Source organism: Tasmannia lanceolata, unplaced genomic scaffold (genome assembly GCF_043159265.1).
Source record: "Tasmannia lanceolata isolate RefF3 unplaced genomic scaffold, GAP_Taslan_0.1 ptg000035l, whole genome shotgun sequence".
NCBI lineage: Eukaryota > Viridiplantae > Streptophyta > Magnoliopsida > Canellales > Winteraceae > Tasmannia > Tasmannia lanceolata.
In genome coordinates, this window is record NW_027518712.1 from 2749442 (window position 1) to 2821530 (window position 72089).

General features: G+C 42.1%; 3 protein-coding genes across 13 annotated transcripts in view; 1 reads left to right on the forward strand and 2 right to left on the reverse strand.

Annotated features, from left to right (window-relative positions):
- Window positions 1–13131: 13131 nt before the first annotated feature.
- On the forward strand, window positions 13132–27933 carry LOC143859680 (2-methoxy-6-polyprenyl-1,4-benzoquinol methylase, mitochondrial-like). Of its 2 annotated transcripts, XM_077370336.1 has the most exons (7): window positions 13132–13267; window positions 13360–13434; window positions 13513–13626; window positions 17028–17154; window positions 17240–17301; window positions 19010–19168; window positions 27524–27933. In XM_077370336.1, the coding sequence occupies exons 3-7, from the start codon at window positions 13533–13535 to the stop codon at window positions 27547–27549; spliced, it is 468 nt and encodes a 155-aa protein (XP_077226451.1). In that variant the 5' UTR covers window positions 13132–13267; window positions 13360–13434; window positions 13513–13532; the 3' UTR covers window positions 27550–27933. The 2 variants fall into 2 exon arrangements, with proteins under 2 accessions (XP_077226451.1, XP_077226450.1); XM_077370335.1 differs by lacking the exon at window positions 13132–13267 and having other exon boundaries at window positions 13274–13434.
- Window positions 19920–33370, reverse strand: LOC143859679 (F-box family protein). 7 transcript variants are annotated; one of them, XR_013239323.1, is made up of 3 exons: window positions 33000–33370; window positions 29778–29907; window positions 19920–20408 (listed from the first exon to the last, which is right to left on the reverse strand). XR_013239323.1 is itself a non-coding variant. In XM_077370334.1 (3 exons), the coding sequence occupies exons 2-3, from the start codon at window positions 33089–33091 to the stop codon at window positions 31826–31828; spliced, it is 915 nt and encodes a 304-aa protein (XP_077226449.1). In that variant the 5' UTR covers window positions 33092–33114; window positions 33207–33370; the 3' UTR covers window positions 31675–31825. The 7 variants fall into 7 exon arrangements, 2 of the variants coding, with proteins under 2 accessions (XP_077226449.1, XP_077226448.1); XR_013239320.1 differs by lacking the exon at window positions 19920–20408 and adding an exon at window positions 29131–29681; XM_077370334.1 differs by lacking the exons at window positions 19920–20408; window positions 29778–29907 and adding an exon at window positions 31675–32648 and having other exon boundaries at window positions 33000–33114; window positions 33207–33370.
- Window positions 33371–69856: 36486 nt separating this feature from the next.
- Window positions 69857–72089, reverse strand: part of LOC143859664 (putative ADP-ribosylation factor GTPase-activating protein AGD14) — a 40863-nt gene continuing 38630 nt past the window's right edge. For 2 of the 4 annotated variants that reach the window (XM_077370316.1, XM_077370314.1), the window contains exons 11-13: window positions 70652–70817; window positions 70528–70573; window positions 69857–70438 (exon numbers count right to left, since the gene is read on the reverse strand). In XM_077370316.1, the coding sequence (XP_077226431.1) occupies window positions 70384–70438; window positions 70528–70573; window positions 70652–70817 (267 nt within the window). In that variant the 3' untranslated portion in view covers window positions 69857–70383. The remainder of the gene's footprint in view (window positions 70439–70527; window positions 70574–70651; window positions 70818–72089) is intronic. The other 2 variants (XM_077370318.1, XM_077370317.1) reach the window with 1 other exon arrangement.

Genomic DNA, 72089 nt, shown 5'->3' on the forward strand with positions numbered 1-72089 from the left:
ATTATCTCTGAATTCTCTTTGAGCATCATACAAATGTGATGTCTCATTTCCTTGGAGTCCGTATAGATACAGTATTTCATTCTCTCTGAGTTCATTCGAAAATTGTCTCTGTTTCTCTTGGAGCATCATACGAATGTGGTGTCCCATTTCCTTGAAATCCGTATAAATACGGTATTTCATTATCTCTGAGTCCATTTTGAAAATAGTCTCTTCTCTTTCAACATCATATAAATGTGATGTCTCATTTCTTGGAATTCGTATAAATGCGTTGATTCATCCTCTCCAGGCCCATTCGAAAATGGTCTCTTACTCTCTTAAGAGTCGTATAAATACGGTATCTCATCCTTTTTCAGTCTATTAAAAAATGGTCTCTTATTCCTCTTTGAGATCCATATAAATATGGTTGCTCATTCTTTGGGAAACCGTACAAAGACGGTGTCTCATTCTGATATCTTATTCCTTGTGGGCCTGTAAAACTACGGTGTCTCATTCTTATTTAGTCCGTACAGATACGGTCTCTTAGTCCTTCGACCCCGTACAAATACGAGGCCTCATTCTTTTTGAATCCATATAAATATATCTGAGCCCATTAAAAAATGATGCTTCGTTTGCTTTAAAAATCTTTCGAAGGTCATCAGTTATTCTCTCTATGACCATTTGAAAATGGCGTCTCATTTCCTCTGAAACCGTTCAAAAACGGTATTCCTTTCCCTCCGAAAATCCGTTTGAAAATGGTATCCCCTCCTTCTCTGCCCGTTCAAAAACGGCGCCGCATCAAAATCATCTTTTGTTCTGGATTGCAAGATTTTTGCACCCAGAATAAATCCGATTCTCCATTATTCTAAACTATCATCTCATGGTGTTGAGAGTAAATGATTTTTGATAAATGTTCAAATTCTAGGATTTCATCTAGGGTGTGGCATTATGTTAGGTTGCATGCATTCGCATTTAGGTTGCAATTTGTCTAGAGAGTCATTTGTTGATTAAAGCTGCGCAAAATGGCTCTGTCACTTTTGCTTTGGTATTCGATGACTACGTCATCTCTACCAAAGAGGGGCATCTGTAGACACCCTCATTTTGCTACGCTTTAAAAGGCGAAAGATTCGGTAGTATCATCGAGTCTTGAGTCCGTATTCAGCATTAGATTAGGCATCTATGTATTTTAGGGTAGATTTCACCTCATTATGGGAGTTTTGAAGTTTATTCGCGATCCTGAAGGTCTCTAGGGGGTTCATTTGGCCTCTGGAAGATGAAAGTTTAAGTTTTCAAGCAAATGAAAAAAACCTGCTATTTTTAGAATTTTCAGGGTTTCCCTCATTTTTGCCTATTTTGAACTGCAGGGGTATGTTGGTCATTCCCGATGTGTCTCATTTGACCCCCGAGTTATATTTGAGAAATCTTGAGTGATTTTACAAATTTTGAAAAAGCTGCTATTTTTATAAACTCATGGGGCTTCTACATTTTCATCATCTTATGGATATTTCAATCATTTCTCATATGTCCAAAACCATCTCGAGGGTACGGCTGATTGATTAAGACTAATTTCGTAAGATTTGGGAAACCTGCTAAATTTAGATCTCTCAAGATTTTCTCTTAGTCTTGCACTTCGGGGGTATTTTAGACATTTCCAAACATATCATATTTAGTCCCTAAGTTGTGAGTCCGTTCATAAATTTTCAAAAATCTACTATTTTTAGAATTTCTCAAGGTTTTCCCTAGTCTCGCCAAATTCTAGCACCTCGGGGTAATTTGGTCTTTTCCTGTGTAATTCTTTTTATCCCCGAAATATTTCTGAGAGATTATGAATGATTTTCTGAATTTTAGAAAACCTGCTAAATTTAGAATTTCTTAGGAGTTTCGCTTAATTTGGAAATTCTAAGTGTTGAGGGCATTTTGGGTATTTTCAGGGGGTACCAAATGATCCTGTTTGATATTGCTCATCAAAAGGACCCAGCTTTAAAAGTTTCTATTTTTGAAGTTTGATCACAAAGACTTTCCATTTTTAACATTTTCTTTTAGGGGTGAACCAATTTAAGGTTATTTTGGTCACATTTGGATGTGTAATTGTCAAATAGGGGCATTTTGGTCCGAAAAATTATTTTCCCAAAAAAGATGGTTCGATCATGTGTGAGGGATGCACCATAAATGTCAAATGGGTTGGGTCCATATATAGAATGTTGAATTTAAAAAGATTTTATTGAATTTTTACGGAAAAACCCGAAACCCATGTGAAATGGCCCATTGGGCTAAAGCCCGTAAAGATGGAGCTCATGTGGGTTCACCCATATGGGTCGACCACCATGGTGGGCGTCCCACATGGCTGACCCACATGAATTGAGCATCTAACCTTGATGATGTCACAATGGTGACATCATATTTGTTAAAAGAAAATTAAAAAGAAAAGAAGGAAAAGATGAATGATTGCTTAAAAAAGATTTTCTTTCAAATAAGCAATGTGGAATAAAGAATAGCATGTCTTGATTGACAATAAATTAAGATTAGAATCAAATCCAATTTAGAAATAAGAAAGAAAGCAAGCAAGAGGGGAAAATTGGAAACAAGCCAAAAATGAGAGCTCTCACATTGGGAACTACTAGTTCTCTCTTAACCCTAGCTTTTTTGTATAAAAATCAAAGCAAACAATCCTAAAAAAGAGGGGGAAAAGATCAAAATTCGTTTTTTTCTCTCTCCTCCCTAGAAGAAAAAAAATCTCTTTTCTCTTGAAGTGTGATCTCTCTCTCAAGTGTTCTTGACAAAAAGGAATTCTTGAATTCCTTCTTCTTCTCCAAGGCATCACACAATCAAGAATTATTGGAGTGTTCTTTGGGTCTTCTTCATCATATAAAAGGGTGCGACAAAGCGTATACCTCGGATCTACGCACCCTACAGACAAGGAGTGCGATCACGGTATGATCTTTATCTTTGTAATATCAAAAGTAGAAAAGCATGCTAGGGTTTTACTTTTGATAGATCAAATCAATGAATTTTTTCTTGAAATTCCAGTATGTTATAATATAGATTATGAGTTTTCAAAATCCAAAATTTGATACAAAAATTAAATTTTCTCCATTTAATAATGATTTTCTTTCATTTTTTATTCAATATGGATTTAAATCGGATTATCAAAGCAAGTGTTAGAAAACGTGGGTTTCTTTAAAAACTGATATTTTTTGGGATTTCTATAAAATAAAATACTACTGGAAACTTAATTTTCAATCACGGTTTAGCCGTTTTAATTTTCATTCTAATTTTCAAACAATAACCCCAAAAGGGGTTATTTCTTGATGAACGAATCCAAAAGTACACCAAACCATGTCAAAAATTTATAAAATATTATTTCCAAACTAATGTTTTGATTTCCAGAATACACAAAAAAATTCGGATTTTTTTGAATTTTTTTTAATCCGGTTTTAAATTATTTTAAATTTCGGTCATTTTTAATAAATATCAAAATATTTTAAAAATTAATGAAACTCTCCAAAATTAATTTCCAATAATAAATTGAATTTTTCATAAAATTATTTTTTTGAAAAAAGGTTTTTTTATTTGTTTTCTAATCATTTTTTCGTTTTACGTGCCGTAATTCTTTTTCGTATTAAATTAGTAATTTTTTGAAATTTTTCTTTATAAACCAGTAACTTAGGTTACTGGAATGTTAGATAAAAATTTTAAATTGGTTTTGCAAAGTTTTAATATGGTTTTGTAATTTATTTTAATAAATGGGTTTCAATTTCTAGGAAATAAATTCCCCTTTTTTATTTAAAAATCGATTTTATGGAGGAGATTTAATTTTTAAGTTTTGAAATTTTGATAGAAAATTTTATAATCTATTATATATCTACTGAAATTTTTTATTTGATTTTAGGATTCTATTAGGTTTGCTTTTTAAGTAATTCTTTGGTTTCATCCGATTTTTGTGTGAATTTCAATTGGCTTCAAATCGTAATAAAAATTCATGAACGTCATACAGTAGTCTAATCTCATGATTATCTTTATTCTGTGAAATTTTGGATTAATTTGAAATTGATATGCTACAAGTTGATGTGTTAATCTATAATCTGATTTAAATTTTGGAAAATCAGAAATTGATATCAAATCTTAATGATAATTCATGAAATTTTTTCAGTAAGCTATAATTATCCATATCTTGTTACTGGAAAAGTTTTAACTGATTTGGAGTTCGATTGCTTAGGGTTACTGTGTATTCCTAACAATCTGGTCTTAATGATATTAAATCACAATTTAATAGCAAATTAATAGAAAAGTCAGTAAAAATCTCCAAACAACCTTAACTTTTCATTATAAATTCAATCCCTAACTTTTTGAAACAGAAACCGTAGGGTTCATAGATTGCCTTTGTAAATTGGCTATGCTCTGACAATTTAACTGCCGAGATCGTAACCATAATCGTATACTAATTGCGATCGATCCAGCATAATTGGAGTGCGTAAATTATAGTATGATATTGGCTCCGAGGTCCACTGTCCACGAAAATCCTGAGAAATATGCCAGGCAATAAGATACTATAATTTATGTGCTAAATTATACAAGGGTTGAGAGCACGATTCCCTTCCATGGTTGTGATTCGAGGTCGAAACTTGCGAACCATAGAGCCTTTGGTATTCCTTAGATGTTTAGGAACCAAAAATCCTTGAAATCTGAAAATCATTAACTTCAGCAAATTAAATCAATTTACATCATGTCTTTCGGAACCGTTGGATTGCGGTTTCCATCGTAAGAACCATTAGAGCCCTATTTAGGAACATTTGCGTCATGTCGTGTCCTAGGTTTTAGGGAGTCCTAGAGTTAGGAGTCCAGCCTCATCACGGGCGTTTGCTATGGATAGCAACCGTGCCATAGATCTAGTTACACTAGTCACCTCACTTTTCTCATAGGACAAGCCTAGTTACCTAAGATGTAGGTTCACCTGCATTAGTCAAAGGGATGTCTTGCACTTTGATAGGACCATATAGCATCTTAGATGAAGTCCTAGGATAATAAAATCTTCAACTTGAATTAAATAATTTCTCTTAAAACTGTTGAAACAGTCAATCCAGTCTAGATCGGTGTCCTACATGAGTTAGGCATAAGTAGCTTAGTTCAGGTGCACCGAACTACGTCGACTCTGATCTCAGTGAGGCTTGGGTACGTAGGCAGCTTGGATGCTTGAGGGCATACCAATCACGAGTCGGCTCCACAACAAATTGTGGGGTTTTGTATATTAATTTTCTTGTAAATTCTTAATTAAATCACTTAGGACTTTTCATGAAATTAGAATTTTGGGAGAACATTCACTTAGATTGAATTCAAACAAATTAAGAAATCAAGATACACATTTCGGATCTACATTGAAATTAGATCATATGATGCATGTCACATGGTTAGCACACTAACATAGAGTTAAATGAGCCATTTAAAAAAAATTCAAAAGAGTTAACTTTTGGAATTGAAGACCGATTATCGGGCAGGAATGGTGCATGTGGTGGATAACTCCCCATACCTTCCATTCTTGTAACCAAGTAACGAGTCTAGATTTCTGGTTAATTATGGGTCCTAGATCCCACATCTAGGTGGCGACTCTGTCACTCTCTTTTGTGTGGAATTCGGATTACCCTAGTGATCCCAAGTTCACATAAAAGACGAATTAAAATCAATAATAAAAGAGCACACACTAATCGCGTGGGTACGAGAGACCAAGAAAGAGCGTGACGGCTCGCGCCCCACCCCTCTCGCAGGATCGGGTCCCACAGTGGCGATATAAATGAGATACCTCTCGATTCAAGGACTAGCCCGGAACCAAGATGTACCTATAACAAAAGAAGAGTCGCCATCCAAGGAAGTAGGCCCTGGATCACATGAAATACTCTGTTGCAACGGATAACCAGAGATACAAAAGTCCGTGCCTGATGACGAATGGGGAAGGTGTTAAGTGCCCCCAATTCGCCCAAGTGCAAGCACATGGTCTCTTATGCCATTTTTAATTAATTTTAAAGAGTTTTGGGCTAAAATCATGTGAAATGGGAACGAGTATCCCCGAAGAAACGTCTATCTGCATGCATGACCCGGGGATGGGCAAAAGAAAATAAACATCCAAATCCTAACTCACCGCATCTACTCCTAACCCATCGCATGTAGGAAAGCAATAACAGCCGCATGCACAGCTACAACTAAGCAAGATAATCAAGATAAGATGAATAAATACTACAACTAAGCAGGTGAGAGGACAGATAAGCACAGCAGTAAACTACCAAAGAAATGGAATAAACACACTAGCATGCGAGCCTATGTAAGGGATAATGCTAAGAAAATAATAATCAATCTCATGTTAGGAAAGTAAGCAAGCTAACAGTAGCACATAAGAAGTCAAAGATAAACACACAATGAGCTGAAAGATACAGGGAAAGAAATGAATCGGAAAATCAACGGTACATGAGGACCGAGAATGCCAGGGAAAAGAGAAGGGAGCATATGATAGGCTCAGGGAGCGATTCTAATGAATCAAGCTCAGCGATCCTGATCCGCTAAAGATCGGATAAGTCTCACGATCGTCATAGCCTATCTTTGGGCTCAGCGAGGACAATCCCTGTGAAGGGGCCACACTACGTCATCGCTCGTCCCAGAGCCCGATAAAACGTCGGAAAACCGATGAAACCGGAAAAACACGATCAAAATCAAAAATGAAATGAGAGGAAGGCTCTGAGTGACCTGGCAATCATCATCCTTGCCCATTTTGACTTTTGTTGTGAAAGGGGTGAAAATGTTTTATTTAAAAGGTTTGAAAGATTTTTGAGAAAAGTTTGACTGAACTTAGGACGAGAATCCCAAGCTGCCTACGTACCCTGTGGAAAGGGATCAAGCCAACGTAGTTCAAAACAGCTTTTCGAAAAACGCTTTGAGAGTTTTTTTGATTTTTTTGTTGTTTTGGATTTTTATGTATTTTTTATCCCTTTTGATTGAAAGGGGGTTTTGGCTCAAGAGGGGATCCCGAAATCGATGGGGATCCCAATGTTCCCGAAATCGATGGGGATCCCGAAATGCAAAGAGAATCCCAAGGAATGTTAATGCTACAGTTCTCCCAAAACTGCCCCAACTTAACCTGTCTTTTATCACAACAATTGTGTATAACCAATACCATCTAAGAGGAATGGGGATTAGGCAAACTGAGTTAATGCAATTCACAGAACATGGTTGACATCTCAGGCTAACATAAACTATATGACTGCATGGCATCCACAAATAATAAAACAGGAGGAAGGGAATCACCTTGGTTATTGACAGATATTGATGGAGTTTTTTATTCGAGGTGAATTCCCGCGGCCAATGAATTGTAGCCAAAGAAAATGGCGCTGCTGGTCGAAAATTGCCGGATTCCACGGAGTTGCCGGAAATGATTTGCCGAAGATGTAATATCTCACGCCAAGGTTTGGATTGCGGATGATTGGAATAGGGCTTAAGAGGGTTTAAAGTGGTTCAGATATGTTCCAATGGCTAAAAAAAAGAATATACGTGGGTTTGAGATCTTGGGGAGAAGGGCTGAGAAATGGGGTGGCTACCGGTGGAAGAGGTGGTGGCTGGAAATCGGGAAGTTTGGCATGGGTGTCTAAGTGGGTATAGAGGTAGGGGTAGGATCGGATTTTGGGTTAAAATAGTGGTGTGGATGAGATGGGTTTTTGAAATGAAGGGAGAAGTGGTTGCAAATGGAAGAAAACCCAAGTGGGTTTAATGGGTAAAAGAAAATAGTGGAGGGGGGAGTGGCCGGAGCAAACGGTCGACAGGAACGAGGTTGGGGAAAACGACCCCAAACCTCTCTCTCTCTCTCTCTCTCTCTCTCTCTCTCTCTCTCTCTCTCTCTCTCTCTCTCTCTCTCTCTCTCTGTTTTTCCCTTTTTTGAATGGGGGTAGCGGTGGTAGAGGGAGGAGAAGAGATGGTGGCGGCAATGGAGGGGTCGGCTAGGGGAGTAGTGGCCGGAGATCGATGGAGGTTGATATGGGTTGGTGAAGGGTGGTGGTGATTGGGTGGTTCGGATTTCAAAGAGGGTTTGGTGGTGGTTTGAATGAAGAAGAAGGTGGGTTTGGATTAGAAAATGGCGGCTGTGAAGAAGAGGGAATGGTGGTTATGGGTTTCGGTTTTGGAGGTGGTTGATGGCGGCTTGGATTTTTGCCGAATCCCGGCTAGGATGGCCGGGGAAGACAGTGGTTGGAGGTTGAAGAAGGGTGGAAGAGGGTTTGTAAATAAAGAAAAAGAAAAATGGGTTGTGAAGGAGGATGGTCGTCGGTGGAGGTGGCGATGGAGGCCGAAAGGTGGAGGGAAGATGGCCGCTCCCCTCTCCCTCTCTATTCTTCTCTTGCGGCTGCAAAAAATGAGGTATCCTTTTCTCTCTTTTTTTCAGAAAATCCGATCCCCCAAACCCTAGTTTGATGGGGGTTTTGTAAAGGGAAGTGATAGATTTGCACCCCCCCCCCCTCCATTCTCCTTGGTACAGCCCTTCTCAAGTGTATTTGTGACCACTCTTTTACACAACCAGGGGGTGGCTTAGGGTAGAGAAAATGGTTTCTTCTTTTCTTTTCTTTGCAAATGAGAACTGATACTAACACTCCCTTTCTTGCTAATTCACCCCCTTTTTCTTGCCTAACTAGGGAAATGATATTGACACATCCATGCTTAATTTTTGCAAACTCGTCTTTTCCTCATGTTATCCTCTTACAGGGCACCTTGGGAACGAGGATGACCATTGACGATTTTTTTATACACCGAGACGAGAAACAAGGTGGGCTAGCGAAAATGCTATTTGGATCTTATGCTGTACAAATGGGAGAGTGTTAATACCAAAACTCACGGGTATCGCGTTTTAAGGCTCGATTCTTTGGGAATTCGGGGTTCAGTTTAGGAACTTGAAATTTGATTATGGGAAACTCTAAATTTGGTTTCAGGACTCAGATTTCGGGAATTTTCTCGATTTCGGGATTTTTATTCAAATTTTGGGAAATTGAGGCTAGGTCAAAATGGGGTGTCTACAATAAGGAGGTGATTGAGGGACTGCCAAATCTTTGAAAGATGGGATCAGAATGAGGGTCTTTTGGTTAAGCGTATTAACCGTAGGACGAACATCCCTCCAGGGTACAATGTTGCTTATCTAAGGAATTCGACAGTATGGGTTTGCAAACATGACTCTGGACAAGACTAATAAGGGTTAAAAGTAACCTCTAATCTTGGGTAAAAGTAAGCTGCGACCGTTTGCGCATCAGGCTAGGATAATGACATCCCTAGTAAGAATTGAGGCAACCCGGGGACACCTTTCTAGACTCGCTCAACATGCCCGAGGTGAGCCAAAGGTTTAGTGTATCCCTATTTTGTATGACGCTCACATCTCTTGAGAGTAAATGGTAGGCTTACCTAACTCTAAGCTCAATATGTCCTTAGACAAGATATGGTAACATCTAAGCGCGTAATATGCTGGGCTATGCAGGGGATGAAGGCTTGAAGGTCCCTCTTGCCAATGTGATTAAACAACACATGTCAGGGGTAACACAACGCAGCGTGAAGTTAATACATCATCGTTTTAACGCCGTCACAAGGGCGATGTGCAAAGAGGTGGTGCTTTCACCTCAAATGGATGCGAGACCAGCAGATTCGGGTGATATCTGTTCCAAGGGCTAGTCACTCTCGGGTAAATAGGTATGCAAGTGGGCGATGAACTCCCATGGTGTGTGCGTGAAAATTAAAACAAAGGGGTAAACTTAAGTGCCTCCCGGGGCGTTTTCATGTAATTGAATTGCGAGCATTGGCTCTAACAATTTTGCGGCAATTTTGAGCATTAGTTCTTAGCAATCCCTGTAGAAAAGGCGTAGCAAGTGTATATGTACTAGAAAGTAAATCTAACACTTGTTTTATTTTCGCTCGTCTGGAGCGTTCGCAACTTGCAAAAAAAGTTCACAGCTTGTGAATACCCCTGAAGGCTATATCTCGAGTTAAGCATAACCCAAGAACGGAGAAAAAAATCAAATTAATTAATTTGAAATTCTTGGAAAATGCCAATTTAGCTATATAGAGCTACAACATTTTCATTTGATAACAGGCTCTGCTTGAGAGGGATTATCATGTTTTAAAGGTTCTCTCCAGCAGAGTCGACGGTCTATGGGAGCCGATTTTTTCCCGTGTTTGCGCAAGACGATAGGGGATCACCACAATCAGGTTTTCAGGGGAGGGGGTTAGGGTGTTATTTGATCTACGCTACTTGCGGACTCGGGACCGTAGTTAACTTCGCAAGTTAGAGAAACTCAGAGTTGCCACCTAGGTTAGGACCTAGGACACGTGTATATTCTTCCAAGGAAATGAGTAACGACCCGAATTTTATTCGGAAGAATAGAAATCAAGGGTTCCTTCACTCTGGGCCTAGAACCTTATATTTTGCTCTGTTTGCTTAAGGCATGGTCCTTACTGATATCCGGGTAAGGATTGTGGTTACAATTGGGGAATGTGTTAAGCACCCCTCTTGCCCAGATTAATCCGGTCTCTTAACTTAAATTGGCATTTTGGAATGATTTAAAATAAAAGGATTTGATATTGTTTCCTCTGTTAGATTATGCTTAATTACGAATGTAGTGAAAGAAACCGAAAATAAGCGATAGTTAACCTGATTGGTATTGTAAGTTGCTTACGGAAGATCCAGACATGGCAACTTACTCACAGCGCGGGTTAACTTAAATTAAATGGAAAATGACTGTACATAAAGTAAAACCAAAGAAAGATAGCGGGGTTTATATATAAGTTCGACGTGGACCGGAGAACTTATTCACTACCACATACCTTACTTTTGTAAAGCAGTAAAGTGTAGAAAGTAAAACAAAAGAAAGATAGCGGGGTTTATATAAGTTCGACGTGGGCAGGAGAACTTATTCACCACCACATACCTTACTTTCATAAAGTAGTAAAGTGCAGAAAGTAAAAGCAAGTAGGAGGGATTTTTGTCTCGAGCGCTTGGCCGTAGCGGAACAAGTCTCTTTGACATCTTAACCTAGTACCTTACTGTGCAAATGTAAAAGTACAGAAAGCAGTAAAGTGCTAGAATTAGTAAAAGGCATGTAGAGGGGCTTGACATCAGAAATGATGAAATCCACCTCAAAAGTTTCGTAAATACAATTGGAAAGTAGTAAAGGGGCAGGTTGAGGGGCTTGGCATCACGGATGATGAAACCCACCCATACCTGTTTTGTAAATACAACCGAAAAGTAGTAAAAGGGCAGGTTGAGGGGCTTGACATCTGAAATAATGAAACCCACCCATACTGGTTTTGTAAATACTCAACTGAAAGGTAAGTTACAGAAAGTAGTAAAGGGGCAGATAGAGGGGCTTGGCATCACGGATGATGAAACCCACCCATACCCGTTTCGTAAATACTCAACTGAAAGGTAAATTGCAGAAGTAGTAAAGGGGCAGGTAGAGGGGCTAGACATCACGGATGATGAAACCCACCCTACCCGTTTTGTAAACACACAACTGGAAAATAAATTATATTTTACCAGTGAGAATTGGGTAGCGTAACCGCGCTTGTTTGAGAGGGGCCTTCGAGGCTGCGAAGAAATCGGCGCCGTAACGACGTTGTGTAGCTGAATCGCCTCTGAGTTTGACGAAATTTCAGCAGAACAACGACACTACTATTGAAAAGTAGCTCGTAGTTCTGCGAAATTTGGCTAAATAACGGCGCAAAAAGAGGATGTCACTCCGAGCCCTCGGAATTTTGGCGGAGTGTCGACACTCAGTAAGAGCTACCTAGTGTTTCTCTACTTTTTCTCTTATAAAAAGCAAGCTAACTACGATTTTTCTAAATTTCAGTAGGGGTTTGGGGCTTCAATAAAAAACCCAAGCAGGGTTATATGACTCACCTTGGAAATACACCCAAACAGGGTTGTATATCCAATCATATAGGCGGAGAGAAAATCCAAAAGAGGAGAGAGAGGGAAGAGAGGAATGAGAAAACCCTTACCCCCGTCTCCTATTTATAGGGGAGGGGGGTTAAAAATATCTAAAACCGCCCCAAATTCAGACGAATTCAAATTCGTCTGGGATGAATTTAGGGGTGACATCATCCCCATAAGTGGGGCGATGTCGTCCCCGGTCTCCGCGATAGTTCGTCTCTTGTCCGGGTTTTTTTTAAAGCGGGCATAACTTCTTCGTTTGAACTCCGATTTACTCGTGGTCAGGTGCGTTGGATTCGTTGTTTCGCGTAATTTCCAATGAACCTAATGTTGCTTAGTTTTGGGAAATAAAATTTTCTTTAGTTTTCTGGAAAAAGGCGGGTGCTGTGTTGAAATAGGCGTTTTGGTTGCTGAAAAAGGCAGGTGCTATAATAACAATCTTTCCGGTTGTTTCTACAGGATAACAAGGTTTTTTGAAAACCATTTCCTTTTGTAAAACACCCTAAAGAGAGATTGAGAGAAATACAACTGGTGCTCTGAGACTCGTCATAAGGTTCTTCCTCGCGACACCTATCACTAATACTACCCTTGACAAAATTGGGTGTCTACAAGGCATGACAAAAATAGAGCCCTTTTACTTTTGTTTCTCTATTTTCACTCTATTCCTCTTTAGAGAGGAAATTGTTTGTTTTCATGCTTGAATCAAGTTGATAATTAGGGTTTTTATGGTCCGTGAAAATTTAGGGCGATGATTTTTTCGCCCCTGGTAGGATAAACCGCACTCATGTGTTAACATGATTTGACGTAAAAAAGCATTGAAGTCTGTCCACAATTCACGTTAAAAGGATTACGTATTGTCCTATATTGTCCTACAGGCGGTGCGAAAAATTATCTCTCAAAATTTATCCTGCTTTTAGATACACAATTTTATCTGGTGAGTTTGTATGAAAAGTATTTTTTTTGAAAGTGCAGTGGGGGCAACTTCTTAGGATGATACCAACCGTTCATTTGATGGGCCACGATGTAAATAAGCCGTACCACGTAATTCATTATAGCAACCTTGATAGATCGGAGGGTTAGATCATCTGATTAGAGTAGGGCTTACTTATGGTGTGGCCCATCAAATGAAAGGTTTGGATCATCCTAAGAAGTTGGCCCCTATACTTCACATGCACACGCCATATCAAATCTCTAAGGCTGCATTCAGTTGAACTACTTGGGTGGGAAATGAAAAGAAAATCACCCCATTTTTCCATGGAAAATGCAAAAATCCGGACATTCTGTTGTGCAACTTCAGAAAAAGATACATCTACGTCATATCAAATCTCTGGGTTGAAGCAGGAACTTTTTTAGGTTTTTGTTGCTTGTTTCTTGCATTTGGTGTTGTTATTGGGCATCTGCAGTTACACAAATTTTGACATTGCTGTTTAATTTGTTCTTTCCAGTGAAATCCATAAATATCAGAAGAATTGAATTTGCCATTACAGAGGCCGGTTCCTGAAACTGCTCAGGGCTTTAAGGTGAGAAAGGAAATTCTTAATTTTTCATCTGGGTTTGTTTCTCTGTTATCATATAACAATCACTCTCTGTCCCCCTAGAGCAATTCCTGAAGACAGCCATGGCGCTGAGAAGGAGCAGCCGCAACATCGCGAACAACCTCTCATCTATGCTCGCTAGGACTTCTCCTCTGCATTCTCATGCCACAAGCTTCGGTAACTCCATCTCTTTCATGATTATTCCTAGCATTTCTTTCATCCCTTTTCATTTTTAGGGTTTGTTTCTTCTGATGGGTGCTTCTGCTAAACCATATTTCCTCTATGAATCACATGGTTCCTTGTTCTTCTTTTGCTGAAGTTCGATCTGCCTGCCTGATCTCTCAAGATAATGAGTTGATGACGCTCAACATCAATGGCTCGAGCCTAGGCAATCCGGGGCCACCAATGTAGGTGGAGTTTTCAGGGATGAGAGGGTCCTTACTAGTTGGCAGTGTTTAAAAATGCGGATGTGACGCGGAGCACGACCAAGAAAAATCCTTTTCAACTCGGCGTGGACGCAGTTGGCGCGATTGACACGGTCATAACTCGGGAGTGTCAAAGGAATTCATTGACTCTATAGGGCAAAACGTGGAATGCGGATGTGGTGTAACACGGAATGTGGATGTGGTGTAACGTGGAACGCGGCCAAGGTAAAAAGGAGTCGACTCGGGCGAGTTCCTTGTTGAGTCAAGGAGTTTTTAAACACTGCTAGCTGGTCATTCTCCGGTCCATTGGAATTACAGATTCCAATGAAGCATAATTGAGGGCGGTTTTCCAAGGCATCAGAATTACCGAGAACAAAGATTAGGCCAGGTTGATTATGAAGGGCGATTCACTAAATGTCATACGGTGGCTAGGCTAAAGCCACCCTCATCCCTAAAGATTTTCTCATATGATTGATGAGATTCAGGATAGAGTGACTGACTTCTCAGTTCTCTTCTAGCATGTTAGAAGATTGGCTAATAGTGATGCGGATAGTTTAACATGTGTAGGAGCCGCTAGGGCGCCTTTGGAGATATTTTGATTTTCTTCCCCCCTGAGGCCTTCTGTTCGTTGTGGTATTTCTCCTCTGTTTTTTCTGCTTCTCATTTCTACTGATCATCTCAGTCGTAGGGTTTTGCAGTTTCCTTTCGTAGTAAAATTCTTGATCATTAAAAAAAGAGGGTTGTACATCATATAAATTGACTTTTTTTGTATCTGAAATTCTCCTTCTTGTGCAGAAACTCATAGACCTTTCCTAAGCACTTTCCAACTTTAAAACACTTCTAACCATTCTAAACAAGCTACAATTCTTCCATCACATAAATCAAAACTTTCATAAACAAATCTAAATCTCCTCTAAGAATATTGGTTTTTATTCTAATTTTCTTCTAATTTGTAAAATAGTCCTAATTCAACTTTCCTACTTCATCTTAAAACTCATCAATTCAATTAGAAACTCTAACCGCTTCAGACAACCTAATCTTCTACCAAAACATGCACATTATAAAATCCATACAAGAGTATTTCAAAATTTAATTTAAATCGCAAAAATTCATAATAAATTCTTTCTTCAGCGGCCATACGTTTTCTCCAATTTCTGGTTTGAAAGACCTCTAAATTTGTGTTGCATGAATTCCCTCCCAATAGGAGTAAATTCGACTCCGTTTGAATTCTATGAGAGTTTCTTCAATTTTTTTTCATATTCAACGGTTTCATGTTCCAATTGTGGAGAGCTATTTATACACCCAACAAGGAAGTGTTAGAAAGGGAAGGGAGGAAAGGAGGGAAAAAGAGAAAGGGGACGAGAGAGAGAGGTGTGAAAGAAAGAAAGAAAGAAAGGGAAAGAGGAGTTTAGGGATAGAACTTTACCTAATATGAAACATCACTCGTCAAAAAAGACATCACACCCAATCAACTTAAGAAAGCATTAAATTTTATTCATATTTAACGGTTTTCCTGGACCAATTGGTTTTTCATACACACACGTCCGTTTTTACCTCCACAAATCGTAGGGTTGGGATGATCCTAAGGAGCTGATTTTTTGGGCACACCCTATCTATGTGAGGGCCCATCAAATGAATGCTTTGGATCACCCAAACAATGTGGCCCCCACTGTATTTTAAACCTAGGGTGTAGATAACTTATCTACACTAGGGTGTAGGAACTCTTCTCTCTCTCTCTCTCTCTCTCTCTCTCTCTCTCTCTCTCTCTCTCTCTCTCTCTATATATATATATATATATATGTGTGTGTGTGTGTGTGTGTGTGTGTGTGTGTGTAGGGAAATGATTTCAGCGCTCCAATGTTTTGATAAACATGCGCTCACTTGTTTGTCGTGTAGTATTTAAAGGGTTTTAAGAGCTTTTTGAGAACCGTAATATCCTCTGACATCCCTTTAAATACTACACGACAAACAAGTGGAGCGCATGTTATTCAAAACACCTGAGCGCAGAAATCATTTCCCTATATATATATGTGTGTGTGTGTGTGGACTATGCAAGCGTACAAAAACTAAAATAGACTCATAATCCTTGTTGCAAAATTACTCATTGTCTAATTAGGACTCCCGTTATAATTAACTACTAAAGCATTGAAATAAAACTCCTATTACATGGACTCTCCCTATTAAAAGTAAACTGGGACTCTTCAAACCTACTAGGACTCTTAACTCATCATGGAACTAGCCCACTTCAAGTCCCACAAATACAATGACTCCTTTATGTTGCTATGTGGGCCCTTGTGGTCACTTGAGAGCTTAAGGGATTAATTACAAATGACTTAAATGCTCCCATCACTTAAAAATTTTGCAATAAACATCTGAGTCCCATTTTAAACACCTACAAATTAAAGAAATCAAGTGATAGTGTTAGAAAAAGACAGTAGTACCCCTTCTAGAACTTAAGGAGCTTAAAAGATACCTAAAGAACATTTAACAATTAGAATATGGGCCCTAGGATTGTCCCCCTCATATATGCTAGCATGCTACTTGGTTTGATCATTGGATGACATGGCCGGGCCTTCATGGAAATGGATGCATCTTTGCCTAATGGACCATTGTTTTTTTAACAATGTTGGGGAGTTATTCAAAAGAGGGCTGCTAGTAACATGGGATTTCGTTTGGAAATAAAGAGGAAATAACATGTTGTGGTACATGCGCGAAAGACAAGTGAGGTCATATACCCACCAAATGCATAAAAAAGCTGTGGAATTGACCAAATCATCAGGCAATTCCACTTTCATCTTTATTTTCCGAACATAGTCCCATTTTGGAAGTGTTTTCCTATTCAGAAAGAGTAATAATTGAATCTCCGACATTAAAAAAGAAAAAAAATCTTCGACAAAAAGATGATAGAGGCTTAGGGCGTAGGTTTAGCACATGTTGGCTCTATTCTATTAGTTGATTCAATTATATACTTTCAACCATACAATTCACTCGTGGGCCTTTTGCACTTGCTAGTTATGTAAATTTGAGAAATGTTGTATATCTATTATTCTTGAAGGGTAAATGTATTTGTATTTGTAAATGCATATCACATATCACTTCATTACCTACTTACACTTTAAGATTGGATGGCGATTAACTTCGTTTCATGTACAGGATTTAAACAAATACACGAAGAAGAAAAAAGCAAAATGGTTGGTAATGTCTTCACCAGTGTTGCTTCAAACTATGATCTTATGAATGATTTGATGAGTGGTGGGATGCATAGATTGTGGAAAGATAGGTTAGATTCGTTATAACATCTAGATCTGCATAATACTCTCTTCAGCTGTATCTCTTCACACTTATTTATTGACTAATTTTTCCAGGTTGGTTTCCAAACTGCATCCTTTTCCTGGCATGAAGCATCTCGATGTCGCTGGTGGAACAGGTTATCTTATTACATGTTATGTTATATCTACTCGGCAGTGCATGTCCATACTGTCTGATGTAGAACGTGGATCAAGTCTTTTATTTTTTATTTTCTATTTTCGTCATTTTATTTGTTGCATATTTTTTAGGCACCAAATCTTGGTCTTTTGGCATGGTTTTGGTATCTTTAGAACTGTTTTTTGATTACCTATCTAACGAGCCTAAGATCACGCGATTTGGCCGTGATTTGAGGAAGTTCTAGGCGTTTTGTAGAATATGGTAAGTGTCTATTTCGGAATTACTATTTTAGGATTTCCTTAGTCATATTTCTTGCTTTTATTTTTGTTGCTTTAGATAGAAGATGGAGAATAATTGTTAGGCAAGTATTTATGCTTTCTATTCTTGAGTTTTGGCCCTCTATATAATGTAATGGTGTGAGGAAAGAAAGATTTAGATTTGAATAAAAAGATTTTAGAATTTCTTTTGTGAAGGGCCTTGGCTCGTTCACGTGGGTGAAGGAGCTTGGCTTCTTTCACATGTTATATTGGAGTTTCTCTCCAAAACCATGGCATGGGTTTTCAATCCCACACGAGATTATTTTAGTTGATGCCTGTGTTGATCTCCATCTTGTGTTGCCGCTACGCCTTCCTGTATCGGTTGCGTCATAGCACAACTTCCTAGCTATTTCTTTGAAAAATCAACAAGTAGAATGCTGCATGGCTATTTTTGAGGGAAATCGACAAGAAGCGTGCAAGCTGGATATGTCCTTGTGAAATCAACAAGAATTCGCTGCACCAAACGTCAGAGAACGAGTGATACCAAAAACAAGTGGATACTTTCACATAGTTAGCACTACTTGAATTCCACATCTATGATGAAGACATCCATGGATCTGAGAGTGCCTTCAAGAGCCATTTTCATGGCTACGCGTCATGTAAGAGATCACAAAAGATGGAAAAGGAAAGCAAGGATAGAAGGTTGATGCAATGCCGAATAATTAGATTTGGAGGACAATGGCCTAAACTCGAGGTCTTCAAACGGGGGTGAATGATATAGAACGTGCGGTGTGGATCAAGTCTTTTATTTTTAATTTTCTATTTTCATCATTTTATTTGTTGCATATTTTTTAGCATCAAATCTTGCTTTTGGCATGATTTTGGTATCTTTAGAAAGGTTTCTCGATTACCTATCTAACGAGCCTAAGATCACGCGATTTGGCTGCGATTTGAGGAAGTTATAGGTGTTTTTAGGATATGGTAAGTGTCTATTACGGGATTACTATTTTAGGATTATCCTAGTCATATTTCTTATTTTTATTTTTCTTGCTTTAGATAGAAGATGGAGTATAATTGTTAGGCAAGTATTACGGTTTCTATTCTTGGGTTTCGGCTCTCTATATAATGTAATGGCGCGAGGAAAGAAAGATTTAGATTTGAATAAAGAAGATTTTTAGAATATCTTTTGTGATGAGCCTTGGCTCGTTCATGTGGGTGAAGGAGCTGGGCTCCTTTCACGTGTTATATTGGAGTTTCTCTCCAAAATCGTTGCATGGGTTTTCAATCATCCACGAGATTATTTTAGTTGCTACTTGTGTTGATCTCCATCTTGTGTTGCCGCTACGCCTCCCTGCATCACTGTCTCACTGACTTTGCTATTTTTCTTCATTTTTTTTTGTTGGTCGGTTATATCTTTGGAATCTTGAGATGAACGCTTGTACATGTTTGCAGGTGATATTGCTTTCAGAGTCCTGGAAAATATAAATAGTGCCAGTCGTAGAGCCACACAACATGGTCCATTGGATGGTTTTGAAGATGAAACTCAAATATACATTTGTGACATCAACCCGAATATGCTGAATGTTGGTAAAAAACGTGCTATAGAGAGAGGTATAGACTTGGATTTCATAAGTAATTCATTAGTGACCATTATGTTACATTTTATATGCAATATTCTTCTCCCGAGGCTCAAATTCAGCTCTGACATATGTAGGGCTTACTAAAAGAAAAGTGACATTCACCGACGGTCATGACCGTCGGTGTATATGCCAATGAACATCGGTGTATCTTACACCGACGCTTTTAGTGATCGTCACTGATGCTACCGTGCCTAAAAGTATTTACCGACGTTTTCTGGAAACCGTCGGTGTTCTCGTTTATACCGGCGTTCATGAACGTCATTAAAAAACGAAAACAAAACGTTGGTGTTTAGCTTATCACCAACGTTTTAAGTGAACCGTTGGTGTATTAATATTTACCGACGGTTCGTGACCGTCGGTAAGAGGACCATAAGGGTTGTACTTATAAGAATTACCGACGTTTAGTGGACCGTCAGTATAAGAATTACCAATGTTTAGTGGACCGTCGCTATAATTACCAACGGCCATGATCGTCGGTAAGAGAACCATAAGGGTTGTACTTATAAGGATTACCGATGTTTAATTGACAATCGGTATAAGAATTACCGATGCTTAATTGACCGTCGGTATAATTACCAACGGTCATAATTGTCGCTAAATGCCCTTTGAAGGACCGACTCTCACTATACAACGACGTTCACATGACCGTCGGTGAATTTTTTTGTATTTTTTCCTCCCCAAATTTGGGTACATTTACACTACAACACACCTGTTTACATCTAAATACAAACAACCACATAAATATATCCACATCCACAATCTGTTTGGATACACAACAATTACATTATGCACAACCTGTTTACAAGTAACGACATCCACAAAGCCAAATTAATAGAACATGTACACACATCCACATCTCACATGAACTGAAGAAAAGTATGCATCCGGGTCTCACATGAACTGAAGGAAAGTAAACATCCACATGAGTTAATCTCTTGTATACTCAACATCACAACATCTATATAATAAATCCACATGTATCCATGACTGGGGAGCTACACTGGGCCAAAGCCTACAATTCTTGCTCCAACTCATTCCACTCAGATGCTTCCCATGTAGAATTTGTGCTAGTTCATTCCACTCAGATGCTTCCCATGTAGAATTTGTGCTAGTTCATTCCACTCAGATGCTTCCCATGTAGAGATCCCATTTTTCCTTAACCACTCGGACATGGTACATCTCCCTGTGCTGCCATTAAGTGCGAGTAAGACCTGCATATACATTTCAAGAGTGTCATTACCTATATTTCAATACCATAGTAAGTAGAGTTTATGTTCAGACAGTAGAATGCCACGAGTAGTACTGTAGCCAAATATAAGTAGTATGTCATCCTATCTGTTGACCAAGGTGTTGATCTAAATAAATAGATATGATAATGTGCACCTGTATGGTGGGTAAGACCATTTTATAGGAAAATTTGCATGTCCATGTCTTCTATCATGGCTTTTGGTCGTTTGTCATTTTGCAATACAAATGAAGAGGCTTTGCAATTACCCTAGCTTGTCATTGTTGTTGCTATGGGATACATCTTGACTGCCGCGGCATGTTCACCTTAAGGGTGAACCGCCTGTGTACTCCCAACACAAGCATAAGATATAGAAATGGTTATCTAGATACAAGGAAATGCAATAAAGTAACATATACATGTATGTATGTATAGTGTAATACCAAAAAACAAGAGAAAAGACAATTCAGGATCTTTCCTATTAATTGTGTTGATTTGTGAACAAGTCTGGAACATTACAACATTACAAATGTGTGTGACACAACAATTTTTCTTAGAAATGGAATGGTCTTGTCATATAGGAAACATTACTCCCATCCAATTTTCATTGGCGTTCCTCTGTTTTCTGGATCTTACTTATAGTTTTAGTGCTTGTTTGAGGTAGAGATTCTGAAAACATGGAACTTCATGCTTATTTCCAGGCGTAAAAGTGCATGACTACGTTTCTGGATTTTCTAGGAAAAGATTCTTCAACTTCCATAATTGGAAAATTATTGTAATTGGACGAGCATCTTGGGAGATCATTGTTTGGTCAGCCGGGTCATGGCGAGCTTGCCGGCTGTTCGTGACTACATGGACACTTAGCACTTTGCAAAGGGTGTCCCCCTCCCCTCCCCCCCCCCCCCCCCATCCCTCCTCTGCTGGTTGCCATTGAGCCATGTGCCAAGTTGAGTTTACATGCAAGATTGAGTGGGCGAGGATTGGATGGATAAGCCTTTAGTCCCTCAAGCATGGTTTTAAATTTCGGTCGAAACATTTTGTTTCAGTCGGAATATTTCGATTTTGGCTGCTACCAAGCTAAAATCCACTTCGATTTATACAAATCCCAGATTTTGTCCAAAATTTTGGTATTTAGTTAATGTTTCGGTCGAAATATGCGAAACATGCAACTTTTCAAATTAAAAAAGTAAGGTTTCTGTTGAAATGTCGACATTTCAACATAAACCCTGATAAAATTTCATTGATTTTTATCTTTGAGCAACGTTAATTTTGTGCTGCCTACGAGAAAAGTTTATTTGCTGCTTGCTTCTAATAACCTTGGTTCCTAAGACAATATTTTAAACTTCAATGTGAAGACAATCTTCGAGCTCATCGGAGAAAATCCATGAACATATTCACAGTTTTCTCTTGCATTGATAGTTTTCGTCACTTGGATTCATGAATAGCTTGAGTGGATCTCAATATTTTTTTGGTAAGCAGATCTTGATGTTTTTCTTGGTTCATTGTACCCCTTTTAGCCTAACAAGCTGTTATCCTACTTGATTAGAGAACTTTCAACATCAAACTCATAGGGACTGACTATTGTATAGGCGAAAAAGCTAGTAATTCAGTATTTCTGGCCGAAGACACGGAGACAATGACTTTTTCTACATGAATATGTAGACTGGCAGAGCTTCTTCGACAACGAGTCCCTACTCCGTCCCCCCCTGCTTGTTTCCATTGAGCTATACGCCGAGTCGGGTTGACGTGGAAGTTTGAGCGGGCGAGGATGGGATTGATAGGCCATTAGTTCCTCGAGCATGGTTTTAAATTTCAGAACATTTTGTTTCGGTCGCAATATTTCGATTTCGGCTGCTACCAAAACAAAATCCACTTAGATTCATACAAATACCAGATTTCGCCCAAAATTTTGGTATTTAGTTAATGTTTCGGTCGAAATATGCAGAACATGCAACTTTTTTGATTAAAAACTTAAGGTTTTTGTCGAAATGTCGACATTTCAACATAAACCCTGATAAAATTTCATTGATTTTTATCTTTGAGAAATGCTAATTATGTGCTGCCTATGAGAAAAGTTTATTTGCTTCTTGCTTCTAAAAACCCTGGTTCCCGAGACAATATTTTAAACTTCAATGTGAAGACATTCTTCGAGCTCATCTGAGAAAATTTATGAACATTTTCACAGTTTTTTCCTGCATTGATAGTTTTGGTCACTTGGATTCATGAATAGCTTGAATAGTTTTTTAGTAAACAAATCTTGATGCTGCTCTTGGTTCACCGTACCACTTTTAGCCTAACAACTTGTTACCCTATTTGATTAGATAACTTTCAACATCGAACTCATAGGGCCGACTACTGTAGGTGAAAAAGCTAGTAATTCAGTATTTCTGGCCAAAGACGTGGCGTCAATGACTTTTTCTAACATGAATAGGTAGACTGGCAGAGCTTCTTCTACAACGAGCCCCCCCCCCCCCTTCCGAGCGCGCGCCAGTCTCCATGGAGGTAGGTGCATAGTCGGGTTGACGTGGAGGATCGAGTAGGCAAGGATTGGCTGGACAGGCCATTACTTTCTTGAGTAGTTCCGGTGCAAGTTAGCATCCTCCCTGGTTCAAATTTTGAAATTCCCTCTTTTGAGAGAAGTGATTGTCATGGTTCTCAAGACACGAGGAGAGTGAACCGGAACTTCTACCCCTGTTGTTGTTTGCTGCAGGCAAAAAGGTAAGATTAATTAAAAATGACTTAATTGCCCCTATAACTTAAGATTTTTGTAATACACTTGTGGGACCCATTTTAAACACCTACAACTTAAAGAAATGAAGTGATATTGATAGGAAAAGACTGGGTACCCTTCCTATAACTGAGCAGACATAAAAGGCACTAAAAAATTAAAATTTGGACCTTAGGATAATTCCCTTCAAACCAATTATAACATTCACCATATATCTCCCCAAACATAATCAAATATCATCCACGGAGGAGTTTTGGGGCTTCTCTTTCAGGGCTTTCTAAGAAAATGGAAGAAGGTTTTGGATGGTAGAATTCCAAAGAGAAACTTTAGCAAGTCCAAACTGAAATGGACCAGTCCCCTTCTAACATCATCAAGCTGGACTTCGCTGGTTGTTCTCACAGGACTCTGGGCTCAACAAGAGTTGGGAGGTTTTTAGGTTTGACATCAACACCATTTTATTAACATATTCCAATCTGGTTGGCCAGACCGATTTGAATGAAGCTGCATTTCATGCTTTTTCTCGTAGACATTTACATCTTCCAATGGGATTTGGGATGTCGGTTAGTCGTGGAAGGTGATTTTCTCCAGCATTTTTTCATAGGCCAAGTGAATTAGCATTGGAAGGCTGGCAATATTTATCGACGAAGTCCTGTAAGGGTGTAGAAGCAGTCTTTTTCTTTCCATTGTGTCCCTAGAAGTGCCTACAAGTGGCCTATAGGTTGGCTAAATGAGTGTTAGGAGAAGCTTTTTGTATATAGGGCAGCCTCCCACAAATTTAGCTTTGCATTATTGTCTATTAATGCAGCTACTTTAAACAGTAAAAATAAAATCAGCCAAGCTAGACTATATGATTTAAATGTGAAAGTCAGTTGTTTGCATGACCAAATAAGGGGGACAATAACATATTCCACAAAATAAGTTAACTCTTCTTTCTCAATGATATTTAGTCAAAGCAAAACCTAAAATTTTATGGCATGGGGCACACATGTCCATCCAATAAATCCAAGAAAAAAACCCCTTTATTCTCACTTACCGGTCAAAATAGTGATAATTGTTTTTCTATTGATTCTTTCCAGAAGTCTCCATTAATACCTTCAAATATAGTAAAAAAATTATTCAAAATTCATTTATTAGTTATTACCATAAACATGTTTCCCTGTAACCAGATCTCACATGCTTTGTACAATTGCTACCATTAGTAGTATGACCATACAAGACCAACAAGGAGCTTTTCAGTAATAAACTCAGCAGGTAGCTCTCGATGTGTAGAATGCTATGATACCATGATACTACTTGTCTAGGCCCAACTTATTGTGTCCGATACAATACTAATACTTGTATCGGATACTTCTGTTGGTCAAAATAATGATCATGCTTGTTGATTGTTAATGTCAAATATTTGCATTTATAATTTTTAGCTTTATGGATGTTATTTTGAATTTATTATTAATTTTATCTTATAAGTTAAATCTTGTTAATTCTGATTCCATCTTCTAAGTCAAGTCTAGTTAATTCTTATGGTATCTTACTTATACATATCTTTGGATTTGTGTCATGTTATCGGATACCCATTCCCCCTATCTGTGCCCTACATTTTAGAAAATACCAAGTCGTATATCTGTTCCTCTGTCTATGTTTATATTCATACCCATATCCAGGTATCATAGGTTGAATGTAGAGGGTGAAGGGAGAAACTAGGATCGAGAGATCCAGCATTGATCCTAAGTTGAAATGGAGAGAAACTATGTTTACGGGAGAACAGAAGAGTAGTAAAGTGGAGTGCATAATGGGACCGCATCTACAGTAGACTCACCCATATGATTGGGGAGGTGGGGTAGCTTCATATGAGAGTTAAAAGTATATTTTCTAAGATGCCATCAAACGAGTGGGAAGACCAAAGAAGAAGGCTTGGAATCCCATTATTGAAAGGTAGAATGAAGGCTACCCACATGGAAGCAGAGCTTAGTATCATTGGGGGTAGAATCACTTTGATAAAGGCCGTCCTTGCTAATATTCCGATCTATCACTTATCTTTGTTCATATGACCTATAAGGGTGATTAAGTGCATAGAGCATATCCAAAGAAATTTCCTATGGAGGGAGCCGATGATTATAGGAAATTTGACCTTGTAAAATGGAAGGATGTATGTAGACCTCTCAAGTTTGGGGCCTCGGGATCCGCAACCTCAGAAATGTCAACAAGGCACTTCTAGGAAAGTGATTGTGGAGGAGAGATAAACGCTCTGGACCAGAGTAATTGAAGGAAAATATGGGGCTCATCTAGGTAATGCGTACTCCCAATATAAGTATAAATGTAAAACTTAACAGTTTGGAGAGATATCATGAAGCGAACGAACCTGATTCAGGAAGGCATAAGATACAGAGTGTACAAAGGCGACATAGTAAGATTTGGGCATGATAAATGGTGTATATAATCGGCTCTGAAAGATGTTTTTCCTGAGTTGTTCGCTGTGATTAATAATAAAGATGCTTGGGTCCATGGCTGCTATGGAAGGGAAGAGGGCCGTCTAGTATGGAAGATGAACTTTAGACAACTTTTTTGATAGAGAACTAGACAGAGGTGCCCACTTTTTAGACATCCTGGATGGCACATATATTGGGAGCTGAGGCAGAGAAAAGAATTTGGACATTCACATTTTCAAGAGTAGTCATTGTCAAGTTCTTCTACATCAACATCTCTTCAAGCCCCCCAGTATCGCACATTGCCGGAGTCTACAGCATCCCAGCACCACCCAGAGTTTGCCTATTTGGCTAGGATGTGGTCCTGGATAGGATCCCGACTGTGGACCACCTGTGAAAACGTAAAATTTGGATTGTTGATTATTGTGCTCTTTGTGTGGAAGCAGGAGAATCTGTTGACCACTTGCTTTTACATTGCAGGTCTGCCGGAGAGGTTTAGTGTAGAGTCCTCGAAAGATTTTGTATGGCATGGGTTTTTCCTCGTCGGCTACCTAGGTATCGGATCTAGCGACATCATAGGCGATCTAGAAGGAATGAAATGCTATCTAAAGCCCTTTCCACGTTTACATGAAGATAGTCTCCCTCATAGTATCCTGGGTGAGTTGCTTGCGGTGCGTTGCCTTTACATCGGACATTAGATAGTGTTGGAAAGAGATCCGCGAAATCAAGAAGTAAGAGCAAATTACCCAAGATAGTCTCCTCCTGAACTAGGACGGCCAAAGTTCAATTTCGACAATTCCAGTATTGGTACTCCCGGTCCAGCTGGGATTGGCGGTGTTCTTAGAGATGAAGCAAGAGACACCAAATGGGCCTTTTCTGGCCCCATGGGATTCAAAGATTCTAACGAGGCGGAAGTCAGGGCACTGTTGCAATCCATTAGGATGGTGAATAGGCATGAGATGGACCATTTCATAATTGAGATGGTTGGATGGATCACATCCCCCACTGTAGAGGTTCGCGGAGTACTTTGATGAGATACAAGATCGGCTTGAAGGGGCCCTAGTTAGAATCTGGGATACTAGGAGGTCAGCTACTCATGAGGCGGATCGCCTAGCCAGGGATGGGGTCAACAGGAATAGCTTAGAGCTATTTGATTTTCTTCCACCTTGACCTATGGTTACCCTATGTACATTCTACATTCTATTTGTGTTTTCCATTGTATGTAGTCTCGACACCCTTGGTCGGGCTCTTTATTTTCCCCTATTAATAAACCTACTGTTCAAAAAAAAACAACAAAGAGATACAAGAAACGTTTACCATGCACATTATTCCCAGATTCATCCAAATGCTTTAGCTTTGTTTTGAATCAAGTGAGGGGATGCTACTTTTATTTTTTTATTTTTGGAATAGCAGGGGATGCTAGTTTTATAAACTCTGAAATATCTTTTTATGCCTTTAATTTTGATTCACAATTTGCTCAGATTTTATATTTTCCAGGTATTACATGCTTTTGCATTTTTACTCCCACAACAGAAACAGGCACAAACTTTAATGTGTTTATGAAGAGAGTTAGGCGTAAATTTGGGGCTAAGTTTTGCAAGGGGTTTAAATTAAGTGCCTTTGGGAGTTCTGTTACTCCCCCACAGATATTGTATGCAACTCCCAGGGTCACTTATCTATTGATTAGTTAAAACTTGGCCGTGTTCTTGTCCGAGTCCGAGTTTTGCGATACCAAGTCCATCAAAATTCATTTGACTCACCTGAGCTAATAAATATTGACCGTGTCAACAGTTGACTTGCTGAGTTGACTCCCTTTCAGTAGTCCAAGTCCAATTTTTTTAATATATTGAAGGATCCTAAATGAACATCGTGATTTACATTGTCTTCGAGGGTTTCTTTTTCATTCTGTTTTGATCTCTATAACCTCTCCATTATGGTAATATACATATGCAGGAAATGTTTGCTGGAATGATAGCTGAAGCGGGGTCTCAGAAGGTGGAATACGAGAACCTTGTTGGGGGAATGGCCGCCATCCATTCTGGATTGAAATTTTAGGAGGCATGTAACAAGTTTCATCCAAATTTGAGTTTGGATTATCGTCTGTATGCCTCCATTAGGTTAGTGAAATTGGATTACTTGCTGGCTTGCTGGGAAACAGGAGAGCTCAGAGCAGTACAGTTATTTCTACATGTTTCTTTTCTTCGTCTTTCAGTTTTCCTAATGTGTCAAAAGCAGGTGGTTATTCATGTTTTTTGCGTAATATTTATTGTTTCATGTCTCTAATGTCATATGACCTGCATTTACAGGCATTATGACTTATATTCAATTGCTCAGATATTAATATTCAAATAAAAATTTTTGAATGTAACTTATTTCTCATTCACTCAAATATTTTCTGCCAGTTGGAGACAAGCTAGTGTAGTTCCTCTGATTGTGGGCTATGGCTGACTAGATTAGCAGTTCCGTTATTTTCACCCCTTTTTGTTTGTCTTTTCCTGTAGATGACTGCATCCTCACCTCGCTTTGGTTGCCTTTTTCTTCAAAATAAAGTTATTTTCTGGAAAAGACAGAAAAATTAACAAAAGGGACTGGGACAGCAGGTGGAAATACCATTTCCTATATATATACAAATGATTTTGAGATTACATTTACCATTGTTTGCAAATAATGGTTTTAATAGTCATAAAAATGATACAGTTAATTACTCCCGTGGACGAAGAGGCCTGGGTGTACCATTTGGAAATAAGATTAACTCAAGGAAAATCTCCAAAAATTTTGGATTTTATTCTTTATTTAATATTTTCCCTAAATTTCAGCCGAAATTTCGGTAATTTCGTTTGAAATTTTGTAAGAGATAAAATATTATTTTCTTAGATTTAATCAGAAATTTTGAAAGTTCGGCTGAAATTTCGGTTTCGGTGAGGAACGAGACGCATTCCAAAATTTGAAACCATGACCATGATTGTGTATCCAACCTGTTGCTTCCTAAATTTGTATTTTTCAGTATGCTGTTGGTGACGTGTACCCAATGTGGTGCAGTTGTGGCTGGGTCTTTTGCAGGGGTGTCCTTCGGATTATCATTCCTTTATGATTTAATATGAAAAATATAAATGAAAATTGGTCTTGAAAATTGAGTTAAGAAACTAAATGACAACTTCGGAAGAAACAAAATCGTACTTAAAATCCCAATTGCCTCACACAAAATAATTATGCTGTGCCTAATTTTTCAGCAGAGTTTTATTGGGGGGTCCATGCTTTGCTCTCAGAGATATGGATGGGTAACCACCCAAAAGCTTCTCTATTTTCCTGAGATTTCAATGAACTAGCTAAGCTGTTTTGTAATTGTAAGAGAGAACATTGGCCCAATGATATTGTATCACGACTCGTCTTTTATACAAGGTTTGTGGCATCTATTTGAAAATGTCTATATGGTTGCTTTATTTGCCATCTATCTGAAAACTACAGGAATATCATCGAATGCTTTTAGAAGAAAAAAATGCCTATACAGAAACTTTATAATGTAAATCACAAAGGAAAAGGAGATCTTAATAAGGTTTTTTGCAGCCATGCAAATGCATTGACTGTATGGGAGGCTATTTCATGAGGGAGCTGTTAAGCCCTTATACAGAAAATGAGTGATTCTAATAATCTTTTCCCATGTTCTATCTATTTTCTACTATCCATTCTCAAGTTGTTTTTGTTAAACGAAAAAGACAATGCTTGTATTGATCCATACGTCTAATCTAATTAGCAATAAGTATAATTACTTTGCAACGAAACAAAGAAAGAGGAGGCTACATTTGAACGAAACAAGCCTCTTGATGTCATAACTACAATAACCTTCATGGTGCAAGCCTTTGTATGCCAAAATCTCTTTTGGAAGTTACATGGTGAAGAGGAGACTCAAAAGACTGCATGGGGTCTTGGCCAATTGGAACAAGCCTTTTTAATCTCAAAATCTCCATGGGAAGTGAAATTGAGAGGAGATTCAGGAGACTGTATGGGATCTTGCCCAGTTGAAATAAGCCTTTTAATATCAAAATCTCTTTGGGAAGTGATATGGAAAGGAGTGGAATCAGGGGATCGCATGGGATCTGGCCCAGCATGGGATCTGGCCCAGTTGGAACAAGCAGTTTAGTCACAAAATCTCTTCAGGACGTGAAATAAAGAGGAGAGTTAGGAGACTGAATTGGATCTTGGAACAAACCTTTTAATCTCAGAATCTCTTCTGGAAGTGAAATGGAGATCATAATCTCTTTGGTAAGTGAAATGGAGAGGAGAGTCAGGAGACTACATGAGATCTGAGCCAGTTGGAACGAGCCTTTTAATCTCAAAATCTGCTTGGAAAGTGAAACGAACAGCAGTGTCAGCAGGCTGTATGGGATCTGTACCTTTTGGAACAAGCAGTTTAATTTGAAAATCTCTAGAAGTGAAATGGAGAGGAAAGCCAGGAGACTGCATTGATTTGGGTTGGTTGGAACAATTCTGTCGGGATTAAAGTCTCTTGCACCACAACTGCCTCCAATACAAAACATTGCATATTACCAAGTGCTGTCTATACAATGTTGTCTATTCCCAAGTTCTGTCAATTTTCTTGCACTTTAGCGATTGGATGCAAGTGCATAGCTAATGAAACATCAGAAAAACAAAGCTCATTATGAGTAATAAAACAGATATAGTTCTTCTGATGTGTTCTGAACTGTACAAATAGTATGAATGATATAAATTCATCAAATGAAATGCATACAGTTCCTAATAGCCACCATTCTGCCTACGATGTAGATGAACTATGAATGCCATGATGGATACATGATTAATTTGGTCTACTGCTATTATTCAAAAATAATAATAATTATTAATAATAATAATTGATCTACTGTGATTTATATGTGCTTAACAATGTACATTATGTCCTGCTATAAATTTGGTCTGAATGAATTCTAACTATGCCATAAGATACATGTTGAAGTGTCTTTTTTCCCTCTTGAAGCTCATGCTTTAAATATTTTAGAGACAGGAAGGTAATGGGAATGATAATAGTAACAACTACTTGGATTTGCATTCATTATGCCGTATGATTTACCTCAAAAGTAAGAGATGAAGGAAAAAGTGTAAAGAATTTAAAACCATGATGGAGGGGAAACCTTTTTTATATTTTCCATTTTATTTAAATAAAGTACAAAATTTCATAAACGGATGGCCAAAAGTTTGATTTTCATCAAAGTGAATGTTGAGAAAATCCCCAGGGTAAAAACAATTCGATCGTGCACAAATTAAACGGAAAAGATAAAAGTAATAAATCAAGCCACAAGATGAACACCGAGATTTTATGTGGTTCGGCCAAGCCTACTCCACGGGCAAGAAACACGATCTTCCACTATGAGAAAACAATATACAAGGATTACAATGGATTAAAACCCAAAACTCACAACCCGCAACCCTTTCCTTGCTTCTCAAACCCAAGACCGTACAAGAGTAACCAGAGAGAAACCCACACGAGAAAACCGAAGAAAAACCCCAAGAGAAAACCCCGAGAAGGAACCCCAAGAAGAAACCCACGTCCTCTCTCTCTCTCTCTCTCTCTCTCTCTCTCTCTCTCTCTCTATTCCCCAAGACAGCTGACACACCCCTTCACTCTTGCTTTTCCACCAACCACCACACAAGAAAACCCTCTCCTATATAGCCGCTCACCTCTTCTTGCCAGTTTTGCAAACCCTATGCAAAACGGCACTTTCTATTTTGCCAATTTTGCCTTCCCATCACAACCCACCATAATCGATGGTGGGAAATAAGGCAACTTTCCCAACAGTGAAGGTAGTAAAATCTTAAGTTTAAGCAATTATAAGAAAGTTTTTTAAGTAAATTAAGTACTCAAATTCACCATAGATCCATGATCAAACCCATTTAGTTCATGAGAACTTAAAAATCACATGAGAGACAATGCAAGGTTTCATATAAAGCTTGAAGTGGCAAGCAGTCCCACCAATTCGTTTTTCAGTTAATTTATCAAGCCACATGCAAGCATGGCCGGAATTGCATTTCAACCAGTAACTCAACTTTTGATTCAAGAAGTTTCTCAAGACATAAGTAATGACAAGACCATAAACAACCCAAACTCCCAATCCATAAATGTTCAACCGCATATAGAAAAATAAACTGATGCAGCAAAATAATACAAGGTATTTACATTAACCCAGGAATGTACAGAATAAGTCCCCACAATGAATTTAAAATCATGAAATGGCATGAAATTCTCTAAGAATAGTCTGAATTTTGTCCACAAGAAAATAGAGTGCTCCTGAAAGCATGTGCCGAGAACCAAAGTGGGTATGCAACAGAGCTTTTCACAGAATAGACCTCCTTCCACAGTTTATTCTTGCGACCATATACCAATATCTGTCTTTGAGTGACTAGAAAAACAAAATCCCTATTCAGGCTTATCGGGAAAGCACTTGGTATGAATGTTTTGATACACCTAAGACTCACTCTATCTGCCACAACCCATTCCTCTCTTATATAATCGTTCAGCACCCATATACTCATCCAAACCTCTGATATCTGAATCACAGACACAGACCCTTCCAACTCCAACAGATATATCCTAGCCCCAGATCCATTTAACAATTCATCAGGCAGCGGAATTTTCCTCCAAGCATCATTATCCAAATCAAGCACGAGTATATATGAATAACTCTGCGTCAACCAATGGAGAGAACCACAAACAAATACAACTTGGTTCTTATTCATATGAGTAAATTCATCATTCCAAGATGAAACAAATCTCCTCCACACATTGGTCTCTGAATCTAAAACCAGGCAAACCAAGGAATCGAGTGGCCTCCGACCGAACGACCGATAAAAACCCGCCAAAACAACATGGTATTTCTGAGTGGATGGATAAAAAACCAACCCAACAAGGGTAGCCTCATCATTGGGATGGTATCTAGTCATGGGCCTTTCTCTAGTTCTAGGAAGCAATTTAAACTCTCTAGTCATTGGATTACAAACATAATAAGCCCCTCTATTCGGAACGCTGGCGCAACACAACAACCCATTACATGAAGCTCTAACCTTCACCCTATCATTCAAGAAATCCAATGAGAACTCTGAAATACCGCTAAATCGATCCACGCAGACAAAGTTAGAATTGATATACACAGATTTTATGACCTCCACCAATACCATAGGATTCTTGGATGATATTTCATTATAGAGTTGAATAAAGTACTTATTTGAAGGCAATCTACACCAAGACTTACAAATAACTTTGCATCTAAAGATAGATTTAATAGGCAATCTAGTAAGAATCTGAATAATTACATCATCAGGGAAAACCCCATTTCCTACCTCAGAAGAACTCATCTTTCTTTTTTTTCAAAATTGAAGCTTTTGAAGACGAAAATGGAGAAGGTTTTTGAATGATGCTTACCAGAGGAATCTCATGAGAAGGGTGCATGGAAAAAACCTAGCTCTTGTGTTTGATTGTATTGGGTTTTTATGTGAGGATGCCAATTCCACCATTTTGGAGGAAAAGTAGCTTTTTGCTGTAGTGTTTTTTTCCCATTAGGGTCTGGAAAAAGAACAAAATCATGATTCAAAAATTGAAAAACAAAAAGAACCAGTTCGTGATTTTTACATCTGCAAGTGGGTTTCGATTCGGTGTTTGGAGAGATGGAAGATGCGAAATTTGCTGGATTCGATTCCGTTTTAGGAACCTAAAAAGTGGATAAAAGCAAGAGGCTGAAAAACTTTGGGCGATGATATTTTTATCCTCTGCAGTATGCATTCGCCCCCTGTAACGTGATTTGAGTTAAAAAGGGTTAAAGTTGCCAGCTGTTCACGTTATAAGGTGGCGAATGCGGACTGCGGGGGGCGTGAAAATATCATCGCCCTTTACTTTTGTCTAGCGGGTGCAAGTGCAACTTTTGGGTCGGGCTCAACCCGAACCCGACGGGTTCAACCCGATTTTGGCATTTCCTCAGGTCGGGTTGGGTTGGGTTGATGGGACATATACGGCGGGATCCTTGAATCCCACCGCGTGTCGCCCACGCGGCAGAGGAATCCAATCATGATTAGGAAAAACATTAATACACAGTAAAACCACGTGATCTTGCCACGCGTCATATCTCCGCCTCCAAAAAACTTCATCATCACAATTATGGGCAAGATTACACAACAAAACCACGCGCGCCGTCGAACTAAGGGGGCAGCCCAATCCAACGAAAGAAGGTTTTCTCTCTGAAATGATGAAAAAATCCAGGTGGCGCTCCATGAAGAGGATTTACATACGAGATCAAAGTATAAATACACCATCAAGTCCCAAAAGAAGGAGGTCGATCCCATCCACTCCCCCCTCAAATCCGGCCGAAGGGAAGAAGCTACTCTAAAAAAATGAGGCACCATCAAAGGAAGTTCTGGGTTTGTTACTAAGATTTTCTGACCCTAAGTAAGAGAGGGGAAAGAGGTGCTGGACGCCTTATTCCCTCCCCCTCCTCCTTTTTTTTCTTACCTGCCGCTTCCAACCCGCCCACCCAGATATCAGAAAAAGAACCCGCATATTGGTCTCGGTAAACCTGATTATACCTCAGTCATTTCTTGTTGTTCATTATATTGTTGGTCTAGAATCTAACTTGGGTGTCGAAGTGGTCGTCCGGGACCCACTCCGGACCTCCCTGACCCCTCTGTTTGTGATTGCAGACCCCAGCGGAGGCCCTCTACCCACGGCGCGATCGCAGACCCTGATTTTGGCGCCATCATATTGGCACCATCCGTGGGACTCGTTTGAGTATTGAACGCTTTACGACGATAATAAACCACACCCAACAACAAGAAATAGGAGTAATGACCAGGAGCTAAGCCCAGCATGCACAAACCCATGCCTCCAATTCCCAGGAGCAGAACTCGCGGGTCTCGGGCCATAATCGGTCCGCTTCCAGCACACCGCAAATGGTCCCCACCATGAAAATATTCAATGAGCTTTGCCAGGAGCTCTTCCTGCGGTTGCCTCCACCACCAAAGCCTCCGGGTCCGGAAATGCCCCCGACCGCGCACGGCTAGACCACAGCCTACGAAGAGGACAGCGGGGAATCACTCGAAGAATGTCACCATCGGTGGAGGCGCGCACCGGTCCAAGCCGCCTCCCTTTCGACAAATAGCCCTTTGCCCCCCCCCCCCCTCCCAGCCGAGGAATGCCAGCCAAACATCGGGAAACAAGCCACCCAAGGCCACTCCCCCCCTACCCGGATGGCTCGATTCCAAGAGTTACATCCGGTACAAGCGGAAGAGGTGGCTACCTCGGCGCAACTGCCAGGGCTAGACCAACTAACTGATCTGCAGAGACAGATCCGAGAAGTTAAAGGAGAAATGAGGAAACCCTACGCCCACGACATCCTCGACGAATGGGAAAGAGAGACGGCATCCCCATTCACCGCGGAGATCCTAAAAACCCCCGTGGAAATAGGAATAGATCTCTGCTGATTCGGTTGTTACGATGGGACCACAGATTCCCTAGAGTTCCTCCAAACTTTCAGGAGGGTAATAGCGCTCCGAGGCGCGTCAGATGATTTTTGTGCAGAGCCTTGCCTCCTTGCTGAGAAAAACCGTAAACGACTAGTACCTGCGTTTGGAGCCAGACTCCATTGCATCCTTTCACAAATTCGAAAGGAAGTTTATCGCGAGGTTTGCCAACAATCGCCTCTGCCACGATCCGGCGGACGACCTCTTGGCCCCCCGACAAGGAAGGAATGAGACCTTGAGAGACTTCATGCTGAAGTTCAACGCCGAGCTGGCTCAGCTTTCCAGCATCGACGTTCAAATAGCGGTCGCAGCTCTAAACCACACTACCACCGACCAAAATCTCAAACTGCACCTCACCCTCAAGCCACCGGGGGACCTACAGGAACTTGAATCCAAAACTAACAAGTTCATACGAGCGGAAGAAGCGTGCGTACGGGAATAGAGCCGGGCTGGCTCCGAGGGAAAAAAAGAAAGAAGATAGTAGAGGGACCGGGAAACAGCGGGCCGAAGAAAGGCAGGCAAACCGGAACCCCATCCCCGTCTTTGAAAGATTAGGAAACGTTCTCATGAAGGTCCCCCTCTCCCATGTCATGTTCGCCATCAGAGATCAGGGTCTTCTAAACCCTCCCAAGAAAATGATCACGGACCCGAATAAGCGGTCCACCGGAAGGTTTTTGCGATTTTCATAGAGACCACGACCATGAAACCAACCATTGCTTCCAGCTCAGACTCCAGTTAGAAAAACTGGCTGAGGAAGGTCAGTTAAATCAATACCTCAGGAGCCCCGCACGAAGCGCACCGCTCTTCCCCTACCGACAGGTCAAGAGGCCGCCATCGATCCCACAACAGACATTGATCCCGCAGCATACATCGCTCCCGAGGCCGCCACCGCTCACGGCACCACCGGTCCCCCAAAAGAAGAGAACCCCCTCGTCAGCCACCGGTCCCTGAACAGCCACCCGCCATTGTTGGAAAGATCAACATCATCGCGGGAGGGCCTACGGCAGGGGGGCAACGACAGCCAGTCGGCGAGCCTATGCAGAGCGAGTATTCTCCCTGGAAATCCCTTCCAAAAAGGCCTGGACGGATCCTCCCCAAGAAGACCAGGTCATCTCTTTCTCTTCCAAGGACTGCGACAGACTACAAGTTCCGCACGACGATGCGCTAGTAATCAGGTTGATCATCGCCAACTTCGATGTAGGGAAGATCTTGCTAGACACAGGGAGCTATGTCAACGTGCTGGACCTTGAAACCTTCGAAGAAATGAAATTGGACGAGGGAAGACTGGGGCCCGCGGAGTACTCCATCTACAGGTTTTCTGGGGCGTATGTACAAGTCAGCGGCAAAATTGACTTACCCGTAACTTTCAGGACATACCCCCTCTAAAAAACCATTATGGCCACCTTTTTTGTAGTGGATATACCCTTCACTTACAGCGCCATCATAGGACGCCCGGCCCTGAGAGACCTAGGGGCAGTAGTTTCTACCCCTTACCTCAAAATGAAGTTCCCCACTAAGACCGGGATAGGAGAAGTCCGAGGGCAGCAGATGATAGCACGCCAGTGCTACGCAGCGAGCTTGAAAGGAAGCAACGCCCCAGCCGAAAATTTTGCGATCGGGAGTGAAGACCCCAGAGAGCAAGCTCGCACGATTAGAGGGGAGCCAATTGAGGAGCTAGACTCCATCCCTATATCCGAGGACCAGCTAGAGAGAGGTCCGAATTGGCTCCCTACTAAAGGGCACCTTGCGGGACCAAATGATCAGCTTCCTTAGAGCCAACAAAGATGTGTTCGCATGGTCCGCCTCGGACATGCCCGGCATCCCCGCGAAGATGGCGGTTCACCGGTTGAATGTAAATCCGACCCTCAAGCCCGTCCGACGAAAGAAAAGAAACTTCGCGGCAGAATGACACACTCACATCAAAGCGGAAGTAGAAAAATTGCTACAAGCCGGTTTCGCCAGGGAAATCCGGTATCCCGAGTGGCTGTCCAATGTGGTCATGGTAAAAAAGGCCAATGGAGGTTGGCGGGCCTACATAAACTTTACAAATCTAAATTGAGCCAGCCCGAAAGACCCCTACCCCCTGCCACGCATAGACCAGCTCATCGATGCCACTTCCGGGCACGAACTCCTCACCTTCTTAGACGCTTCTCCAGCTACAACCAGATAAAAATGCACGAGCCAGATATTCCAAGAACTGGGTTCATCACTGACCAAGGCATCTACTGCTACACTGTCATGCCCTTCGGGTTGAAAACGCGGGGGCCACATACCAACGTCTCGTGAACAAACTGTTCCAGAAGCAGATAGGCAGAAACGTGGAACTATACATGGATGACATGATGGTGAAAAGCCCGAAATCCCACCAGCACGTCTCCAACCTCCAAGAAACCTTCGACACCCTGCAGCGAGCCCGAATGAAGCTCAACCTAGCCAAGTGTGCCTTTGGGGTGACCTCCGGGAAACTCCTAGGATTCATGGTTAGCCAAAGAGGCATCGAGGCTAACCCCGAAAAGATCCGAGCCATCCTAGACATGGAGCCCCCGGGAACGGCAGTAGAGGTGCAGCGGCCTGCGGGACGGGTCGCCGCCCTCGACTGTTTTATGTCCAGATCGGCAGAAAAATGCTAGCCATTCTTTAAGAAGTTAAAGAACGTACGGGAGTTCGAGTGGACCCCGGCTTGTTAAGAAGCCTTCAACGCCTTGAAGCAGTACCTCCAAACATCGCCAGTGTTGACCAAGCCCGAGCCCGGGGAAGAGCTTTTCTTATATTTGGCTGTCAGTCCTACGGCGGTAAGCGCATTACTGGTTAGGCAAAGAGACAAGCGGGAACACCCGGTGTACTATGTGAGAAGGATCCTCCATGGTGCGGAGATCCGGTACCTGGATATAGAGAAGTTCGCCCTCGCCGTCGTTACCGCTGCTCGGAAGCTCCGCCCCTACTTCCAAGCCCACGCCATAATACTCTTGACTGACCAACCACTCAGAAAAATCCTACAAAAGCCGGAGACCTAGGGAAGAATGGTAAGCTGGGCCGTCGAGTTAGGAGAATTTGACATATAGGTCCGATCGAGGCCGGTCATTAAATCCCAGGTCCTCGCCGATTTTATAGTAGAATTCACCACCCCCGCCACGGAACCGACGGTGATGGACGAAACCAGAGCACCCGCCGAGCAAATAGTCCATGGAGACGAACACGATGGGCCCAGATCACCTGAAGATGACAACGAAATCCACTGGACCCTGCACGTAGACGGCTTAGCGAGTAAAAGAGGGTGCGGGCGGGAGTGGTCCTCCAGGGCCCGGATGAATTCATAGCAAAGTACGCCCTACGACTAGACTTCAAAGCCTCCAATAACGAGGCTGAATACGAGGCCTTATTAGCAGGACTGAGTCTACCCACAAAGCTGGGCGCAAGGAAATTAAAAATCTACAATGATTCACAACTGGTGGTCGAACAAGTAAACGGGACCTACGAAGCCAAAGAACTCAGAATGAAAAGATACCTCCAGAAAGTAAGGGAGAAGCTGAAAGGAATGGGTGAAGTCGAAATTCTCAAGGTGCCATGAGGCATGAACGATCACGCGGACGCCCTCTCCAAAATGGCCTCTGAAGAGACCCATAACTTCGGTTTCGTGTACACCGAGATACTGCTTCACCCCAGGATCGATGAAATACAAGTCTTAGAAATCCCGGCGGGGCCGAACACTACCCGAGGACACTACCCGAGGACAAACTGGAAGCACGGAGACTAATCGCGAAGGCCGCCCACTACGTACTCCATGGATCCAAGTTATACAAATGGTCGTACACTTGGCCATACCTCTGATGCCTAGTACCCTTCGAGTCAGAATATGCATTACGAGAGGTACACGATGGGATCAGTGGAGACCACGGAGGCGGAAGGACCCTGGCCCAGAAAATCATAAGACATTGCTATTTTTGGCCCACAATCCTCAGAAACACTTAGGAATTCGTCAGAAGGTGCGGCCCGTGCCAGATATTCACCACCACCCCCCGCCAGCCGGCCACCCCCTACACCTCAATGGCAGGGCCACTACCCTTCGCCATGTGCGGCATGGACTTGGTCGGCCCATTCCCAAAAGCCCCGGGAGGGCATACAATGCTATACGTCGCCATCGATTATTTCACCAAGTGGGTTGAGGTTAAAGCTGTGGCAAGACCAAACTCTAAGGCAACAATGAAGTTTTTCTATCATGACGTGGTCTGTCGCTTCAGCATCCAAATGTGCTCGTAACGGACAACGGACCCCAATTCGCAAGTGCCGAATTTTGCAAGTTCTGTGATAACCTGAGCATCAAACACCGGTTCGCCTCCGTAGCACCCCCAGGCCAACGGACAAGTGGAGGTAACCAACAGGATCCTACTCCAGACTCTCAAAAAATGATTGGGAGAAGCAGGGAAGTGCTGGGTAGAGGCGCTCCCCAATGTCCTCTGGGCCTACCGGACAATACCACGGGCTGCGACAGGGGAATCTCCTTTTAGCCTAACCTTCGGGGTCGAAGCTGTCATCCCGGTCGAAATTGGTCTCTCCACTTTCCGCACAGAAAACTACGACGAGCATGAAAATTCTGGGCTCCTCCGGAACACTCTCGACCTTGTCTTGGAAAAAAGAGAGCAGGCCCGTCTCCAGATCGCCTCCTACCAACAGAAGGTGGCGCGATACTACAACTCCTGCGTGAAAAAGCGCTCGGTAAAACTCGGGGATCTGGTATTACGACGATCAGAGGTATCCGACCCCCGAAACTTCGGAAAGCTCGCACCAAAGTAGAAAAGGGCCCTACAAGGTCGCTCGAGCACTCCGCCCCGGAACCTACCAGCTTGAACGCCTCGACGGGACCCCAGTCCCTCGAAGCTGGAACATGGACAACCTCCGAAAGTTTTATCAGTAAAAAGAAATGGTAAGAGCTGTGTTTTCTTTTAAGTTGTTATGTGTGTTTTGTTTGTTTGTCTCTTTTTGTTATTTTCAGCACAAAGCTATGTATTTCTTTTTTGATCAATGAAATAGCGTTCCCTCCAAAAATCTAGGCATCTCCACTTTCTAGCCCGTGACATATACGGGGCCAAAAAAACACAGGGAGCGAGACAGAGGTAACATCTGGGTTGATCCCCCCGAAAATACCCTAAAACACTTCCCATGAGAAAAAGACATGTCCTTTGTAAAGAGTAGGCAGGGCCCATCAACTCCGAGCTTATCACTCGAGAGGGAGATAGCCCACGAACAAGATACCCAGGAGTGACGCCCCGCGAGGGCGCACTAGAGGTATTCTTGCCGACGAAATTAAAAATCAACAACATTCCACCAAGGAAAAAAAAACCTGCAAGAGGGCTCAACCACCATATACAGTGTCACATAAAATACATGAAGCAAGCGAGCCTTCCTTTCCAGGGTCCTCACAACAACAAAAAAGGGGGGAGAAAGGAGGAAAAAGAAAGAGAGTTCAAAGAGTTATTACAAACCAAACACATCGACCTCAAAAAGGGTCCTAAAGAAACAAAGTTCGGGAAAAGTTCAGAAGCACCTGCATCTTACTGGCCTCCTGCGGGAGCCTCAGCATCCATAGAGGCATTTGGAGCGGCCACCAGATCTTTGACTGGATCCCCGGCATCCACTACCCCCCCCCCTGAGAGAGGTCCTCCGGAACGGTGTCCTCAGCGTCATGCACCAACTTCTCCAAAGGAAAAGATGGATCGACATCACGAACGCGCCGCCGGCATTCGATAAAAGCCTCTATCTCAACATCGATGCTAAACGCAGCCGTGGCCCTTAAGAACTCCTCAGAATCTCGCCATTCCTCTCGACCTTTTACCAGCTCCTCAACATGTGCCAGTCGGGCCACCAACAGGTTATTCTCCACCAGGTCTCTCCCCTGGTCAGACATCTGGAGCTGCCCCTGAAGGTTCTTGACGGTGTCATCAAGCGCTGCCTTCTTGGCTTGAGCCTTCTCAAGATCCTCGCTCAGCTTACGGATACGCTCTTCGAAAGCACCCATCTCGAACTCATCCTCGATCATGTACTGCAGCATCTTCCTGGCATAACTCTGAGCCTGCAAAGTCTCACCATAAACGGACCATTAGCAATTCGCCGCATGAAATCTCAAGACAACAGAAGAAATAAAAGTCAACCACGCAATACTTACACAGGATATAGAATGAAGGTACCGGGCCCCCAATGCCCTGCGGGGGAAGTTCTCCAACTCAGCCTCATCACCAGGAAGAGCAGTCGTCAACCCCAGCTCTACCCCAACCCGTGGGTTCGAAAGGACACCGTCCTCAACACCAATGTTCCACTCCGGCTTGAACACTTCTCCTTGCACATGGTAACAATGCGCTCGGACCTCCATTCTATCCAAGAGCAGCTTGGTCATGACCGACCCCTCCAGCCGGCTGGGCATGTCCTCTACAAGTGCAGTCGGAGCACGGGCTGGCAGACCGGTTTTCCTCTGAGTGGCGCGAGGGGAAATGACCCTCTTGGCAGGAGGCTCCAACTCCTTAGAAAGAGATCAACCGAGCGGCCGGAGGAGCTAGATGGCGCGGGCTCGGGAAGCCTAGCTGCCGACCGGTCTTTCCTGGCCGCGACCATGAAATCGGAAGGAATCTTCGGCCGACCAGATGGACCCCTCGTTGCCTCCACCATGACCCCCTTCCCTTTAGCGACATCCTTGGAAGAAGACATACCTGTCGCAAAAAAAAAAAAGCTCAGGAAAGAACACCAAAGAAGGAAAAACCTAGGAAAATTATTAGCAAGGAAAGGGGCTCACCACGATGACTGGAGGAACTCTCCCCCACTTCCTCACCCGTCCAGCGGGCCCTCCTCTCCATAGCACCGAGCAAACCATACATTCTCAAATTCCCCTCCCATCTAAACTCGAAAACATCAATAGCCTCCCTAGAGGCAAGCTTCTCCAGATCAAACTTGCTATAATCAGAGTCGTTGGGGGTGGACTTCCTCCGCCACTAGACAGAGCGCCTCCAGGACCTAGGAAAGCCCCAACCCGCATCTGACGGAGGGATTATGAACACGTACTCCTCTTTCCACTTCTTAATAGAAGAAGGCAAGTTCACCACAATCTTCACCTAAGGACGCTGGGTCAGGTACAACCAGTTGTCATCACCCTTCACCAGAGGGCTAAGGGTGACGCAAATCCTAAGCAGAGCGAGGGTAGGCTGAATCTTGTGAAGGCCCACCTTGGCCACAATGGCCAAGAGAGTGCGCCAACTGTTGGGCGCCAGTTGGGAGGGGCCACCCGATAAAATTTGAGGGCCTCGACTATAATGCCCAAGAGCGGGAACCTAACCCCTGCCCTAAAAGCCTCCACGTAAAAAGTCACCTCCTCCTCCGGGACACCCTCACACACCCATTCCCTAGAGGAAGGGACCCTAATCCCGTAATCATCAGGAATGTGATACTCCTTTCTAATCCTCTCCGCCGTCCCTTTCTCCAAGAAACTCTTGCACGTCACCACCCGACCAGGGCGGACGACAGCACCGGACCCGATATCCCTAATCTCTTCCTCGTGAGTAGAAGAAACTCGAGCGAGGGGTTCAGAGGGAGCGGCCCCCGATGACGAGCCAGAAGCCCAGGACTATCTTCCAACTCCCTGGGCATCTGTTCATCTCAAGAACCGCCACCCCCGCCTTTTACCAACCGCCTCCTTTTCCTTGGCGGGGCCCTCTCCCTCTCCACTACTTCTACTGACTCATTAGATGGACTTTGAGAACCGGTTGCATCAGACATCGTAAAATAATCAGAAATCAGTTGAAACAAAAGGCACAGAACTCACCGGAACGAATAATGAAGAAGGACAAGAACCAGAGAAGAGTTGACAAAGATTGGCCACCGGACAAAATCGCCGTGAAGAAAAGCCCACTTCACCCAAAGAAGACGAAGAAATAAGGCGAAACAATCCCTAAAAAGCCTTAAAAGCTAGGATTTTGACACATGTCGACCAACCTCCCTCCCTTTCCAATCGGATGGGACGTACAAATGTGGCACTGATTGGGGAATTCGAGGAAACCGCTGAAAATCGAAGCGCCATTTCTTGCAGCTAAAAGACATTTCTTCCCCTACCACTAACTTCCTGAACAAGTTATCCATACAACGTTCCCGCCTAAAACAAGGTGAACCGCCATTTGAAGCATCCTCCCCGAACTTGGCCCCACCTGATGAAAAAGAGGGCTCGGATTTTAAAATCGCCCAGCCATACCAGCAGTGGGAAAAGGCTCGGAACCCAGCGAAGGGTCTGGCCTTATCACTATAATTTCACCAGATGGAAAATACCAAGTACGGTGGGAGAAGGCTCTGAACCCCGCAAAAGGGTCCGGCCTTATCACTATATTTTCACCAGATGGAAAATACATAATACAATGGAAGAAGGTTCGGAACCCAGCAAAAGGGTCCGGCCTCAATTCCACCAGATGGAAAATACATAATACAGTGGAAGAAGGTTCGGAACCCAGCAGAAGGGTTCGGCCTCAATTCCACCAGATGGAAAATACAGAGTATTGTGGGAGAAGGCTCGGAACCTAACACAAGGGTCCGACAGGATCACTACAACTCCACTCGGATGCAAAAGTGGCCAGACTAAGCAAAGCAAAAGGGGCCCGGATCCCATAGCGTAAGAAACCCGTTTAGAAGTACAAAACGAAACTAATTATTAATTATCCCTTCCTGGCCCACAGGCCTACAAAAGCTGGGGAAAAAAGAAGCAAGATAACAGGGCGCGCAGGCCCGGGCCCCCAGGACCCCCCCCCCCCCCCCCAAAAAAAAAAAAAAGAGAGAAAAAGCGTGACCCTCAAGGAACCGGCCACCAGTCCCCTCAAACCAGTCCGAACGACCAAGAGGAGATTTCTCTTCCGAGGAATCCTCCTCCTCCTCCCAAGAGCTCTCCAGTAGGGGATCCATCTCATATTTGAGCAACTGCTCGTTAAGAGCGTGGACCTTCCTTTGCAGCTATTCGTTCCTCCACTTCAAGTCTTCAATCTCCTTCTCCATCTTCAAACCGCGGTCACACAGTTCCATCCCCTGCCGGTAGGCCCTGGTGAAAAAAGATTGTTTCTTAGCAACATAAGAACAAGACGGCTTGTCCTTGCGAGGCGAGGGAGAGAGACGGAGAGGAAGAAAGCTCGGAGGGGGGCCCAGATCCCTCCTCGCCTTCTTTTGATGGGCCCAGAGGTCTTCCTCCGAGTTAGAATACAAGTCAGGGTCACTCGAAGACTCCTGAGAGAAGGGGGCCCTACCCTTGACCCGCGAGGAAGAACCGAAAAAGATTTGGGCATGTTGTCAAATAGGAGCAGGAAAACAGAAGAAAGCTCATGCAGATTAAGGCGGAAAGACCTTCCTTTATAGACCCAAAGGAAAACCCTTGGGTCAAAAAGCGAAGCGACTCTCCCTATGCGTGTCCCCTTCCAATTGGATGGCTAACAAGCGCCGCATAATTGCACTACAACCCCTCGAGAAGGAACCACCGAACGAAACAGCGCATCCCCTCGAATTCCAAGGCTCCCATAAATGCCCTCCCCACGATATCCTTTGACCAGACAATAGACTTACTCCCTCAGTCCATTTAATGGACCAAAGGAGTAGGGGGTATTATGATGGGACATAAATACGGCAGGATCCTTGAATCCCACCACGTGTCGCCCATGCGGCGGAGGAATCAAATCATGATTAGGAAAGACATTAATACGCGGTAAAACCATGTGATCTTGCCACGCGTCACCTCTCCGCCTCCAAAAAACTTCATCATCACGATTATGGGCAAGATTACATAACAAAACCACGCGCATTGTCGAACCAGGGGGCAGCCCAATCCAACGAAAGAAGGTTTTCTCTCTCAAATGATGAAAAAGTCCACGTGGCGCTCCATGAAGAGGATTTACATACGATCAAAGTATAAATATACCATCAAGTCCCAAAAGAAGGAGGTCGATCCCATCCACTCCCCCCTCAAATCCGGCCGAAGGGAAGAAGCTACTCTAAAAAAAAGGAGGCACCATCAAAGGAAGTTCTGGGTTTGTTACTAAGATTTTCTTACCCTGAGTAAGAGAGGGGAAAGAGGTGTTGGACGCCTTATTCCCTTCCCCTCCTCCTTTTTTTTTCTTACCTGCTGCTGTAGACACCCCATTTTGACCGTGCCCTAAACCCTTCCAGTTTTGCAAAAATCCCCATCAAATCAATGAGTTAGGGTCCCAAACTTAACCCTAGGCTAGCTTTGGGTCCCAGCTAGGTCCCCGCAAAATTTCGTCGAAATCCGATCGCGTTTGCCTAGCAAACGAGCTAAGACGGTGCTGTAGTGTAAATGCGCAGAAGGGGGGTGATTTATCCTGGGTGGGGCCGAACCTGGACCGAATGGGACAAAGGTTACGGGCGCGCCTTATCATTTTTGTGCGCCCATCAAATGGGGGTGCGGGGATATCAACAGGTTATTTTAACCTATATAAAAAAAAAATCAAAAACGAAAGGGAGAGAGCTCATTGGTAAAAGACAAAAAAAGATAGAGAGAGAGAGCTTCTCCTCCGGCAACGGTGCCGGAGCTCCGATCGGATCGGCCACCACCTCATCTTTGCCTCCATCCTATTTCTGCAACCCAACTCCTCCGACCACATCCCACCGGAGCCGCCCATATTTTCCCTCATCACCACCTCCGATCGAGCTTTCACCCAATCACAACCACCAACAGCCACCACCTCCATTGATTCTGGCAAGCTTGCCGGAATCCGATCACCACCGTCGAACCATCTCCACCTTCTCCTTCATTTTCCCCTTTTCTCCTCTGCAAAACCCAAACCACCACTATTCGGCCATTTCCAGCCCTACCACCATCTCCTCCACCCCACTTCCAACTTCTTCTTCTTCATTTTATTTTTTTTTTTTTTTTTTTTTATTTTATTTTTAAAAAAAGAAAAAAAAAAGAAAGAAGGAGAGATCTGCAGAGAGAAAAGAGAGAGAGAGAGAAGGATCTTCTTCTCCGACAGAAATTTCGTCGGAGTCCGATCATCACCACCTCCGACCGGCTGTGCCGGAATCCGGCCCCAACTCCGGCCACCCTTACGCTCAGGTATTTTCATTTTTTATGTTTATTTATTTATTTATTTTTAATTTTTTTTGTCGTTTCATCATTGCATGTTTGACTGTTCGTTGATTATTAATATTAAATTATCGAGAATAGTAACAGCTGTTTGAATAGTAATAGGATTAAATTTTTATTTTCGTGAATAGTAAAGGTTGCGTGAACAGTACCAGGTCGATTAATATTATTAAATCATTATTTTCGTCGATTAATATTATTAAATTATTAATTTTGTCGGTGATTAATTATTGTTTTTTGACCGTAATGATTATTTTATTTAAATTATTATTTTTGTCGGTTATTAATATTATTAAATTATTAATTTTTTTGACCGCGATGATTACTATTAATTAAGTATTATTATTTTTCTTTCGGTGGAATATTTAATTGTTATTTCGTTTCCAATTACCGATGTGGGACCCGTTTGTGTGGGGCCCGCTGATGTGGGACCCGCTGTGTGGAGCCCGCCGATGTGGGGCCCGCTGATGTGGGGCCCGCCGATGTGGGACCCGTTTGTGTGGGGCCCGCCGATGTATGAATAGTACTTGGTAGGTCCTACTGTGAATAGTACTTTTGAATAGTACTTTTGAATAGTACTTTTGAATAGTACTTTTGAATAGTACTTTTGAATAGTACTTTTGAATAGTACTTTTGAATAGTACTTTTGAATAGTACTTTTGAATAGTACTGTTGAATAGTACTGTTGAATAGTAGCTTTGAATAGTAGCTTTGAATAGTAGCTTTGAATAGTAGTTGTGAATAGTAGTCGTGAATAGTAGTTGTGAATAGTAATTATAACAGTCTTCAGCACAGGAGTCAGTCCTTCAGTCAGTCCAGGAGTTTTTCCTATCATCATAGGGGTTAGGATTCTGTCCATCCTCTCATCAAGTCGTGATTTTTACCCGCTCCTGCAAGGTATAGGATGCTGTCCAACCCTTGCCGAGTTATTTTCCTGTTCGTTCCCCCGCAAAGCATAGGATGCTATCCAACCTTTGCGGGATTCCAGAAGTCTCCCTACCCGTATGATGATAGGATTTTATTCTCTGGTGTCAAAAAACAATAAAAACATTTCAAAAATACTTGAAAACAACAAAAACATTCCAAAAAACACTTGAAAATTCAAAAACATCTCAAAAACAATTCAAAATCCAAAAACATAATCAAAATCAAAAATCTCAAAAAATCTTGAGTCATGTGCAGAGTAGTTAGGAATTCGGTCCGAACTACGGATGGCTTGATCCCTAGCTGAGGGGTACGTAGGCAGCTCAGGCGTGCTGCTGGCACCCTGAGTTCAGTCACCATTTTTACACCCTTTCACCATTTTCAGTCACCATTTTTGTAAATATTTCTCACAACTTTCACCATTTTTCATAACTTCAAAACCTCCCAAAAATACAAAAAACTTCAAAACCTTTTCAAAAAAGATCTTCCCCTAGAGTTAGGAGTCTGTCCTAGATATTTAGGGTGTTTTAGAGTTAGGAGTCGGTCTTGATTTGTATTGATGTGGTGTGTCATGTCGTGTGAGTGTCCCTAGAGTTAGGAGGCCTCGAGTCGATCGGTCAGACACTTAGTCGAACCGATGGCTAGACTAGGAAGCATATAGTCAGCCCATGGTTTTCTTTATGTTGCACAGCCTAGATACACATAGGATGTAGGGCCCACCTGCATTAGCTTAAGGCTAAACAACCTGCATTAGTTAGGACATATAGAGAGTCGTAAAAATCACAATCCACTTGAATTTAAGCAATCGCACAAAAAGCTTTAAAAACTAGTCGAGTCTAGTTGATCGAGTCTAGGATAGCGGTCCTAGAGGTTTAGGCATTGTAGTTTAGCATAGGACACCGAACTACGTTGGCTCTGATTCTTCCCGAGGCCGGGATACGTAGTGCAGCTAGGATGGATGGCCATCCTGGTCCGAGTCAAGTCCTGCATTAGAATTTTAGAATTTGTCTTGTCGAGTCGTGTTGTGTTGTGTGTTTTGCTGTGTTTTCTTATTTTTATGTACAGATCCTATACCTTTAGCTGTAACATGCATGTGCTTGTCCACCAGAACTTAGACACCAATTAGGCATGTCACTCATAACCTAGCTATTCTTAGGCGACATATCTTTCATTTCTTTTGTGTGTGCTTCTTATTCATCTCCGAGACATGCATGATTAGCTAGACGTTATCTCGGAGATATTCGTTCTCATTTCGCATGATTTTCGCCCAAAACTCTTCAAAATTAATAATAAATGGCATAAGAGACCAGGTGCTAGCACTTGGGCGAATTGGGGGCGCCTAATCCCTTCCCCATTCGTCATCAGGCACGAACCCTATTTTATATCTCTGGTTATCCGTTGCAACAGAGCACAGCATGGGATCCAGGGCCCACTTCCTTGGATGGCGACTCTTTCTTTGTTCGAGGTGCGTCTCGAATCCGGGCTAGTCCCCGAATCGAGAGGTATCTCACTTCACATCGCCGCTCATGCTGTGAGGGGCACTCTTTCGAGAGTTCCTTGGCGGGGCTCTCCTTCACGTGGATGATCCAGAGACTCGCGCGGGGGCCCGTCCCCTCACGCCCGTCCCGGATCTGGTTCCACAGGCTGGCGACTCTGCTGGGGAATTCTTGGAACATTGCCTAACTCTGTAAAAATGCCATTTTTATTAATTTTGAAGAAATTTGGGTCAAAACCAAGTTAAATGGGAACTTTATCGTTAGAAATCCAGGGGCACCAAGTAGGCGCGTAAATAAAACAAGGGATTCACACATCGCACATCATACATTGTCATATTCTTTATTTCTTTCATCATTTTCATTATTGGCCTCAGGGAATAGATATGACGCGTACCAGATGGGAACCGTTGTATCTATTTCCGAGCTATGCGCCGGAGCTGCAGCCGTAGACACTGGGTGTGCTGGTGTTCTACAGCAGCCGATGAGCAATGAACATACTTTGTATAATGCTGGGTGTGCTGGCGTTATACATCAAGGGTATGGTCATAAGCATAGTACCCTACAGAAATGCCCGGGCCCTACTTTCATTTCATTATATTATGTATATATATTAGTTGCTCCCTTTAGAACCAAAATTAGGGAACCCTTGCTAGGACACTATATATATGTACTCATATAGGACGAACATGTGTTGCTCACACGTGTGGAGCCTAGAGTTAGGAGCTTTGTCCCCTTTGTAGACTAGGGTAGTTCATTTTGACATGGCTACAACGGTCCTAGTACACTCATCAGTCTGTCTTGAGTCGAGACTTCCTTGACTCCGCTAGTTAGACTAGGGTTGGTGCCCCTGGTTAGGATGTATATATATATATATATATGTATATATTTATTATTAGATTAGGGCTTGCTTCTTAGTTAGGTTTCCTTCTAATCTAATCAATTTTTCCCCATCTATCCATTCTGTGGATTATCATCAGATTCTTGGCTCTTTTAGTCATGATCTGTCTTCCGTGAGCTTGATCATTTGATTGATCCTGATCAGACCGTGTTCCACATGTCGATTGTGAGTCTATCTTGCCATTATCATTATCGGAGTGTGTGTTCTTGCTGAGAACCCTGCTTTATCTTGACCATGACGGCATACTCTTCATGTTTAGTTGCTGAGACCCTCCTAGTATAGCCGTCATGCTACCAATTTTTTTTAGAACCCTTGAGCGTAATCATTATCCTTTTGGGTTCATTGACAAACCATGTGCTTACCTTACCACATCTCCTGGTATAGCCGTTATGCTGCCGAATTTTCTCCAAATACCTTGAGTGTGGTCATCATCCTTTTAGGCTTGTTGACAAACCATGTACTTGTCGTACCACATCTTCATGCACAACCGTTAAGCTGTCGGATTTTGATCCAAGGGAAGGATGTGTTGGCGCTACCTTTTGTCTCAACTTGCACATTACATTGCTATGGGATTAATTCTCATTGAGCCTAGTGTTTATGATGTCCATGACAGGAGTCTTAGTCACTCGTTTACCATCAACCCCAAAAAGCTTTCATCTCTAAACTCGCTTGGTCTAGCCCGCTATACCTTTTTCCTCTCACATTGCCCAGATGGCTGAGTATGCTGAAAGTCTCGTCTTGAGAGAAATGAGAGAGATGGTGATGACATCCATGACCTGATAGACGGGGATCCCCTCAGTCTTCTCGAACTCAAATGCTTCTGAGAACCCTGCACATAACCGTGTTGCACTTCTTTCACCCACCATGGGAACCATTCAACTCATTCAACCCTTCACAGATCTTACCACCTCTACCTATACCACCTCTGGGCTGGAAAATGATTAGGAAGGGAAAAGAAAAATGTCAGAGCTTGAACTCCTTGAAAACATTATACCAGAGAAAGCCTTGCCATTGTCAGGTGCTAAAGGACAATTTGAGCTGGATCAACAGAAACCAAAGAGGCCCTCTCTTCTGAGATTCTAACTCCAGGATTGCTCTCTCCAATCATTATCAATGAAGGCACGTTGTCCTTGAACTTTCAGCGCCAATCCGTTGCCTCCGATGAAGTGTCTCATCTTTGAAATTTGTTTGGAAGAGTGTATACCAACCCTCCTGTCAAAGTTGGTAAGCCTAACCATGCCAATATCAATTCTACGTACGTTGTGTTTATTGGTCTCTCTCATTGTGAGCCAATGTCCAATCTTTTGCTGAATTTGATGGAGAGCCTATCGTGGCGCATCAAAAATCATTGTATGTACTTCAAACATTCAATGAAAAGAACATTTGATTCCAGTGTCGTCAATATTCTTGTATATGTTCACTCTTGGATCTAATGTTAATAAACAAATTAAGACACCCTCCTCGAATGAGGATGCCGATGAAATTCTCCTCGAGATTTGAAAGATAATCAAACGAGAGGAAGAGCGTCGAGCAAAGCCACTTGAAGATGAAATTGAAATCCGAAACTCGGGAAATAAGGATTGGCAAAATCTCCCGAAGAGTGCAAAGAGTCGATAAACCTATTTAGAGGGTTCAAGGAAGTGTTGCTTGGTCCTATGAGGATAAATCAGAAGCGTGCCTTGGCACTGTTCAACGTGAGTCACCCTCAGCTTCAGACATCAGGTCGAAAGAAAAAAAAAATTCAAATGAAGAATACCAGACATCAAATGCAATGAATGAAAAATTGAGAGAAGACTTTCAGACAACAAAGTCATGAGCATAGAACATGAACCCCAAGAAGAATGCTTGGGCTATAAATTGTGATGGAATTTCCAGTTAAAACATTCCAGGTGTAGGGGCATTCCCCACATCCAAGCAAAAAAATTAAAATCAGAATGAACAAAGAAAAATAAGATAGAATCCAGAGAAGAAAGGAGAAGGGAGCATGCCCCACGTCAACTCCTCAAGAACGTCAGAATCTCAAAAAGCAAAGCTGATAAATAGATTGAAAATTTCAAAATCATCTTCAGCATTTAGAGAAGACCCAGAGTCGTAGAATCCCGAATATCAGTGCGAGATCCCAAAGAAAAAGTGGGAATTCAATCAGTCTAGCTTGCACAGTGCAGATGAAGTCTTGCCAGGAAATGCCGCCGGACTCCTCAAAAAAAAAGAGAAAGAAAAAAAAAGTTCAAAGCCATTGAACCTTAGCCATTCAAAAAGCTTGTATGCCAAAACACCAGAAGGCCATCCTTGGACGCCTGAGCCTTAAATGCCAAAATCCCAAGTTTTTTTTTTTTTAAAAAAAAAAAATCCTTTTGCAAACACCTTTGAGCCTCAACAAAATCAAACATTCTTTTCAAACACCCACAAACCAGGGGTAGTTCGTTTCGAACTACGTCTGACCTGATCCCCAACTCTTCGGGGGTACGTAGGCAACCTGATCAATTCAGGTTCGGTCAACCTTGGGAATAAAAGTCAAATTATTCCCTTTCAACCTTTGGAATAAAAGTCACATTATTCCCTTTCAACCTTTGAGCTTAAAGCCAAATCATTGTGTTCCAAACCCCAGCGAACTACGCGGACCTGATCCTCCATTTTTGGGATACTTTAGGCAACCTGGCCGATCAAGGTTCGGTCGAAACTTTGAAATCCAAAAGAAATACCCAACCCTTTTGAATCCAAGCCTACCTAGAAAAGTCCTTCTGGTGAACAAGCAGAGGTTCAAAGTCAAGAAGAAAAAGAGACGGAGTCTGAAGACCCGCTAGGCTGAAAACCCGAGAGGGCGGTCTAGGCAAAATTTAGGGTCATTCACCCGCTAAGTTGACAACTGAAAAGTCAGCTTAGGCAAAAGTTAGGGTATCAAGCCCGCTGGATTGAAAACCCGAAAGGGCGAACCAGGCAAAAGTTAGGGCAAGCGGTCCGTCAGATTGAAAACCTGAAAAGGCAATCTGGTCAATGGCAATGACTTCCAACGAAAAAGCGAATCATCGAGATGGAGAAACAGTCTTCAACCAGGGCAAAATCTCGGAGTCCAAGTAGTGCCAGCAAGATTACTTTAACATTCCTCTAAACTAGGGGCATTGAAACCGAGCAATTTGAAAGGGATAATAACCATGACGGAAACACCGAAAGAGGAGAGTAGTGCCTCTTGACATGGTCTTCGAAATACTCTAAGAGTGGCTAAGCCATACCCTTGAAAAATAACACATCAGATCCAAGAGTGAGTCGAAAGCGAGTCGAGTCCTTAAAGCAAAAAGAGTCTTCTTTGATTGAGTCCTTGGAAATCTGTTCCTCCATATTTGTGTTCCCTCTCCTTGCAAAGTCCAAACTGTCGGGTGCTGGAAGAATGGGAGCGTGTCCTCCAAAATGCAAAGAAAATTCAGAGTAAATCCTGGTTTAGGTATCAGAAGGGGCGAGAGACATCTTATTCAAACCTACCAGAGACCTTAAGCCTCCAAAAGTGAGCAATGCAAAAAAAAGGGATTCTCAGACCCAGCCATCATGGTGATTGTCCTACTCTCTCCATACAAAAAAAAACTGTGCAACCTCAAGCCTTCATGAAATGAAACATCTTTTCTTCAACCATCATTGTCCTGCCTCCTTAAAACTCCTGTCATGGAAACACAATATACTAGGGGCATCTTTTATGACTCGCGTCATAAAAGATGTCAAGCACACAAAGGCAATCAGTAATAAGGCCTCCAGCAAGTTAAGATAAGAGGGGTACGAGCACATCTCAAGCCAAACCTCTAAACTCCTCAGTTGATTCCACTCTTCAGAAGAGTCAATTCTCCAAGAAAATCAGTTTCCCTAGCGAAGTCTAGAATTTGCTCACGCAGCCTTCAATCTCCAGCAAAATTCAGTTCTCTCAGAAGAAATGATCAATACTCAGAACCTCAGCAGATCATGTGAGTCTGGTCCTCAGCAAAGAACTCGCAATCCCATTTTCTCGGCAAGAGACAAAGCAATTTTCAAATGAATCAATCTGAATCAATAAATCAATCAATCAAAATCAAAAGAAATATCCATCCCTTCTGTGTAAGACCCCTGAGGCATCCCATCCGTGTAAGACCCCTGAGGCATCCCATCTGTGTAAGACCCCTGAGGCATCATCTGTGTAAGACCCCTGAGGCATCCCATCCGTGTAAGACCCCTGAGGCATCCCATCTGTGTAAGACCCCTGAGGCATCATCTGTGTAAGACCCCTGAGGCATCCTATCCGTGTAAGACCCCTGAGGCATCCCATCTGTGTAAGACCCCTGAGGCATCATCTATGTAAGACCCCTGAGGCATCCTATCTGTGTAAGACCCCTGAGGCATCCCATCTATGTAAGACCCCTGAGGCATCATCCGTGTAAGTCTCCCTGAGAGCACCTCACTAAAGTCTCCCTGAGAGCACCCAACCAAAGTCTCCCTGAGAGCACCCGCACTAAAGTCTCCCTGAGAGCACCTCACCAAAGTCTCCCTGAGAGCTCCTCACTAAAGTCTCCCTGAGAGCACCCACCCAAAGTCTCCCTGAGAGCATTCAACCAAAGTCTCCCTGAGAGCACCTCACTAAAGTCTCCCTGAGAGCACCCGCACTAAAGTCTCCCTGAGAGCACCTCACCAAAGTCTCCCTGAGAGCACCTCACTAAAGTCTCCCTGAGAGCACCCACCCAAAGTCTCCCTGAGAGCACCCCACCAAAGTCTCCCTGAGAGCACATCACCAAAGTCTCCCTGAGAGCACCTCACTAAAGTCTCCCTGAGAGCACCCAACCAAAGTCTCCCTGAGAGCACCTCACTAAAGTCTCCCTGAGAGCACCTCACTAAAGTCTCCCTGAGAGCACCTCACCAAAGTCTCCCTGAGAGCACCCAACCAAAGTCTCCCTGAGAGCACCCGCACTAAAGTCTCCCTGAGAGCACCTCACCAAAGTCTCCCTGAGAGCACCTCACTAAAGTCTCCCTGAGAGCACCCACCCAAAGTCTCCCTGAGAGCACCCACCCAAAGTCTCCCTGAGAGCATTCAACCAAAGTCTCCCTGAGAGCACCTCACTAAAGTCTCCCTGAGAGCACCCGCACTAAAGTCTCCCTGAGAGCACCTCACCAAAGTCTCCCTGAGAGCACCTCACTAAAGTCTCCCTGAGAGCACCCACCCAAAGTCTCCCTGAGAGCACCCCACCAAAGTCTCCCTGAGAGCACCTCACTAAAGTCTCCCTGAGAGCACCCAACCAAAGTCTCCCTGAGAGCACCCAACTAAAGTCTCCCTGAGAGCACCCAACCAAAGTCTCTCTGAGAGCACCCAACTAAAGTCTCCCTGAGAGCACCGCACTAAAGTCTCCCTGAGAGCATCCAACCAAAGTCTCCCTGAGAGCACCTCACTAAAGTCTCCCTGAGAGCACCTCACTAAAGTCTCCCTGAGAGCACCTCACCAAAGTCTCCCTGAGAGCACCTCACTAAAGTCTCCCTGAGAGCACCCAACCAAAGTCTCCCTGAGAGCACCTCACTAAAGTCTCCCTGAGAGCACCTCACTAAAGTCTCCCTGAGAGCACCCAACCAAAGTCTCCCTGAGAGCACCCGCACTAAAGTCTCCCTGAGAGCACCTCACCAAAGTCTCCCTGAGAGCACCTCACTAAAGTCTCCCTGAGAGCACCCACCCAAAGTCTCCCTGAGAGCACCCACCCAAAGTCTCCCTGAGAGCATTCAACCAAAGTCTCCCTGAGAGCACCTCACTAAAGTCTCCCTGAGAGCACCTCACCAAAGTCTCCCTGAGAGCACCCAACCAAAGTCTCCCTGAGAGCACCTCACTAAAGTCTCCCTTAGAGCACCCATTCCGCTGTTGTCAATCTGTCAAGATGCTGTCTTTTCAGATCCCGATTCAGGTTTGATCATGATGCTGTCTAATCATTCCGCTGTGTTCATCTGTCAAGATGCTGTCTTTTCAGATCCCGATTCAGGTTTGATCATGATGCTGTCTAATCATTCCGCTATATTCATCTGTCAAGATGCTGTCTTCTCAGATCCCGATTCAGGTTTGATCATGATGCTGTCTAATCATTCCGCTATGTTCATCTGTCAAGATGCTGTCTTCTCAGATCCCAATTTCGGTTTGATCATGATGCTGTCTAATCATTCCGCTGTGTTCATCTGTCAAGATCCTGTCTTCTCAGATCCCAATTTAGGTTTGATCATGATGCTGTCTAATCATTCCGCTGTGTTCATCTGTCAAGATGCTGTCTTCTCAGATCCCAATTTAGGTTTGATCATGATGCTGTCTAATCATTCCGCTATATTCATCTGTCAAGATGCTGTCTTCTCAGATCCCAATTCAGGTTTGATCATGATAACTGTCTAATCATTCCGCAACGTTCGTCTGTCAAGATGCTGTCTTCTCAGATCTCAATCCCGGTTTGATCATGATAACTGTCTAATCATTCCGCTTCGTTCATCTGTCAAGATGCTGTCTTCTCAGATCTCAGGTTTGATCATGATAACTGTCTAATCATTCCGCAACGTTCGTCTGTCAAGATGCTGTCTTCTCAGATCTCAATCCCGGTTTGATCATGATAACTGTCTAATCATTCCGCTTCGTTCATCTGTCAAGATGCTGTCTTCTCAGATCCCAGGTTTGATCATGATAACTGTCTAATCATTCCGCTTCGTTCATCTGTCAAGATGCTGTCTTCTCAGATCCCAATTCAGGTTTGATCATGATAACTGTCTAATCATTCCGCAACGTTCGTCTGTCAAGATGCTGTCTTCTCAGATCTCAATCCCGGTTTGATCATGATAACTGTCTAATCATTCCGCTTCGTTCATCTGTCAAGATGCTGTCTTCTCAGATCCCAGGTTTGATCATGATAACTGTCTAATCATTCCGCTTCGTTCATCTGTCAAGATGCTGTCTTCTCAGATCCCAATTCAGGTTTGATCATGATAACTGTCTAATCATTCCGCAACGTTCGTCTGTCAAGATGCTGTCTTCTCAGATCTCAATCCCGGTTTGATCATGATAACTGTCTAATCATTCCGCTTCGTTCATCTGTCAAGATGCTGTCTTCTCAGATCCCAGGTTTGATCATGATAACTGTCTAATCATTCCGCTTTGTTCATCTGTCAAGATGCTGTCTTCTCAGATCCCAATTCAGGTTTGATCATGATAACTGTCTAATCATTCCGCAACGTTCGTCTGTCAAGATGCTGTCTTCTCAGATCTCAATCCAGGTTTGATCATGATAACTGTCTAATCATTCCGCTTCGTTCATCTGTCGAGATGCTGTCTTCTCAGATCCCAGGTTTGATCATGATAACTGTCTAATCATTCCGCAACGTTCGTCTGTCAAGATGCTGTCTTCTCAAAATCTCAATCCAGGTTTGATCATGATGCTGTCTAATCATTCCGCTGTGTTCATCTGTTAAGATGCTGTCTTCTCAGATCCCAATTCAGGAATGATCAAGATGCTGTCTAATCATTTCGCTTGTCCCAAATCCAAATTTAGGTTTGATCATGATATTGTCTAATCATTCCGCTTTACAATCTCGAAATCCCTGAATGGCTTAAATAGATGCTGTCTAATCATTCCATTCTGCATTGTGTGAGAGTCTGTCTCATTACCACTTGAGAGTCCATCTCAGTTTTCTTTTCGAGATTCTGTCTCGTCAATTCATCTTATCATTCCTTCTCGATGAGAATGTGTCTCGTCGATCCATCTCGCCACCCTTTTCCATCCCTTCTGTTCGAAATCTTGGGCCAGTCAAAATGTGTTGTCTGTTCAGCTTTGACATTCGCGAGACAAGCGCGCTCTGCCAAAGAGGGGCATCTGTAGACACCCCATTTTGACCGTGCCCTAAACCCTTCCAGTTTTGCAAAAATCCCCATCAAATCAATGAGTTAGGGTCCCAAACTTAACCCTAGGCTAGCTTTGGGTCCCAGCTAGGTCCCCGCAAAATTTCGTCGAAATCCGATCGCGTTTGCCTAGCAAACGAGCTAAGACGGTGCTGTAGTGTAAATGCGCAGAAGGGGGGTGATTTATCCTGGGTGGGGCCGAACCTGGACCGAATGGGACAAAGGTTACGGGCGCGCCTTATCATTTTTGTGCGCCCATCAAATGGGGGTGCGGGGATATCAACAGGTTATTTTAACCTATATAAAAAAAAAATCAAAAACGAAAGGGAGAGAGCTCATTGGTAAAAGACAAAAAAAGATAGAGAGAGAGAGCTTCTCCTCCGGCAACGGTGCCGGAGCTCCGATCGGATCGGCCACCACCTCATCTTTGCCTCCATCCTATTTCTGCAACCCAACTCCTCCGACCACATCCCACCGGAGCCGCCCATATTTTCCCTCATCACCACCTCCGATCGAGCTTTCACCCAATCACAACCACCAACAGCCACCACCTCCATTGATTCTGGCAAGCTTGCCGGAATCCGATCACCACCGTCGAACCATCTCCACCTTCTCCTTCATTTTCCCCTTTTCTCCTCTGCAAAACCCAAACCACCACTATTCGGCCATTTCCAGCCCTACCACCATCTCCTCCACCCCACTTCCAACTTCTTCTTCTTCATTTTATTTTTTTTTTTTTTTTTTTTTATTTTATTTTTAAAAAAAGAAAAAAAAAAGAAAGAAGGAGAGATCTGCAGAGAGAAAAGAGAGAGAGAGAGAAGGATCTTCTTCTCCGACAGAAATTTCGTCGGAGTCCGATCATCACCACCTCCGACCGGCTGTGCCGGAATCCGGCCCCAACTCCGGCCACCCTTACGCTCAGGTATTTTCATTTTTTATGTTTATTTATTTATTTATTTTTAATTTTTTTTGTCGTTTCATCATTGCATGTTTGACTGTTCGTTGATTATTAATATTAAATTATCGAGAATAGTAACAGCTGTTTGAATAGTAATAGGATTAAATTTTTATTTTCGTGAATAGTAAAGGTTGCGTGAACAGTACCAGGTCGATTAATATTATTAAATCATTATTTTCGTCGATTAATATTATTAAATTATTAATTTTGTCGGTGATTAATTATTGTTTTTTGACCGTAATGATTATTTTATTTAAATTATTATTTTTGTCGGTTATTAATATTATTAAATTATTAATTTTTTTGACCGCGATGATTACTATTAATTAAGTATTATTATTTTTCTTTCGGTGGAATATTTAATTGTTATTTCGTTTCCAATTACCGATGTGGGACCCGTTTGTGTGGGGCCCGCTGATGTGGGACCCGCTGTGTGGAGCCCGCCGATGTGGGGCCCGCTGATGTGGGGCCCGCCGATGTGGGACCCGTTTGTGTGGGGCCCGCCGATGTATGAATAGTACTTGGTAGGTCCTACTGTGAATAGTACTTTTGAATAGTACTTTTGAATAGTACTTTTGAATAGTACTTTTGAATAGTACTTTTGAATAGTACTTTTGAATAGTAGCTTTTGAATAGTACTGTTGAATAGTACTGTTGAATAGTAGCTTTGAATAGTAGCTTTGAATAGTAGCTTTGAATAGTAGTTGTGAATAGTAGTCGTGAATAGTAGTTGTGAATAGTAATTATAACAGTCTTCAGCACAGGAGTCAGTCCTTCAGTCAGTCCAGGAGTTTTTCCTATCATCATAGGGGTTAGGATTCTGTCCATCCTCTCATCAAGTCGTGATTTTTACCCGCTCCTGCAAGGTATAGGATGCTGTCCAACCCTTGCCGAGTTATTTTCCTGTTCGTTCCCCCGCAAAGCATAGGATGCTATCCAACCTTTGCGGGATTCCAGAAGTCTCCCTACCCGTATGATGATAGGATTTTATTCTCTGGTGTCAAAAAACAATAAAAACATTTCAAAAATACTTGAAAACAACAAAAACATTCCAAAAAACACTTGAAAATTCAAAAACATCTCAAAAACAATTCAAAATCCAAAAACATAATCAAAATCAAAAATCTCAAAAAATCTTGAGTCATGTGCAGAGTAGTTAGGAATTCGGTCCGAACTACGGATGGCTTGATCCCTAGCTGAGGGGTACGTAGGCAGCTCAGGCGTGCTGCTGGCACCCTGAGTTCAGTCACCATTTTTACACCCTTTCACCATTTTCAGTCACCATTTTTGTAAATATTTCTCACAACTTTCACCATTTTTCATAACTTCAAAACCTCCCAAAAATACAAAAAACTTCAAAACCTTTTCAAAAAAGATCTTCCCCTAGAGTTAGGAGTCTGTCCTAGATATTTAGGGTGTTTTAGAGTTAGGAGTCGGTCTTGATTTGTATTGATGTGGTGTGTCATGTCGTGTGAGTGTCCCTAGAGTTAGGAGGCCTCGAGTCGATCGGTCAGACACTTAGTCGAACCGATGGCTAGACTAGGAAGCATATAGTCAGCCCATGGTTTTCTTTATGTTGCACAGCCTAGATACACATAGGATGTAGGGCCCACCTGCATTAGCTTAAGGCTAAACAACCTGCATTAGTTAGGACATATAGAGAGTCGTAAAAATCACAATCCACTTGAATTTAAGCAATCGCACAAAAAGCTTTAAAAACTAGTCGAGTCTAGTTGATCGAGTCTAGGATAGCGGTCCTAGAGGTTTAGGCATTGTAGTTTAGCATAGGACACCGAACTACGTTGGCTCTGATTCTTCCCGAGGCCGGGATACGTAGTGCAGCTAGGATGGATGGCCATCCTGGTCCGAGTCAAGTCCTGCATTAGAATTTTAGAATTTGTCTTGTCGAGTCGTGTTGTGTTGTGTGTTTTGCTGTGTTTTCTTATTTTTATGTACAGATCCTATACCTTTAGCTGTAACATGCATGTGCTTGTCCACCAGAACTTAGACACCAATTAGGCATGTCACTCATAACCTAGCTATTCTTAGGCGACATATCTTTCATTTCTTTTGTGTGTGCTTCTTATTCATCTCCGAGACATGCATGATTAGCTAGACGTTATCTCGGAGATATTCGTTCTCATTTCGCATGATTTTCGCCCAAAACTCTTCAAAATTAATAATAAATGGCATAAGAGACCAGGTGCTAGCACTTGGGCGAATTGGGGGCGCCTAATCCCTTCCCCATTCGTCATCAGGCACGAACCCTATTTTATATCTCTGGTTATCCGTTGCAACAGAGCACAGCATGGGATCCAGGGCCCACTTCCTTGGATGGCGACTCTTTCTTTGTTCGAGGTGCGTCTCGAATCCGGGCTAGTCCCCGAATCGAGAGGTATCTCACTTCACATCGCCGCTCATGCTGTGAGGGGCACTCTTTCGAGAGTTCCTTGGCGGGGCTCTCCTTCACGTGGATGATCCAGAGACTCGCGCGGGGGCCCGTCCCCTCACGCCCGTCCCGGATCTGGTTCCACAGCTGCCTCCAACCCGCCCACCCAGATATCAGAGAAAAAACCCGCATATTGGTCTCGGTAAACCTGATTATACCTCAGTCATTTCTTGTTGTTCATTATATTGTTAGTCCAGAATCTGACTTGGGTGTCGAAGTGGTCGTCCGGGACCCACCCCGGACCTCCCTGACCCTTCTGTTTGTGATTGCAGACCCCAACGGAGGCCCTCTGCCCATCGCGCAATCGCAGACCCGGATTCCGGCGCCATCAGGGTTGGGAAAAGCCAACCTGATTTAATTTCGGGTTGGGTTAGGGTTGAGGCCTTGGCAACTCGACCCGAACCCGACGTCCACCCTCTAATTTTGTCTTGATTTTCTATGGGTTACTGTATTTTCTATTTGGCCCAAGGTGAACCCAAACAAACCCGACCCGATTTTGGTTAGATGGGTTCGGTTAGGGTTGAGAAATTTAGAGGTGGGTTAGGTTAGGGTTGACCATCCTCAACCTAAGGCTCGGGTTGGTTTATGATTGAGGGAATGCTAGCTCGGGTTGGGTTAGGGTTGGCCTCAACCCGACCCGAGTTTACACAATATCGGTTCCGTTCTCCACCAAAACCCGACATTTAATAACCCTAAAGAATGTTGCTGCCTAGAAAAAGTCATTTATTGTTTCATTCGTTGTAGTGGGAACGGAAATGTCTATGAAGCAGATGAACTTACGTAAATGAAAGAAAATTTGAAATCCACTGAGGCTGTATGACTATTTTGATTAAATTCTCTGTGGATTTATAGTCTTAAACAGATTTGTTATTTTATTTGACTCGTCTTAATCCGAGATCAATCTCATCTCATTTTGCACGGAATCGCCGCACTTTTTAATTTGATAATGTATTTGTAAGTGATAAAACGTGTGTAAGTTTCAGCATACGTTAAGTTTCTGCCAAAGGCTCATTAGATCTTGCTAAGGGTGACAGTGTAGATTAGGGTCAGCATTGCGAGCTTCAGTTGTGTGGCCCACCCCGGAAAGTGGTTGTCATTGGATTGTGCGATTTACATCAGGTTGTGCAATGGCAATTAGAAATGCAAATCCAACAAGTTCTAAAATTGGGCAAAATCAACCCGCATAGGGGCCTTGGTTCATGCCCACATTTCCACGTCACGTACTTTATTGGTCAAATGCAGCCAGTATGTAACTGACCAAACTGCACGGCCACTTGTCTGATTTTGACACAGGCTCTTGCGGCCCCAGTCCTGCAGACCATCTTTCTGGCTCAATTCCGCACTATGTAGGCATGTGCGAAACTGTGCTAATGCCATTGCACACCTTACATTGTCGCTCCCGCCAATGGTCCAGCCCTCTGATGTGCTGTTTTTGGACAGCAATGCCAGCAAGTCCCTTGACCCTTGCTTACATTGCAAGTGCACTAACCCTCTTGGCCATGCTCCTCTGTGGAGCACATGCACAGTTGCTTTGTTCTTTCCATTGGCCTCATGCCATGGTCTTGTCTCCCCTCCTCGTTACCTTGTAGGCCTATCTCCGTACATAGGCACTTCTCGCAATTGGCAAGGGAGGAAGGTGGCACCACAACTCAAAGTCCACACCAATGAATTTAGGTGGCTAAAAGTAAACTTGTTTCATATTTTGTTGAATTTTGTCTGTATTACTACACTTCTTTTGAGAAAAATAGACAAGACATTGAATCTTTCATTCCTCGGCATTGTCTATCACAGTTGACACGTCTTCTCGACCAATGTTTTGGTTTGTGGAACCTTGGTTCCGTGATTTACAGACATTTGGTAAATAGTTGATCCCGGCGGTTGTGCCGTGGTCACCCCAACACCAGATATATTGGGGTTCTCGAAGACGTGCTACTTTGAATTGCTACCCATCAATTACCTATTCCCCTTAACCATGTTAGAACGGTGGAGAAGATAAGCTTGGTTGTGCTTGAAACATTGCTCACAAGCCATCTGGTGTGGAATGGAATGCCAGCTGCCCCCAGCCCCTATTTAAACAAGTTAAATATTAAAGGGTTTTGAAAGGCTGATGGGCTTCAGCCCATATGGGCCCACTACACCTAGTCCACTATCTATTGGACTTCTATTTAGAACATATCCAACAATCTCCTCCTATGTTCTACATATAGCACCATCGAATAGATAGATAGTGTGATGTTCAAACAAAATATTGAATCATCCACATCACATTATCATAAAGATATGTAATTCAACTGAAAACACGAATACTTTTATGAACAAGAGTTTCATATACAATAAACTCGACCAAAAGGTAGTTTCATATATACATGAACCCCACTGCTCTAAGAAGAATTCATTCATGGGGTATGATTCTCATCAAGATCCAAAATAAAGTTTCATATAAGTGAACTCTATACACATACTGAAAGAAGGCACTCGGTCTTTACAACTTTAGAAGATTTACTCATCAAGTAAGTCATCTTCATCAAAGTCAAAATCAAGATGCACTCCTCATTTTTCGCCAATCCCTGTGAATTACCAAAATGGATTTCATGAAAATGAATCCAATCAATAGTGTAAAGATGAAAGTATCTAGTTCTTCCTGAAAAAGAACTCAGTACAATTTCATAATTCACGAAAGTATCTAGTTCTACCTGAAGAAGAACTTAGTACATTCCAAAAATGGTTGAAAAATGTATCAGTCTCACTCTCACCATAAGCATCATTATCAAGTTTCAATAAAGAACAAGACCAAAATAGCTTGTTTTGCAAAGAACCATTACACCATAATTGTCAAGTTTCAATAAAGAACAAGACCAAAAGCTGGTTTCTTTTGCAAACAACCATTTCATGTTTCCATAAAATGTTAAGTCATCTTATCCATATTTGAGTCAAGTTGAATCATCAAGTGTGGAATGTTCAACCCCTCCCAAACAGGCTAACCAAGTTTGAGTTAAATTGTACCATCAAATGTGGAATGTACAACCTATCTCAAAAGAGGGTATATCATCAAGTGTGGAATGATATACAACAACTTTAAACATAAAGAAAACATATCAAGTGCTTATCTAGGGCTATACAAGGAATATTCAAAAATTCAAGTTAACATGGAGAATGTAGATTAAGTTCATAACCTGGATAATATAAGTTAAGTCTTTTCTATAAAGGCTTTAACTTAATTTTCCTCTATCTTTACAGATTTTAATCCCATTTACTTTACAATTTTGAATGTTCGAGCTTTATTCAATCCTTTTGTGAGAGCATCGGCCATATTATCCTTCGATCTCACATCAATCAAAGTGATAATCCCGTGTTCAATGAGATAATTCAGCATGGCATGTTTCAGCCTAAGATGTCTCCTCTTACCATTAAAGAGTGAGTTCTTCACAATCGTAATTGTAGCTTGATTATCACAGAAGACACTTAAGGAATGAATCCTTAACCTAGTAAGTGGAATGTCCATAGTCAGATTATTTATCCACTCTGCTTCATCTGCAGTTGAAGCTAGAGCATAAAGTTCTGATTCCATAGACGACAAGGCAATGCAAGTCTGTCTCTTCGACTTCCACGCAACAACAACTCCACCCAGGGTAAACACATAACCACTGGTAGACTTACTGTCTCTTAATTCTGAGCCCCATGATGCATCAGAATATCCTTCCAAAACAGGAGAATGGCCACCATAACAAAGAGCATAATTTTGAGTACTCTTAAGATATCTCATCAGTCTCATAAGGGCATCCCAATGCTCATGGCCAGGATTACTAGTAAAATGACTCAGCATGGCAACTGTAAAGGCTATATCTGGCCTAGTGCAACTCATAGCATACATGAGACTACAAATCAGTCTAAAATAATCTAACTGATTCACATTGTCTCCTTCATTAGAGATCAGCTCCTTGGTATAATCAAATGGTGTCTCAATCGGTTTGCACTCACTGCATCCCCATATAGAAAGTAGTTTTTCAATATAATGGGCTTGGCTAAGGGAAATTCCTTGCCTCTCAAAACTTACTTTGATACCAAGAATGGTGTCAACAACACCCAGGTCTTTCATATCGAATTCTTTACCCAAGGTTAGTTTCACGTCACTCACTACAGAGAGATCGGAACCAAGAATCAACATGTCATCTACATACAAGCAAATAATTACGACCTTATTCGACACAAAACGATAATAAGGGCATTTATCTAAGTAACTTGACAGAAACCCAAGGCTCTTTACTACTTTGTCAAATTTCCGATGCCACAATTTAGGTGCTTGTTTAAGACCATATAAAGATTTGTTTAATTTATAAACTTTATTCTAAAAACCTTTCATGACAAACCCTTCTGGTCGATTCATGTAGATTTTCTCTGACAGTTCTCCATTAAGAAAAGCTGTCTTTACATCCATTTGATGCATAACAAAATGCTCAATAAATGCTAAAGCAAGAAGAATTCTTATCGTAGCCAAATGACAGATTCGGTGAGTAGACATCAAAGTAGTCTATCCCACTCACTTGAGTATAGCCCTTAGCTAATAAAAGTGTTTTATATCGAGCTATAGATCCGTCAGGATTAAGTTTCTTCTTCAATATCTATCTACAGCCCACAATCTTAGCCCATTTTGGCAAATCAACCAGCTGCCAAGTTAGATTTTGCAACAGAGAGCTCATTTCATCATCAATGGCTTCTGCCCACAACAAAGAGTCCCTAGATCTCATCGCTTCCTTATAGGATGATGGATCATTCTCTAAATGTTGGGTCACAAAGTCCTCAACAAAATTTTTGGGTACTCTATCTCTTGTAGAAACTCTTACATGAACCGACTCAGATATCAGTTTGGGAGTACCAGTGTGAGTGACCTCTACATCTGCTCCACTAGCCACTGTAACAATCTCCTTTACTTGGGTAATATCAGTGAGAAGTTTCTTTGAGTTGCAAACATGACAAGTGGCACATGTATCTAACCACCACTCAGAAGAAGTACTGGCCTTCCCTTTGTCCAACATGGCAACAAAACTTTTAGGCTCAGCCTTATCTACCATCATAGTAGCTTGCTTCTGTGGTGTGTCAGATTTAACCTTTTTAGGTTGCCTACAATCTGCAGCAAAGTGACCCCACTTCCCACAGTTGTGGCACTTGCCCTTCTTCTTCTTAAAGATAGACTTTTTGGCCTCCAACTTAGAGGTATCACTTTTGGTTGACTTGGATGACTTAGGAAATTTCTTGGAAACGACCACAGTGTTAACAACTGTTTGTTGTTGTCTACCCAAGTCCAAGTTATTCTTAGCTCTGTTCTCATCTTCGATTCGAACAAATCATTTAAGTTCATCCAGTCCCACTTGTACCTTCTTTCTATACATATCTGTTTTGAAAGCGTGCCATGCAGATGGTAACTTGTATATAATTGCACCCACCAGAAAAGAATCAGGTAAAGGAATGTTCTCATTGGCCAATTTAGATCTCAAAATTTCTAAATCAGATACTTGAGGAGTGATTTCCAGGTTCTCTTGGAACTTGAAATCCATGAATTTGTCCACAAGGTGAGTCTTAGACAATTCCTCCTCTTTCTTGAATTGAGCATCTAAATGATCCCAGATTTCTTTAGCAGTGCCAAATTTGCTGTAGGTTTCTACAAGACGATATGATAAACAATTTAATAAGAAGTTTTTGCAGAAATCCTCATCCTTTTTCCATTGAGATTCATCAACATCTTCTTCCGTATCAGCAAAGGTACTCAGAACAGTATAGAAAACATTCACATATTTCAAACCGAACTGAGTCTTTCGCTTCTAGGAACTGAACTCAGATCCTCCAAAGGATTGAAGTTTGACCATCTCAAAGAAAATAGCAGTCTTTTCCATTTTATAATCACAAAACATAAATTGGAAAGAGTGCACCTGAGTTGAAGAACCAAATCCCGAAAGCCGAATCGCGAGAATCGAACCGAACCGCGAAACCGAACGCGAAAAATGTTTGCTAAACCGGCGGCAAGAGGAACCCAAAACGATTACCAAAAATAATCACTCAACCCGAGAGCCAGCCACAATAAACAGCCACAACCCACGGCCAAATTGGGAGAAGAGAAACCCACATTCAAAAAACACAAGAATCAGCCACAAGAGGGTTCGACCAACAAAGATGGACCAACAACGATGCCCACGACCAAGAGCCAACCACAATCACTCAGGCAAAACAAAGCACGAAGAGGGCTGCTAGGTTTGGTAGACAATTTGCAGGTTGCCTCAAAAAAGCAAACATTTCTTATTTCTAATTTTGGGCTTGAAAAGACCACAAAACAGATGTTCTCTTTTTCCCGTCTAGAATCCAACGAGGGTATTCAACTGAAAGGCAACCAAGACAACCCTTATGAAGGTAGAAAAAAAACAAGTGAGATGGGGGAGCAAATCAGCCACACAATTCAATTGAATCAAAGAGAGAATGCTTCAAGAAATGTTAGAACAGTGGAGAAGATAAGCTTGGTTGTGCTTGAAGCATTGCTCACAAGCCATCTGGTGTGGAATGGAATGCCAGCTTCCCCAACTCCTATTTAAACAAGTTAAATATTAAAGGGTTTTGAAAGGCTAATGGGCTTCAGCCAATATGGGCCCACTACACCTAATCCACTATCTATTGGGCTTCTATTTAGAACATATCCAACAAACCATGCCGGCTTCGAAGCTGCTATGAATAAGGAATGTCAGCAGAAAATCATCATGCACTTTGATTGGACAAACGGCCTAAACGAATGGATCCAAAGAGCTGTTCGATGCCACCAATCTGTATTTGAACCATTCCGAGCATATATTTGATTTTTTTTGGGCTAACAGTCTGTTTTGCAACGAAGGGAACTCAGCTGAAAAAAGTGTTAATGTGAAACAGTAACGGTAGAAAAGGTGAAACGAGTCCACGGCAGTTAAAATGACAAAATTACCCTTGTTTAAGAGTTAAATTTTCAAATCAATGCCATTGCAAACTATGATAGAGGCAAGGTTTTAAATTTCGGCCGAAATTTTGTACGGGATAAAATAATAGTTTTTTTATTTCGTCCCATTTCGACCGAAAGTTCAGTGAGGACCAAAACACATTCCAAACCCGAAACCTTAGTTAGAGGAAACTGCTGCCATCAAAAGGTAGGCCATATCTGACAAACTACATCCATAAATTACAACAGAGGGAACTCTGGTCATCGAAAGGTAGCCGGTCGGCCGTTTGAAAATTGATCCAAAATATTCATTAGATTTTGGATTGGCATCTGATGGATCACCTATTCACCTTTGGCCAGCCAGACTTTCTTCCCACACGGCCACACCATATTGACTGTGCCAAAAGATTCAGCTCCCCACTTCAAGTCTGGAGTTTCGTAGGTTATATTTTGAAAATTTACAGTTAGAATAGGAATATTTTGGTCATTTTTTCTTGAAACAATAACTTGGGCTTATAGTTGTCATGAAAGCATCAGAAGAATCTGCCCAGGGTCATGAAGAGCTATTTGGCCATTTCAAAGGAATAAACAGTGTGCTTGGCGGTCTATCTGCTCTGCCCGGGACTCATTTAAACATCTTGTTAGATTTCGTTCGGGACGCTGTGATGAAGTACATTTCTGGTCTGACTTATGGGTTGGGGAGACCTGCTTATGTTCGTCTTTTCCAGATTTATACCGTCTAGCCGAGAACCCCGATTCTAAGATTCTAAGATTTCTGATTATGTCATAAAGGAATGTGGTTCCGGGAGGATCTTTTGGGATATACGACTTCGTAGGGATTTAAATGAGGCGGAAATTGACAGATTGTTTTCTCTCTTGCAGTTATTATCTTCTTGTTATTTATCCAACCGTGAACATGACCATTGGATATAGACCCCGGACTCACAAGGTGGATTCACTGTCAAATCATTCTTCCAAAGCCTGAACGAGGGCTGCATGCGTGAGTCCTCTAGGGTTCGTATGTGGCAACCAGGCATTCCTCTATGAGTTATGGCCTTTGCATGGACAGTTTCACACCAATGCACCAACACTTGCAATCAGCTCAAGAGGAGAAACTTCTGAGTCACAAGCTGGTGCGTCATATGTCGAAATGACGAGGAAACTCTGGATCACTTATTTATCTTGTGCCCTTACTCGTTCGCTATATGGATGAGTATTTTCAAATTCTTCAACATGTCGTAGGTACTCTACAATCGTATTTCCAAGGTTTTAATCAATTAGGGTGATATATTTCATGAAAGAACCGGCAGCCCGATGTGGATATCAATCCCATATGCCATTACCTGGAACACCTGGATGGAGAGGAATAACAGAATATTTAATGACAAATGGAAGGATTGGAATCATACCGGCCTTCATATTAAGTTGGCTATTATTTCATGGGCCAAAGCAAAGTTTGATATCCCCTACTCCGTCGGTGCTAGTACTTGGAAACTGTCATTCGATTATGGGGAAAAATGCTCTGTAAAAATTATGCCACTGTGGAAGCCGCCACTGGAAGGGTACTTGAAGCTGAATTGAGCTTGTTGGGGAATCCGGGCTTGGCCAGAATTTGGTGGTGTTTAACACGATGGGAAGGGGGATACGATCATGTCTTTCTCCGGTCGGTGGGTATCTGCGATGCAAACGAAGCCGAGGCAAGGGCATTACTGTTAGGTCTGAAATGGCATACTCAACATAATATTGGACCACTTATCGTTGAAGGTTGAAGGTGCTGGGAACCAATGTTCCGGCCCATGGAGACTCACTAACATTCTGGATGAGATCCGGGATCTGGTCCGAATCATTCACCTAAAACTAGTGCATAAGTGGAGATCGGCGAACAAGCGGGCAGATGCTCTTGCTAAGGACGGAACTCTTAGGGAAGATATGCTGATCGCCTTTGATGAGTCGGTGATCCGGCATCTCTGAGACACCTTCATTGCTGTTTTTGCTATTAAACATTGTAATTCTTAAACTTATACATGAGAGACAGCTTGTCCCCTATCTAGAGTACGTTTTTGAATTATGGAATGGAATGATATTATTTCCTTTCAAAAACGAAAAAAGAACAGTACCCGTAACATAGTATTAAGGAGAAACTGGTATATTGTAAGAATTAATTTGCCTACAGTATAGATTAATGAAATGGCTACAAGGACCACTGCATAAAGAAATAAGAAACTGCAACACTAATAAAAACAAAATATTATGCTAATTATCTCATACCTAAGTAGACTGGCAGCCTTAGCAGTATAACAGGAGCTAAAAACACCTTTCAAGTCGGACGACCACCATAATGGCAGCAATAAATGATTGCACTGCTGAGAGTTTTTTTGCATCAAATGAATACTTGCTGCTATCGCGTTCTTGATAAGTTCTGTAATTTCCCCAGCAGATGAAGATCAACACCAGATCTTCTCCCAAACAAACAGAAGGGATAACACAACACTTGGTTTTATTGCACAACTAATACAGGTAAGAATGAAATTCCGAAAGCCGGATTTTAACATAAAGAAAACAGAAGGCAATAATTGAACATGGTCAGCTTTACCACCACAAGAAACGGATGAAGAGAGCATGTTTTATATGGTGTTGCTGCTAGCATTTTTCCTATGCAAAAGGATTCCCACCAAGAGATCCAACAGGGCCTTGTGACGAGAGATTCCTACAAATTTAGCGATATTTTCATATCAGGGGAAATACCGCCATCATTAATGGAATATCTACAGAGTAAAAGAGTGAGAAGTGACTTACGGCAGCTGAGAGGTTGGGGCTTGTCCTGGCATGTATGCTAAGCCTCCTAAGGATTTTATGTGGAAGATCAGAGAAGTTGAAAAGAAAAAAATAACTTCCACCAGTAATAATGTTTAAAATTTACCTTGGGGTACAGAAGGAATATATGGCATGACGGAACTTTGAGGAAACCATGGTTGAGGAGTTAAGCCACCGAGGAAGTCAGGTAATGCTGAATTGGGTAACACTGCTTGCAAAGAGCTCATATCCAAGAACTGAAAAAGCATCCACCAAAAGAACAAAATTGGAACCTGTACAAGGCCATCATTTCCATTTGGCAATTTATTAAGCTAAGAATTCCATTTTTTTTATGCAGGTAATGGTGGCCGCAACAACAATTTTGTAGAAGCTAGGTCATCTTAGTAATTGTTGGATACATACATATACGTCAACATTGCGTATGGTTGTCATGCACACGTATCAAACACACCTAGTAGAAAATGAAAATGAAAATATAAGTTGGTATCCTTTCTTTAGTGTCCTTAGGAGAACAAATACCCATGGAGTGTTGTCCTACGTGAGTATTTCACGTAACTTTAATCTGAAAGAAATAGTTCAAATTAAAGATACCAAGAGGAACACGAGCGCCTTTGCAAATAACCAAAATTCAATAGGACAAAACTTTAAAATAGAGATAGCCTCAGTATTACAACTCTGAACATTCATAGCCTCTAGTCACACAATAGACCAGAACACAAAGCTTTACGGTGACCTTTCCTTATAGGGAAAGAACAATGTAAGTGGCTAGCATGCATTTAAAATGACTCAAGAAACACCCAAACAAATATAAAACAAGCCCAATGTTCTATTAGTGAAATCCCTACAAAATGGAGTGGAGACTCGTGAATTAATGTCGTAAAATTCAGTACAGGTCTGATCACAGCTTATCCACCAAAAATAATTGCAGCAAAGTTTAGTGGTTCCATCCTGTTGAATAACATGTATTAGGGGTAATTTAGTCATTACTTGTTAGATAGAAGGTATTGTAGTCATTGTACATTGTTGCCCTATTTGGGGCCTATATATACATCATATACATGAGGAGCTCCCTAGTGGAGACTTCCCATCTTCTTCTTCCTCTCTTCTAACCCTAACTCCATTTCTAACATGGTATCAGAGCAAAGATCCGAAGGGAGGAAAAGAAGAAGAAGAGTCATGCCATCCCTCTCTCTCTCTCTCTCTCTCTCTCTCTCTCTCTCTCTCTCTCTCTCTCTCTCTCTCTCTCTCTCTCTATGCGTGTATGTGTTGCACCACCTCTCTCCACGCATCTCTCTTTGGGTACCACCCTCTCTCTCTCCACGCATCTCTCTTTGGGTTCTCGCATGAAACCCTCTCTCAATCTCTCTAAAAACTCTCCCAAAATCTCTAAAATCTATCCTCCATCTCTCAACTCATGTGCAAACCCTCGTGTTGGGGGTTTTCTGTAAAACCCACTCCTTCCCTTTGCGGTAAATCCATTAAAAAAAAAAAAAAAAACACTCTTCCCACTTTGCCTTAAACCCATTTTGGGTTCTACTCCACCT

Coding starts and splice junctions, on each gene's coding strand:
- LOC143859680 (XM_077370336.1), top strand. CDS start 13,533: ATGGCGCTGAGAAGGAGCAGCCGCAACATCGCGAACAACCTCTCATCT. Junction 17,155..17,239: donor CATAGATTGTGGAAAGATAG/GTTAGATTCGTT, acceptor TAATTTTTCCAG/GTTGGTTTCCAAACTGCATC. Junction 17,302..19,009: donor CGATGTCGCTGGTGGAACAG/GTTATCTTATTA, acceptor ACATGTTTGCAG/GTGATATTGCTTTCAGAGTC.
- LOC143859679 (XM_077370333.1), bottom strand. CDS start 32,932: ATGAGTTCTTCTGAGGTAGGAAATGGGGTTTTCCCTGATGATGTAATT.